The following is a 60,218-nucleotide window of genomic DNA, read 5'->3' on the forward strand; positions in this document are numbered from 1 at the left end:
CATTTATAATTTAATGGTAGGTAATCTAGGTATCATATTACAAATAATTGTTAATTGTGCTTATTTATAGTTGTTTTTTTTTTTTAGAAATTATATACTTTACAGTTTTCTATTCCTCTCCCCTCTAGGAAAATTTCTAATGATGCCACTGTATTCATATGGTTTTACGGTATTTGCTTTATGTCATTATTAATTTAAAAGTTAGGATAAAGTATCGTTTAACTGTATAAGTAATAGTACTTACTATAATAATAATTAGTTACTAATAATATGATTAAGGCAATGTTTTCAGAAAAAGTAAAATAAATTAATATCTATATCAAAAACTAATATACTTAGTGATATAAGCTGACAGACCTCTGCTCAGAATTATTTTTTGTATACAATGATTTATTTATATTCTATGTGTGTTTTGAACTTCATTATGATGTAAAATATTTATAAGTAGTATAGTTTTCAAGTTTCATACAAATAGTTAACATATAGCTTTTCTAAGAAATAAATTAAATCACACAGTATTTATATTTTAGAAGTTTATTAGGTGAGTGTTAAATTTCAAATTAAATTGATTTTAAGTATTTAAAATTAAAGAATTGATAAATGGTCTACAACTTTAAAAAATAAATAATTACAAAATCAATTAAATAACATATACAAAACTCTAGGTATTATACTTAAAACTATTACAATGCTTTGTTTAATGTTTATATTTAGTTATAATTTATTATAGTATGTATTTAATACTGTTACAGGACTCAAATGTAAATCCGTGACTAGCTATAGTTAGAGAAATATCATGTCTAATAAAAGACATGAAGACCAGAATGATGACCAACAAGGTCAGAAATACCATACTAGAAAATCCAGAGTAAATGAAAAAAATACCCTATTTGATTTTAAGTCGCTTAATCAACAAAATGGACAGTCGCATTCAAGTGGTTCCAATTCAAAGGAAAAACAATATTCAGATAATGGAGAAGAAAACTGGAGAAAAAATCAAAATCAAGAAAATAGACAATCGCAGTGGACCTCAATACATAATTCAGAAAATCGACAAAAAAATTGGAAAGTTAATAAAAACTCAGAAAATAGACGAGAAAAAGTGAGAAACAACAAATTTGAGCAAAAACAAGACTTTGATAATGGCAATAATAATAAAAATTGTGAAAATAAGTTTACTTTTAAATTCAAACACCTTGAAGAATTATGTAGTAAGGAACCTTCTGAGATTGTATTTGTGATGTCTAATAAAACTAATGGGTTCATGGATTTATTCAAACAAAATAAAGAACCGAATTGGATATTCTTGCTTATGAAAGTTTCAGCCAAGATATGTTCTTCAGAATTAATGCAAAATAAAATTTCATTACTAACAGAATTAACATGCAATCAATTTTTTAGTCATATAAAATCCTATATACTGAGTACACCTACAGAAAAAAATAAAAATCGATGCAACAATATGAATGCGTTTTATGAAGATTGCTTAGCAGTTTTTCAATCTATAACTATATTATTTCCAAAAACAGCAGAAGAAAAATTGAAAGAAATAATAGTTAGTTGTAATATTGCTTTAACTGGTATTAAAACTTATTGTGATCAAATTAAAATAAATGAAACTACAATCATTGAAATGAATGGACTATTACAAAAATTGAATGAAACTAAAGTGACCAATGAATTAAAATTAAAAGAAAAATGTATGATTGAAAACTTAGCTCATATTATGCCTCCCCCCGAAAATTTTAGGGAACTTACAGTATATCCAACCGCAATTGATCTTAAATATGGTAAACCATTTTTACGACCAAATATCTCAAAAGGAGCTTATAAAAACGTAGACCACTATTTGGACGTTCAATTTCGTCTTTTACGTGAAGATTTTATTGCTCCACTTCGAGAAGGAATACATTTTTATAAAGAATTAATAAATGATCAACGCCAACCTCAACGTCGGAAAAAAATCAATAATATCCGTATTTATCAAGATGTTGAATTTCAAAAAAAAGGTGAATTTGTTCGTGATAAATATGGTTATTTAATAAACTTTGACATAAAAAAAAAATTGAAAATCAACTGGGAAATGGCTAAACGTTTCATGTATGGTTCTTTGTTGCTATTTACTGTTAATGATTTTAAAACTTTTTTTTTGGGTATCATTTTGGAGCGTAAGATTGAACTTTTGAAACAAGGAAAATTGATTGTAGAATTATTAGAAAATGCAAAACCTTTATTTAATACATGTCTTACTATGGTAGAGAGTGAAGTATTTTTTGAACCATATAAATGCTCAATGGAAGTTCTTAAAACTATGAATGCTCATAATTTTCCAATGGAGAAATATATAATATCAGCTTCTAAAATAGTAGATTATCCATATTACTTAGACACATTACCTGAACCATTTTATTCAATTGATGATTCCCAAAAATTCTATCTACTGAATAATCTTGAATGGCCCACTAAAGAACAGCTACAACTTGATAAAATGCAATTCAAAGCATTCAAAGCAGCACTAACTCAAGAATTTACTATTATACAAGGTCCCCCTGGCACAGGAAAAACATTTATTGGTTTAAAAATTATGAAAACAATTATAAATAATTTATATAACAAACCATGTCTTTCTAAACCAATTTTAGTAGTTTGCTACACTAACCATGCGTTAGATCAATTCATGGAAGGTATTTTAAATTTCACAAACAAAGTTATAAGAATTGGTGGTCAATCTAAATCTAAAATAATAGAAGAATACAGTTTAAGAAATATCACTCGCATGTACAAAAAATCCATTACCACTAATAGAGGTCTAAGAAATGTTCAAGATCAAGTCAAAACAACTATGGATAACATAAATTATTTTAAGAAATGTAGTGAAGTCGTAGGATACAACGTGGGAATTTTAGAGTTATCGCTATTAAAAAATGGTATGCCTAAAAAATATCAAACATTTTTTAATACTACCTTGGATCTTCTCTCTTGGTTATTTCAAGATCCTAATTATTTTAATGTAGACCCAATTGAATTTATAACTGAAATTAACCCTGATTTGATTAACAAAGTTTTTCATTCTGAAAAATTGTTGAAAATTGAAAAAGAAGCAATTGTAGATGATGATGAAGATATTCGATATGAACCAGATTATTTAGACATCGAACATAATTATAAAGATATTGTTATTTATAGTATAACTTTAGATGACATTAAACATGCTTGCAAGGAACTTCTTGAAAACAATATACGATTAGAGAATTTATCAAATTTAGATTTAAATTACTACAATGATTTTAATGAAGCCAAATTCAACTTTGATATAATGGAAAAGATACATGATTATTTTGAAAATATGTTGAATTTGGCTAATGTTTATATGGAACTACCAAAATCAGTAAAAGATTTAAATGAATTAAATATGGGTCAAAGATGGTCTTTATATTTTTGTTGGGTACGAGAAACAAAAGAGATGTTTGATCCAAAAATAATGAAATATGAAGAAAAGTATACTCAAGTTTATAAGCAATATTCTGAATTAAGAGAGTTAGAAAACATAGAGTTATTAAATAAAATGCATGTAATAGCATTAACTACTACTGGTGCAGCTAAACATAGAATAATGCTGGAAGGTCTAGAGTCGCCAATCGGTATATTATATTATGATTTATTCTTTTATTTTTTATTTATTTAATAGTTGTTTTTAATTTGTAGTTATTGTTGAAGAAGCTGCTGAAGTTTTGGAGGCACACATAGTTTCATCATTAACAAGGCATTGTCAACATCTTATATTGATAGGTATTTATATTTAAAAAATAATGTTGAAAATTAATGTAACAGATAATTATTTTTTATTTTATAGGTGACCACAAACAACTTCGTCCTAGTAATGCAGTTTACAAACTGGCCAAAGATTTTAATTTTGATATTTCACTGTTTGAACGTATGGTTAATAATGATGTACCTTGTTACATGTTGGGTGAACAACATAGAATGCGTCCTGAAATAGCATCCCTTATAACTCCATCGATCTATAATGAATTGAATAACCATATTTCTGTTAACAATAGAGAACACATTCGTGGTGTTAACAAAGATGTGTTCTTCCTAAACCATAATGTGTATGAAAAAGAAGTATGTTATTTCATTCTATTTCATTACAATTTAATTTAATTAATACTATATTTCTGAGTATTTAGGTTGAAGAAATTTCAAGCAAAAGTAATGACCATGAAGCCAGATTTTTAATTATGTTTGCCAGGCATTTAATTTTACAAGGATATATAACAAATCAAGTGACAATATTAACAACTTACAGTGGTCAATTATTTCTAATTCGTTCAGTAAGTTAACATGCTTTTATCAATTTGTATGACAATCTATTTTTGTTTGTCTTGTCTAAATAATACAAATTATTGTACATATTTAATTTGTATTATTATTATGTTGATGTATGCATGATGTTTGCAAATTTAATGTTAATGAGAGAAATGTTAAAACAAGTAAATAAAAGACTGGAAGAGTAGTGCTCGTAAGTTAAGGGCTAAGAATTGGCCTGTCTAAAACAGAGGCAATCATAATATATGATTTCTAAAGATTTGATATACTAGTTGGATTGATAGGTTCAAATACTTTAGATCGATAATACAAAATAAGACATTAAAAATATGTGATTAAGTATGGATGGATAAAATTGATAGAAGAATCTGGTGTTTTGTGTACACAAGGAAGCCGATAAGATTAAATAGAAGTTGTCTAGATTAGAATGTTTGACAGCAGACAAGAAAACAAAAAATTAGCGCAGTAGAAATGAAAATGAAGTGTGTAAAAAATGGGTGTGTAAAATGATTAAGGAAAGTAGAATAAGGTTTTCCTTCTTTTTGTTAAATCAATAATGTTAAATAAATTTAATAGTGCCTGATTAGATTCTGAATGTGATGGGAGCATTGTGTTCAGGGCCAGCTCAATGTGGCGTTAGAAAATTAGGCAGCAGTCTAGGGAGGAAAATTTCAAATGAATCAAATTGATTTAATTATATTTAACGATTTCTGTATTTGTCGTGTCAGGTGAAACAAGTTTTTCCAAATTAAAATTCATTAATGACTATTTGAGGTCTTCTATAGATCAAGAAAGATTCAGTGATCTTGCTACAATTTTTATTGAAAAAGAAGTGATAAAAAATCAACTGATTTTGCACAAGAAAAAGTTCAAAAAATAAATTTCATTTAATATATTTTTAATTTTGAAGTTCTATGATATTTTTTTCAATGTATCAATAAGTACTTATTGTTAATGTATGATAACGATAATGAATGATTAATGTCGGTTATAAATATAATTTGTACTATTTCAAAACATTTTTTTTTAAAAACAAAGGTTTATTATTAAAAAGTGAATATCCATATTTTATATAACCCCCTCTTTTCTAAAATATAAACTTTTAAATAGGGACTTAAATAGCAGACTTCTTAAAATTGGTATATGTTAGGGAAAAATTGTGATGTATAGAGACAGTTTTGTTTTGATGTGTGGCTAATAAGCTAAAAAAAAAAATTATTATATTGATATTAATTTTAAATAATAAAGTACTTAAGTATGATATATTAATGGTTTAATATATTTTTAGTTACAAAAAAAACATTCAATATTAGAAGGTATGAAGATAACTGTTGTTGATAACTATCAAGGCGAAGAAAGTGATATCATATTACTATCACTAGTTAGAAGTAATGAAAATGGAAATGTTGGTTTTTTAAAAACGGAGAACAGAATATGTGTTGCATTATCAAGAGCAAAATATGGATTTTACATAATGGGTAACATGAACAATTTATATAATTCTGGTAATTTGTGGAAACAAATAAAAGAAACATTGGTAAATCAGGGTTCATATGGTAAATATATTTTTATTTAGTTTTTGTTAGATACATTTTTATTTTTCTACTTAATGTTTAAAGGTGACGAATTATCATTAGAATGTGTTGTACATTCTGGTATTATATCAAAGGTTTCAAAGAGTGAAGATTTTAATATAATAATGGAAGGCGGTTGTACCATGTTGTGTAAATCATTATTATTATGTGGTCATTATTGTTCAAGTATATGTCATTCTTATGACCGTGAACATTTGGAAATAAAATGCAGGGAGCCTTGTAACAAGTAAAATTTTTTAAGATCTTATTTATAATTTTTAGAAAATATTTTTAATTGTCTTGCAATGTATAAATGTATCATAGGTCCTGTGATTATAATCATCCATGTACAAAAATATGTTATATGGATTGTGGAAAGTGCACCGTACTTATGACAAAAGATTTACCATGTGGTCATCTGTCGACATTACCATGCTATGTTGATATTGATACTTATCAGTGTGAAGAAATGGTTGGAGTTTTAGTATTGCACTTCTTACATTGTTTAGTATATTATTTTAATTAAAAATTGTCCTTAAACTTAAATTTAGGTCGAAACGATGCTAGATGAATGTGGTCATAAAATCATGAAAAAGTGTTATGACAAAAGTCTAAATTGTTCAGTTAAATGTTATATTCGGTTAGATTGTGGTCATGCTTGTGAACGCAATTGTCACAAGACTGATGATCCAGACCACAAAATGGTAATCTAGTTTATTTAAATGTATTTTTTATTGAAATATATAGCAATAAATGTATTATTTTAAAAATTTCATTTATAGTACATGTGCTTAAAACCTTGTGAAAATATTAATTACAAATGCTCTTTAAATCACAAATGTAAAAAGATGTGCTATGAAGATTGTGCATCATGTACAATTAAAGTTAAAAAAACTTTGCCTTGTGGGCACATAAAAAATAATGTACCTTGTGGATTAAATTCTAATGAAGTTAAATGCAATCTTCCATGTATTCGTCTTTTAAAATGTGATCATAAGTGTCTAGCTAAATGCTATGAACCATGTAAACCTTGCAATAAACTAGTAAGTTAAATATTTTCTTCTGTCTATCTATTTGTTTATTCTATATTTTTTTTTCAGGTGAAAAAAGTGATACCAGGCTGTAATCACTCAATCACAATAAAATGTAAAACAATACCAGAACGTAAGCATTGCCCCATGCAATGTGATCGAATTTTAATTTGTGGACATAAATGTAAGAATTTATGTGCATATGAATGTATCCCCGAAGAATGTGAAGAACTGGTGTTACAAAAACATAGTAAACTCGCTTGTGGTCATAATAAAGTTTGGGTCTTATGCTGTGACAAAGATAAAGGTAATTATCATTTGACTATCATAAGTACTATTGAAAAATTAGTATGTTTAATTAAATATGTTACAGTATGATATAATATGATGTTACATATAATTGTTTTTGATTATATATTATTATTTGTTTTTAAATATGTCTGTAAGATTGGTATATAGTAATGTATTCTTGATTTAAATAAAAATATTACTAAGATCTATTGTTGTATAGCAGTGAATAAAAGGTGTCTTTAATATTGGTATTGGTTGGCATCCCCTATTTATGTATCCCTCTATAGAAGATAAGCAAGTGAAAATAATGATTTTAAAATATTAAATTAAAATTTCATTTCTAAAAAAAATGTATATAGTTTTTGAGAATTTTTTATAAAGCTTATAGTATATGTTATATATTGTACACACACACATATTAGTTATGATTAATTATTTTGCTATTTATTTATTACAATATTAAAACAAAAAATATGATCTTATTGATTTTGACTGTTATATTTATCTGCTTTATATGTAATACCTATATTCTGTAACTTTATAAATTTAATTAATAAATAATATTATTTATTGTAGAGTTCCGGCTGAATAGCCAATATTTACTTGATAAATGCCGTGAACAGTGTCTACAAAAATTAAATTGTGGTGATATTTGTTTGGGCACATGTGGAGAATGTAAGCAAGGTCGATTACATATTCCTTGCAGTGAAGTTTGCAACAAAATTAACCTGTGTAATCATACGTATGTGTATATTTTTATTAAATAACTGGATTAATTATCAAAATATTAATCTTTTTACAGTTGTAAATTCCCTTGTAAGGAACGGTGTCCTCCTTGCAATCAAAAATGTATTTATTCTTGCGTCCATTCTAAATGCCCTCGTGCGTGTGGTAACCTATGTGTACCGTGCAAGGTAATGTATAATCAATAAAAACAAAAAATGTATAGGTAATTTTTTAAATATAGTATTTATCTGTTGATGTTAATTAGGAAAAATGTGTATGGGAGTGTCCACATTTGAAATGCACCCAATTATGTAATGAAATTTGTAATCGAGAACCATGTTATGAGCCTTGCACATTAAAGTTAAAATGTGGGCATAAATGTATAGGTTTTTGTGGTGAACCGTGTCCTCCTCTATGTCGTATTTGTCAAGAAGAAGAAGTGACCACAATTATTTTTGGTAATGAAGATGAACCAAATGCAAGGTAAATTTATTTGGAAGGAATATTATAAACATTTTGTATATCTTGGAAATTTACTGTGAAAACTTAATTTAATTGTTCATTTGTATGTTTTTGTCAAAACTTTAGTTTCATTACTTTGTTATAATAAACAAAGGTTAGGTTTATTATTATATATTGTTACAATAATAAATATATATAATGTCTTAGAATTAAAAATATTCTTTGTGTATAGCATTAGCTGTAATTTACAGCTAATTATTTAGCTAAATTATTTAATGCGTATTTTTTTTTATTATATTTCAGATTTGTTTACTTAGAAGATTGTAAACACACCATTGAATCGGAAGCTTTATCTAAATGGATGAATCAAAACGATAAAGAAATATGTTTGAAACAGTGTCCTATGTGTAAGACACCAATTTTAAGAACCCAACGTTTCATGAACCAAGTAAAAGTTATGATAGAGGACATTTCAATAATAAAATCTAAACAGTATGGAGAATTAAATGCTATTAAAAGAGGAGAAAAAAAAATCATTAAAACATTAAAATCCTTGGATATTAATTTTGATTCAAATTATTTTAGTGGTCATAATAATGGATATGATAATATCAAACATCTGTGGGATACATTTTGCCAACCTTTAATAGCTTCATTAAAATATGTAGGAAAGCAGCGTTTAAACTTCTCTTTACCTGCAAAAGATATAGAATCTTTAAATTTTGTCATTGATTTGTTTAAAACTACTTCAAAGTTTAAAAAAAGAATTGAAGAAATCAATGACATCCAAAAAAAACAAATAATCACTACCCACTTTAAGTGGTTACTTGAAGTTGCTTTTACTTATTCTAGACAATTATCTAACCAACAAAAACACGATATAAATATGGAAGTTGCAAGAGGTGCTAGGATATTACATTTATTCGAAATCATGTCTACTCCTAAGTATAAGATGGCAAGTGGACTAAAGATACAAAATTCTAATACAACTGAATTAGTAGACTTAGTAAAAAATATGGAGGCTTTATTAATGTCATGTAAAATGTATACCGTTGATAGTGAAACAGACATAGATATAATAACCAAATTAATTAATGATAAATTTGATGGATTGGCAATTATTACTGATGAAGAGAGAAAGATGATACATGCCGCAATGTCTACCAGTTTTCTGGAGGGCTCTAGAGGTCAGGGTCATTGGTGCAAGTGTCCTAATGGACACATTTATGTTATCACAGAATGTGGAGGACCAATGCAAGAGGCTGTTTGTCCTGAATGTAAAGTACGAATTGGAGGGCAAAACCATAGACATGCTCCAGGCGTAACAGTGGCTTCAGAAATGGATGGTGCTAATCATCTCATGTTTCAAACTTGATTATTTTAACTTATTCACTCAAAGATATTATTTTAACAGTTTATATTTTACTTTTAATTTTACAAACTATTTGATTTAATTACATTTTTTATAATACTTTGTTGTTGTTTTGAAATGAATATTCTTGTGCAAAATTTATATAGAGTTTGGGAATCCAATAATATAGTGCAACAACTGGCTATTTCACTTTTAATAAAATGTTTTTAGATAAATAATAATGTTCTTGTTTTTACATCATTATAAAAATGACTTACTGTAATAATTTATATTGGTAGATATTTGATAGGTGTTTACTGTACGTATAATATTCTTCGGTTAAACTAATAATAAACTTTTAGAAATTACTAATTAATTAAATATAAAAAACTTGTATTAAACATATAATAATACCTAACTGTGGTCTTTGATATCAAGTCCTGTTAACTAAGCTTTTTATTTTTATATAAATTCTTCTAAGCTAACATAAAGTCAATTTATACAAAACCCTAAAAAAGCAATTAAAAATGTAATTTAACACTGACTGCTGGTTTGACCTGAGCGATTCCACTATGCTGAACATTTTTTGTAATAATTATAGTAAGATAGTAAGTATAATAAAAATATAAAAATACCCGGAATCTCAAACCATTAAACAATTTCAACCGTTTATCTGTACAAGCACAAATAATTTGTTTATGCTGGTATTATTGGGAGAGTTCAGTAAGTAACACAGGTTGCCGACGCTCGCCGCATAGAACAAATACAATTTGTTGACGTCAGCAGTCAAAGTGTTAATATAAATGGTATTGTTTTAATAAATTACGATTATCATCACAAAAAGTTATTGTTGCATTAACATTTTTTAATGCTCTGTTCTAATAAATCTGCAGATTATTATTGATATATATTCATGAATAATACAAAAATAGATCAGTAACACACTAACACTACAATTAAATGTTTGACGTGCTAATTTAACTTAAATTTATTTTTTCATATTTAATGTGTCTTATTAAGTCTTAATCTAATTTTTGTTCTGCAATGAAGGTCTGTTTAATTTTCTATGCAAACAAGTTCAGAGTTCCTTAAAATAATCCCATTTAATTAATTGGCCACTTTTTTCAAATTTTGTCATTAAAAAATCAATTGGTTCATTGTTAATTGTGATATTTTGAACAAACCAATTTTTACTACACTGTTATATTCTGGAGGATTGGAGAGTGTATTAAATAGCAAAAAGTTAGATAATCTTTATTTTCTTCAACACATTTACACATTCCATTAAACCATATAAACCTAAAAATAAGTTTTGCAAAAATTATATTTATTTACCTATTATAAAATGTATTTAAGATATTTACTAGATCTCTCACAGAAACCATTTATTAGAAAAAATAACAAACTCCTCCATTTTGTAAATATGTGATTTTTTATAGGATCTATAATTATATTTATATGTATTTACTTTTTTCTTGGATTATAACTCTATATGCTGTAAGTACAAATTCTGGATTCACTTTTTGTATTACAGTTACAGCAGTCCATTCTTTATCCCTATGCCCTATATACATTGTCTTTCAGTATCTACCCTAATGGATTTAAAAATGCTTAGTATTCTGAGTATTCAATTAATTTCAGATAAGTATTAATAAATTATTCAAATAAGTGATTATCCTATCATGTTTGATTCCTGGAATTTTAGAATAATTGTTTGAGCAACCTTTGGTAGAACACCAATTTACTATTTAGAAATATCATTAAATATAATACGAGTAAATATATTTATATTAATCTACTTTTAATTATTATACTATATACTAGTGGCGTGCTCAGCTTTTTTGAAAGGGGGGGATATTCATTTTTGACTTGTCACAGACCCTAATTTTTTTTTTCATGTAGATAATATATCATTACAAAAAAATCCAAAGGGGGGTAGTCAACCTGATCCCCCCGTGAGCACACCACCGCTATATACGTATATATACTATATATGAATTAAGACCGTAATCACTAATCGATTATTCCGATGTAGTTAACAAAGCAAAATAAATATGTGTAAATACCATGCTATACATTGATAGGTTTAAAGTAGATATTTACAGTCAACATTTTCTTTGAGTAAAAATACTTACCTATTAGATATATTTATAAATGCCCTACGTTCATATCAGCGATACAATAACATATTAACAATGTGCAATCCATTTTATCAGGTTCATTTTTAAAGTTGTGATTTTAGGGTTTAAATCATACCTTTTATGTAGTGATTATTATTTATAAGTTGGAATCGTATGATAATACAGTCGTACTTGGTTAACTCGAAGTTGAAGGGACTGGGAAAAAAAGTTCGAGTTATTCAAATTAAATTTATTTTCTATTACTATGTAATTATTATAAATAAAAAATATTTACTATGTATTTATTTATGAATTCTGTATGAATAAACATAAAAGAAGTTAGAAAATTATTTGAAAAAGATTTTAAAAACTTATTTTATAGATAAATGAGGGAAATATCACAATTTTATAATATTAATAAAACTTAAAACTTCGAGTTAAACAAGATTTTTTTACATTGTTTAAATAGAAAATTCTAGGGACCGGAGTAAAAGTTGGAGGTATCGACAATTTCGAGTTAAAGAAGTTCGAGATAACCAAGTTCCAAGACTGTAATAAAATTTCGGAAAAGGTTATTGCAGTAGGTAAGTGGTAGTGATAGATATATATATATGGTTATATTTGCATCCAGAGACCACAGTTTATTTTCATTATAATATAATTATGGTATTTTTATAAAAAAATTACTTGTAAAATTGCTATACATAGTTTAAGTTTGTAATTACTTATTAATATTACAATGAATTGCTACAATTTACAATCATTTTTACAACGACTTTTTTATCGTGAGATTATCCTAATTCCTAATATCAAATATTTGTTGCCATAAAAAATGATCAGGATAAAATACAATCGGCTGACATATTTGTTGGTCAAGTTCTAAACAAGATTTTTTGTGTTAGATCATTCTTGGTTAATAGCATTGATTTTATAATATATTATAAAATCAATGTTATATAGGTAGGTATTGTGTAAACCATAAATACTTACTGTTAAAGTATAATATAAGTACCTACCTATATAATCGAAGTGTAATTATAAAAAAAGTTTTTATATCTATTTAGTTCAGCGGTTATTTATGACTTTCTAGAGAAAGGAGAATTTCAATAATTATTATTAGATAGTATTATACCAAACTCGATTCAGGTAAGTATTGCCTTTTACTTTGTAAGTACCTACCTACCTACTTAATATAGTCACTGTAGCTTATCAATTTCAATTACCTATTTTTGATAGTCATATACTCATATTTAAATGCATTTAAATCATTTAGGTACAGTCTCACGTGAAGTTAGAAAGTATGTTATTATTTATTACACATATACTCAAATATCTACCATCTATATATTGGTTTGATGAAAATTAAATAACAAATCGTGAAACATAATACAGTGGCGCCATTTGAGTTTCATAATAGGGGTGCCAAAATTAAGCAGGCCATTTTTTTTTCGTCAAACTATTTTTTTTTAAATAGTAGATACAGTCATTACAGATATGATTTGTGTGTAAGTCGCTTGTATGGGGTTAAACTCTCGAAGGGTATATTTTAATAAATTCAAATTATTCATTAATAATTTATTTGCCTTTTGGTATAGATCCAAAAATATTTAGTATAGGTACTTATACATTTAATCAATGCAATTGATTCCAAATAAAATTAATAAATTTTATTTATTTATTATAATATGTTAATAAATAATAATACAATATTCCATACAAAATACATTAGTTTTTTTATTTAACTATGCTATTCTAGCTTATACCTTCTAGTTTTTATTTTAGAAATGTATCCACTGCTTCGTCAGTCGTCTAAATCTATTTTGTTAGAATCTTCTTTTTCTATCGCTATGACCATTAAATCACTTAATCGTTTGTCACCCAGTGAAGACATAATTAGTATACTGTGTGTAACCGTAATCCGTAGATAGTCTGTAACAAGATCATAGAAATGTTAGAAAATAGAACTATAGAATTATTCTGAATTACAAGCATAATAATTATATGATGGAATATCCACATACGCCGATACGTACCTATTATATATTTATACTATATTAGTAGTTACCAAACCTATAGGTGGCTAGGTATTTGTCAATTACTGTAAAATAGCGAACATATCATATAAACTTAATTTTGTATTGCATAAGTATTATATTTATTTAAATTTTTATTATTTTGTTGGGTAATTCTTATTTTTATCTTGTTCTACTGCAGTGTAGATCTTATTAACTCTAAAACACATCTTCAACTTCTTCATCATGACATAATTTGAAAATTGTAGATTGTAAACCAAAAACCGATTTGAAAACTACTATGTGAACTAGAAATTAGAATTTTAACTATTTATATACTTATAGTTCACATAAATTAATGTCATGAACTTGTGGCGTATTTAGGATTTTGTCTAAGGGGGGATATACGTTGGCAAACATAATTTCCTCTACCGGAGGGGGGGAGGTACACTCACCATTACTACCGTTTCTCAAAAATGTTGAAAATATATATACTTATTATCAATAAGTACCTACACATAAATATTTAAGACTGTATTTTTTTGTTAGAAAATGTATTATTCATTGTCATTTTTTTATAAAATGGAGAAAACCATCAGAATACAATAGTATCCAGTGCTTATTGATAAATATACAAATATACATAATTGTGTAGGACGAAAAATCAAAACAGTAAAAATAATGCACCAGCCAGTGCTCCGAACTTAAGGGCCCTTTTTTTGTACTTGGCTGGGGGCCTGGACCCTGGGAAGGTAAAGACTAAAGATCGCTAGGCACCTAGTTTGCCTAGGTGGAAGTTTGGCACTGGCACTAACACGAGTGTTCGATTACAATGAATAGTGAATTATTATGCTGGATTAAAAATGAACTGTAATAAATATTACAAAAGTAAGTAATAACTTGTATTTAGTGTTTAAGTTTGTTTATTATTTGTATACTATTTAATTATTAGAACTTATTGTTTAGAATGCCTATTTATATATATATATATATACCTTCGCCTTGCAATATGTTTTGAAATAGTAACCAAACGCTCATTATTAAAAGCATAATAATAGCCGTATCTTTATTGACAATAATGACGATTGACGGAATTTTACGATTTACTATACGAATTGTTTTCAATCATATATATATTTAGCAGTGAGTGGTGTATTGACTACGGCCATCAACCATAATATTTCTAAATTTTTAAAATTTCAATATTATAATAAAATGTAGCGTTTTCAATAATTGTATTCTGTATTTCTGTAATATATGTACGATATTATTAAACCTATCCACCCATAAATACGCCACTGCCATGAATTTAAACTTGAACTACCAATTACCTTTTAAAAATAACTTTCTATCACTATAAATAATTTGTAAGTGATCATTTTTATAATTTTCATTAGCTTAAATTATTTTTTATTAAATCTTGAAAAATATACATATATGACCGAATAAAATTAGATGAAATTAGGAAAACAAAGAAGAATTTAAATTATGCAGATTATTAGATAATACGTAAACTTTAATTACGTTGTTTTATTGTTATTACAAATTTTATATACATAATCTATAAGCATAGTCTATGTGAATAAAATATACGATAACTAAAGATATAATGATTTTTGACTTATTTCTTTTTTGATATTTTGAATTAAATTACCAATTTATTACAATGATTTTATTGTATAGGTATTTTCATAAATTTATGAGTAATTATATTGGTGATGTCAAATTGGTAACAATATTGTAGTCACTTAGATATTTATCTATGAGCAGTATAATTGGTATTTGGTATATAGTGATAGTTGTATAGCCTGTATTGGCACATTTATTTTTAACACAAAATAATTAATAGAAAATATATAAATATAATACTATAATAGGTAACATAAATACATTTTCTTAGACATAATTTTTTTTTTAACTTTTTTCAAATATTTAAAATAACTTTTCCTGTTTTTTCGCTATTTAAATACTTATCTATTATTTATATATGCCTAAAATACCGAACCCTATTATTGACGTTCCTAGTTTACTACGTAAATTTAAATACTAAAATAGGTATAAGGGAGTGTGATTGCGGAAGGAATTACTCAAAAACAAATATTTAATTGCCTACCGATATTATGCAATTTACTAAAATATGCACTGTATAAAATTGTAAATAAAAACTATAGAAAGGAAAAGGACAATTAATACATTTATTATTATTTATTAGTTAAAGGGCTTAAAATACATAATAATATAACTGCATGACCACATAGCAAGATGCCAAGATATTATATCTATTTCTAAAATATTATTTATTTAATTTGATACAATATCATATGCCATTTAAAAATATTTCTATAGAATATTGAGAATTGTAATTTAATCTAACCTAACCTAATTTATCAATATATATATTTTTAATATTTATAGATATAGGAAGAAAAGCTTATCCAAATTGTCATATATTTTTATCCAGAAGCGTACTGGTAAGTATAGACCGTACCACCGCGGGCATATATAATATATTTAATTAAAGCATTTTTTTTTTTTTGACCTATATGTATATATTTTTTTATAAATAGGTACCAAATTAAATGTTTAAAATATTTAGATTAATTTTAAGTCATTTAGATATACCATAAACCTATTTTGCGCATGCTCTACTGTAGCAGTGGCAGCGTCCAGGATTTTTTTCTAGGTAGGGCCAATGGGAGGCCAACAATTATAAGGTAGGGCCATAAAAAATTAAAAATGAGTATATTATAATCTAAGGGTAGGCGCCACCACTGAAACTGTAGCCTGTACCTTACCTTATATTATATAGAACTATATATAAGTATATGAAATAATAAATTATACTATTTAATATAATATGCGATTTGTTTTTGGCAAAAAAATATTTAACCTATATCGTGTTATTATAGTAATTTTTCTATGAATAAATTATTAATATAAATATATTATGACATTTTCTTAGAAATATATAGACATCAAGTCGTAATATATTATTTTACGTATACGTATATGATGACGGTCTCTGCACTTGTGCAGTCTCTTGTCGGAATCGTTTTTCATCGTATATTCGTATACGATGATTAATCATTGAATTAAAATTTAACACGTCTTTACTCAATTACGAGGTACACTCAACACCTACTATGTAAAAAGCAGAGCAATGAGTGTCCTTTGTGTAATACAGCCAATATAGGACAACAGACAATTCCCTATACAAGTTTGCATACAAGTACTGTTTATACTAGTTTTTTTTTTACAAAATATTTACTAAATTCTGTATTTTGATTTTTTTTTTAAATAAAATCAAAAAATACAAAACAAGTAAGTATTTATTTTATAAATACCTATTTAAATACAAGCACTTATTTGGGTTTATAATAAAGACAAATTACGACAATATAAAATACGTGTGAAATATATATAGGTGGTTACGTATAATGTATAATTATTGTTTTTATGGAAGTGATTAGGTATGTTATATTATAGGTAAGTAAGTCCTACCTATAGTCACTTTTTATAGTGAGGACTGATGAGTACAACGTATATAGACTCAAGACGATTACGGTTTTTTTTTTATTGTGAAATTGTGAAAACTATGGTTAATTATTCGTGTCATTTGTCATATAATAATAATAATGTATCTAACTACAAACTAGGTAGTGATCGATGTTTGACCTACCTACATATTATATTTATATGGATATTATATAGCGTTATAGTATATATCTACCTATATCTATATGGGTACCGTGCTGTATACAAGTATAATATACTGTTTATACAATATTTGTAAACATCAACAACTATAACAAAGTAGGTACACTTAAAAAGTAGATAATTACTGTACTACTACCAATATAATACGTGTGATGACCAGCAATACGTAGCTCTGTTTCTATTACAATTTATGCCTACCTCAAAATTATATTAGTGTACCTAAATATAAACTATAAAGTATAAATTATAGTTACTGTCTACTAAACTTTCCCGCCATCACCAACAATCGTTGTAACTTGTAGTGAAAATACCTACTACAGAACTACCTCATTATAATAATAACAATATTAATTGATGAGCAATTAATGTGTAGGTAATTATATTATTATTATTTAAATGCATTATTGGATAGATCTATTTAATGTATACATAAATTATATTTTTATTTTACGTATTGTTTATTTTGTTAGTTATTATGATATATGAGTACACAGTGACGGATTATAAATTTATAAAGGCACTTCGCTGTCGGTGTACGCAGCAACGAATTGCAAATGTGCAAGTCTGTACGGTGTAGATATGATTTCCCATGGGAAAACAGATAAAAAAAATATTGTAAACATTTAGCAATAATAATAATAAAAAAAAAAGGAGTAGACAGTAGACTGTCGGACAGAATTTTATTTCCGTGTTGGCGACGGCGCGTCCCGATCCACGCCGACTAATGACGACGGAGGTGTATCCGTAATGTATACGTTGCGAGTTTGCGACATCCAGCAGCGGCTGGTGCCCGGCCGGTCGTTACCGTAGCGGAAATATTAAAACGTTCCGTCCCAACCGGTCCGTCTAATTAGCATCGGTCGAAATTTCCGAAAACCTTCGAGACGGCTATCATCACAACGAGCGTCGTGATTTTGTGCGTGCGTACACGTATTATTATCGCAATCCATTAATCATTGTGTATATGTAGATTTGTTATTATTTTTTTTTTCTCTGGTTATTGTTTTCCCGTTGATTATTAATTATCGTTCAATCGTTTTCGGGTCCCGCCCTGTGATCGAGCGCGCGCCACCGTCGAGTGTCGACGCGACAACACTACACGAACTACCGTCGCAGCAGCAGGTGCGAAGGATTTGGAGTTTCGACACAACAACACATTACTACTACTATTATTATTATTATTATCATCATCATCATCATCAACAGCGCGACCTGCCTACATACGTTACTCCTTATTTAGAACTGGCCATTTGAAGGCCTAAAGTTTCCTTATATTTTTTTTCTTCGTTTGTTTACAATAAATTCCACTGTGAGTGTTGTGAAGTCACTGTTGTCATTTATGTCACAGTGGTCTTTCGGCCCCCCAACCGTCATCAACTAGTTACGATTGTTGTCGGTACAACAACACTGAATAACCCACGTAAGTACTATCTACTTTAAATTATTTCTGTTAAACTACTTATTATTCGGTAATTAATTTAACCTATTGATATTTTATTAGTAGCAATATATATATATATATCTTAGTATAAAAGTAACCTAAACATTTAAATTAGGTATATCTATTGAACAGTAAAGCCATATAGTTTTAATAGTAAATATAGTACAAGCTGATAAGAAAATATTATTTATTTAGTTCAAGTCCCAATTACTTGGGTAGATATGTAGATTTTTCCTTGAACTTTTGATGTTTTCAATGCTAATTAGAATATAATTACCATGTTAAGTTAGAAAACACTATATAAATGTTCATCTTAATAATTAGTTATTACTAATAAGTTATGATAATAACTATTAATAAAATACCTAATTTATGTATTACTTATACATTTTTTTAGTACATTACCATTATATAAATTTGATTCTTTAAGAAAATTTAAATCAATATATTTTTAAGTACTTCCTAGTTCTGTGTTACCACTAATAGACACCACTGGAAAGCTAAAAAAAAAATGATAGAAAAGACTTAAATTAAAATTGTATTAAATAGTCATAAAAACAAAGCTTAAAAATTTACTGAAATCTAATAAAGATGGGTGTTTGCATTTGGTGTGCCTGTTATAACACAAAATATATTAATTAGTGTTCAATTAGTAATTACTATGTTAACTTTTATTGATTTTAAATCATTCAATAATATTATTAAAATAAAGTTTCATAATTTTTAATTTGGGTATATCTATATACTTTTATAGTGTACCTAGTACCTAGTAGTGTAATGTTATTTATACAATATTCTAAAGTAGCTATGAGCATTGATTTTTAAATATTTTATCAAGGATTTAAGGATTGTAGGTAAATAGTAGGTTAATATACTATTATACTTGTTTATTACAATTCTCAATAGAAGTTAAAGATGTATTTATTATTTAATTTGAATATCTAAATTCTAGGTATAATACATATAAATTATTTTTTATGCATATATATTTTTAAATAATTGAATTATGTTTATAATAATTCATGTACTTTTTCATTACTTAATCAATATGAGCTTTAAATTAAATAGGCAGGCACGTATATGGGGAGGGGGTGGTTTGGAGTTCAACACAACCCTTGATTTACAAGATAAAATTATTGATATTAGACATATGGAATGCCATGTTCTTATCTACATTAAATATAAGCTTTTTGGCCAACTTAATGGACTAATAAAGAAAAAAGCAGGTTCTCACTCTCACAGAAGATTCTAAGCAATAAAGAAACAATTAAATAATATTTGATCACGAGTGAAAAAATATGTAATTAAAAATGATATTGGTTGTGTTTACTAATTAATTTTTTTTATACATACATTTTATATTATTGAATAAAATCCTTTAAAACAAAAAATATATTAAAAAGAGTTTATTATTCTAAATTATATTATGTAGACATATCTATTAATTCTGTATTAGTATTGTACGTTATGTAATGTAATATGTATACTAAAATTAATATTTTTAAAATTATTTTTTACCTGACAAAAAAGATAGATATATAGTTCACTTTTTCAATCAAATATTCAAATATTGAAAATAAACTAATGTACATTATAATATTTTTGATAATTTCATGAGCTTAAATTAATTAATAGGTATTTTTAAATTTTAATTGATATTTTTAATTTCATATCTTAACAAATATTCCATGAAATTGTTGCAAAGTATATCAATAGATACTATAAAAAAGATCATAAACAAATGGTTTTATAATTATTAAGGCTTGAAAATTATTAGTTACATATCTTTTGTATGCTCTTGATTTATACAAGACCAAGTTAAAACAAACTCATTTTATATGATTAAAAACAACAATTTAAAATGCATATTTCTGTTAACTTTGGAAAAAATTGTAAATTCATGTACCTATATCTTCTTTCTAAAGACTTATGTAAAGTAACAAAAAAACAAATTTTACCACTATAACAAACATTTTTGATAGAGCTACTTTTTATTTTTGTTATAGCTGCTACACTAAAATCTTATTATTTAAATCCAATTAATTTTTCATTACATTTATTTAATATTATTGTTTATAATAATATTAATATATAATAAACTAATATAATATACTTATTAATAATTAATATGCATATTTTATTTATTTTAACTTTTTTAATTTCCAAACCTTAATAATCATAAAATATATATATATTGTGTTTATAAATTGTAAAAACAAAATATTTTTAAATGTTATGACTTCTAATTTAAAAACAATTTTATATTTAGTCCAACACATTACTTATGCTGTAATTATTTATTATTTTATTATGTTTATTAGATTAATTGTATTTTGTTTATTTCAGATTATGATATACTATACTGAAATGCATGATTTATGTTTATTTCTGAAAAAACAAGTAATAAATAACAAATATCATAGTAATATATCAAGTTGATAATGAGTACTTGACACAATGGAGAATTTATCACCATTGAATCAACCTAGTAAGCTAATTCGACCACCAACATTAAAACGTGGTCGATCTGGCGATTCACAAGGTGGCAAAGTAAGTCATACAATTTTCAAATAATATTTGCAATACAAGGCCATTATTGTTAGGTTAAACTGTGTATCTTAAAAATATTAACATATTTCATAATAGTAGTTCATTAGCTAAAAATATTTAAAATATTAAAATAGTAGTAAACTTTTTATATTTGGCTTAATACTCTTATTAAATTCCATTTCACTTATCTTTAGTTTAACTGCTATATAATAATAATAACCTACTTTTTCAAAATTTAATTTTTGAGTATCAAAATTTTGAAAAACATTTTGTTTTGAAAGATTTAAATTAAAAATGTAAAAATGTAAACAGAGCCGTGCCGTGGAGGGGGCCTAGGGGGCATGAGCCATGGGCGCATGGTTTAAAGGAGCGCCAAAAAAATTTAAATGCATAATGATAAATAAAATAGGGGCTAATATTTTTAATTTTGCCCTGGGCACCAAATCTTAATGGCACGGCTCTGAATGCAAGTTATTATTTAATAAAATACTCCAAAAATGTTGCCTTACAATGATTTAAACACGTATATTAAAAATGTTTTACTTTTTTAGATAATGAATGTTTTTTTTAAAAATTAATCACCCAGTTTCAAGGTTAGAATGTGTTTTAAATAAGTAGTTTTGTTTAAAACATTTATACATAAATATTTTAGTCAATATTTAAAAAAAAAACATGAAACTGTATCATAATTTTTTTTATGTAATACACGTTTTGTATGTAGTTTAGGGTATATACAACCAATCTATCATCATATAATTTAAAAGCAATTTTTACTTTTAATTATTCTTTCGGTTAGATTTTAAGTTGAATTTGTTTTTAAACTATTGCATACTATTTATATATAACAAATTTTAAATGAATAAAACATATGTTTTTTTATTTATTATTTAGAAAAGATCTGTTTTTTTCCAACCCTATCCAGTACTATGAAAAGAGTTTAATATTAATAATTGATAAACATTAATAAAATAATAAATAAATATTTATATTCATTTTTAGATTAAACTTGAAAGGGTTATTGGGTTGACTGTGTCAACAAACTCATCATTAGATGTTGATAAGAATACTGGAACCATTGCTTATCCAGCTGGGTAAGTTATAATTAGAGTTTTTGCTTAAAGTATTTAACAATTATTAAAACTTTGAGAAACACTAATACTGCTAATAAAATTGTAGATTTTACTTAAATTTTAAAAACTATTTATTTTATAGTCATATTGTATATTCTTTTGGGACGTAATACCTTTCTCCCAAAAGTGTACTTTTCCCTTTTCTATTGATACTCATTTTCACCAAATGAGATGTTGATCATGCTTTTACCAAAAAACTTTATTTCTACTGTTTTTGTTGAAAACAATAATAATATATCTATGTATCAATGTTAAAGTCTTGAATTAGTTGGATACTTATAAATATAATGATATTTTGTGAAAATTATAACTTATAACTAAAAAAAATATTTTAACCTTATAACATATTTTTTTAATTAATTAATTAATGTATGTATATATATATATATACTTTGTTCATAATAAGAAAGAATTTCGGTATTCAACTTCTAACTTGTGTGCAGGATCGTGGCTTCACTGCACAGTAGGCATACATATAGTAAACTTGATGGGGGTGACAAACAAGCATTGCCTGACTGCCATCAAAAAGACAGGTCACCACTGAGGTTTCTTCTTATTGTAAACAGAGCATATTTATTTATATATATATACAAGTAAAAAGAACTCAATTATTAATAATGTATGTATACTATTTAAAATATAAAAACAATTCATATTTAGTAGAAATAAGTACAAACAATAATTAATAAAACTATAAAACAATATAATATAAGTAACTTAAACAATATTCTTAGCATAAATATTGAATGATTTTATGAAATTAAAATCAATAAAATATACATAATATACATAGCTAAAAATACTGTATATGATTTAAATAAAAATAAAACTACAGATTACCTATGACTAATAGATATGATCACAATTTCTGGTATGCACAATGTACATTCTGTTCAGACTTAGCCTTTACTCAGTTCTCAAATTCTCATTAGGTATATTATCAACACTAGATCATATTTTAAAAACTAATTAATCAATAAAAGCAATTTTAATTGATTAAAAACAAAGAAGTTAACCACTGAGTTAAAATATTAGTACTATTGTGATGATATTTTTACAGTATCATATAAAATTATTACGACCTATTAATGAGAACTACAATAGGTATGATAAGCTAGAATTTGGCATAAACACGTACTGATGTGATCATATCTATCTATATACTATTTAGTCATAATATTACTTATAGTTAATATTGTTATTTAAAAATATATAAGTATATATTATACATATTATATATATTTAAGTGTGTTTAATTATATATTACCAATAAGATAAAATAATTATAAACTACACAAATATTTTTATTATATTTTTATTTTTTAAGAAAATTGTATTGTATTTTTATTAATCTTACAAAAACTATTATTTACTTTTAAAATGTTTTTATTTTCTATATTATGTTGTATTTGATCAATCTATGATTTATTATTATTATTATTTACCCAATTATTTTATTAACATTAATAATACACTGTTTTTAATAGTATCTAGTATTTTTAATAAACTCACTAAATTATTGCTTTTAATAGTATAGGAATTATTTTGGTGGAAATGTAGACAATATCTAATTTAGTAAAAAAAGGAAGGTATACTTTTGGTAAAAATGGGCATGGGCTGCACTTTTTTTTAGTATAGTTAACACCACAAAGTTAAATTATTTATTGTATTGTGTGTGTGCTATATTTTGCTTTAAAGTTAATAAAATCATTTTTTTTCCCGTTAGTATGTGTTTCGCTTAATTCTTGAGCTGTAATAGTTTGAACATTGAAAACTAATAAAAACAAAATAAAACACTGTATTGATTACAGTTTTAGTTTTTTGTTTAAATTAGAATATTAAAATTATGAGTTAAATTTATGCTACTAAATTTCAATCAAGCAATTTAATATAATTCAGTTAGTTTATTACAATTATTTTCTATTCTGTCTAAATATATATATATATATATATTATCAAAATTATTTTATTTATTTAAAATGTGAGTACTATATTTAAGTTGTATATTTATATTTATAATATATTTCAATTACAATTATTTTTAGATGTACTGTGGTATTCCACAATCCAGTTTTAGGTACCGAAACACATTTGTCTAACATCTGTAGAAAGTCAATAACATGTTTAACATTTTCATCTGATGGAAGATATCTTGGTACTGGAGAATGTGGTCATCAGTCAAATGTTAGGGTTTGGGACATGGCAGATTTTACCCAAATAGCTGAATTCCCAGGTCATAAATATGGAATAAATTGTGTGGTGAGTTTTAAATTTGATCCAAACCCACTTATTTTATAAAATAAATGTTATTATCATTTTTAAATAATTTTTTATTTGTAGGCTTTTTCTCCCAACCAAAAATATTTAGTTTCTGTAGGATCACAACATGACATGATTGTGAATGTTTGGGAATGGAAATTAAATTTAAAATATGCATCTAACAAAGTGTCTGCTAAAATTAAAGCTATTGCCTTCTCTGATAATGGTAACTTTATAACAATTGGCAATAGACATGTAAAATTTTGGTATTTACAGTCTTCTAGATCAGTTACAGTAAGTTATAAGTTCTGTAATTATTTTGTTATAAATTATAATTTTACCATTATTTCTTATAATTTTAGTACAAAGAACCAGTACCATTAATGGGTCGGTCAGCCATTTTAGGAGAACAACGAAATAATGATTTTATTGATGTTTGTTGTGGACATGGTGAACTAAAAGATTACACCTATGCAATAACAAAATCTGGATTATTGTGTGAATTTAATAATCGTAGATTATTAGATAGATGGGTTGAATTAAAAGTAATTATTAATTACCTTAATGTACTTGCAGTTATTATTTTATTTTATTATTTTTTAGACTACTAGTGCCAACTGTATGGCCATTGGTAATCAGTTTATCTTCGTTGGATGTGCTGAAGGTATTGTAAGGTGTTTCAATCCAGGAACTCTTCAATTTGTAACTACCTTACCACGAACTCATTATTTGGGTGTCGATGTAGCTCAAGGACATGATATTAGGTAATAATTTTAACAAATAAATTATTATTTCTTACTCTAAGATCATCTTAATTATTTAGTCATATGGCCAATATACCACCAAATGCGAAGTATCCTGATGCTATAGCACTTGCTTATGATGAAACTAATATGAAGGTCACCTGTGTTTACAATGATCACAGTTTATATGTATGGGATGTGAAAGATATTAAAAGGGTAAGTGTAATATCTTATTGTTTTTTTTTTCATATCTAATATAATATGTTTTTAATTAGGTTGGAAAATCCAATTCCTTTCTATTTCATTCGGCGTGTATTTGGGGAGTAGAGATGTATCCTGCATTAGACCAAGATTTACAAATTCCAAAAAATTCATTTATAACATGCTCAAGTGATGATACCATTAGAGTTTGGAACCTAGACAGAATAGAATATGATAGAAAATCTCTTTATCAAAAAAATATCTACAGTAATGTAAGCACAAATAATACATTAAATTTTATTTATATATTTAATTGTTAAATTTCCTTGTTCTAGGAACTTCTTAAAATAATTTACATTGATCCAGAACTAAATTTTATTAAGAATACAGAGTTAAACTTAGTTGATAAAAATGACTCATCATCATACGATGGCAGGAATGGTGTTCGAGCAATACGAATTAGTCCTGATGGTGTACATCTTGCATCTGGTGATCGATCTGGTAACATAAGGTAATATTATAAAATTAGAAATGCTATTAACTTTATTCTTATAATTTTTACCTTTGCCATTATATGTTTCTATTATTAAGTTTATAGGATGATACCAAAAGGGCACTCTCCTGTCTTGACTCTCATTTTATCATTCTATGAGAATTACTTATTGTATTATAATATTTACATAAACTACTTACAAATTGTAAATTAACTGTTTTAATTAATGAAATATAATAGGTTCCTGGTTTCAGTGAACATACATTTTATTTAATATTCAAAAGATATTTTTCTGTATATTAATGTTAAAATAAAGTTCTAACTTAAAATTTTTGTAAATTGAATAGGGTTCATGATTTGAAGACTTTACGACAAGTTTGTTTAATTGAAGCTCACGATGCTGAGGTGTTGTATTTAGATTATACTAAGTACAATGATAAGATCAAGTTATTTGCTTCAGCTTCAAGAGATAGATTGATACATGTATTTAATGTGAATAAAGTAAGTAACTGAGTATCCTTTATTAAAACAATTGTTCTTTTAAATAAGTCTTATTAATAAAACAAATATATATTTTTTTCAGGGATATGATTTTACGCAAACATTAGATGATCATTCATCATCAATAACAGCTGTTCGGTTTATAAATTCTCACAATAAACTTCAAATGGTTTCTTGTGGAGCAGACAAATCAATTATATTTCGAAATTACAATGAGGTTAATTTAAAATTGATTATTGTGTATATCACGCTGTTTTAATAAATGTAATATGAGTTAATTATTTGCTTATTATAGTCAGGTGATAAGAACCAAGATAGTTTTGTACATGATCATTATGTATCAGGAAAAACCACATTTTATGATATGGAAGTAGACCCTAAACAGAAACATATTATGACTGCATGTCAAGATCGTAATATTAGAGTATACAATACAACGTCTGGGAAACATACAAAAACATTTAAAGGATCTGTTGGAGATGAAGGCTCACTTATCAAAGTAATCATATTATATTTGTTTCTTTAACTGAACAAAATGTATAATTAATGTATTATTTTTACTGAGTAGGTAGTATTAGACAGAAGTGGATCATTCATAGCTACTAGTTGCACTGACAAAACATTGTGTGTATATGATTTTGTCGCAGGAGAATGTTTGGCTACTATGTATGGACATTCAGAACTAGTTACTGGATTAAGGTTTACTAATGATAGTAAACATTTAATATCAGCTAGTGGAGATGGTTGCATATTTGTTTGGCGAATGCCATCTGACATGATTAAACATGCTAATTCTAATAAGAAACAAATAACTAAAATTGAAAGGTATTATATTTTGATATATTAAATTATGTTTATGATATTATATGCATTGTAAATACATTTTAAAATTAATCTATTATCTAATTAAAAAAAAAAAAATTGTATTCTAAGTTTCAATAAAATATTTTTGAAACCAAAATTCTATTGAATTAATTATTAATCTGAGATACAAATTTACTATAACATTTTAACAATGTATTATGTATATTTTAGACCTGTTCCAGTGTCAATTATTGAAAATGAAAGTATGTCATTTACACATAAAATAGTTGAAGAAAATGAGACAAATACATTTAGTATTCCTGCGTAAGTGACAATTTTTAGCTTAATATAAAAAATGCTAAGTGTTTAATAATTTTTATATAATAGAGATGGCCAATTACCATTATGGGCTAAAAATCAGGTCTCTGATGATATTCCAACAAATACACTGTTAAATAATTCTCAAAATCAAATAAACGCCCCCAAAGGACAATGGGCTCAGAGAGCAACTAGTTCATCAGAACCTAGTAGTATTTTGCAACTACCTATTAATAAAGATGATTCTGATTGTTTTAAAGATGATAGTTCTGTAGATAGTGGTACTGAAACTAGCAGATCAATTTATCCCGAAAGTCAAAAAGAGTCATTAATAGTACCAAAGAAGGTAAATTAATTATATTAAGTTTTTAATATGTTTATAGTACTCAATGTATTTTAATTTTATTATTATTTTTGTAGACAATGCGTATGCCTCCAGTATTTGTTCCACGTGATTTTGAGGAAAATACTTTAACTCATGTAAGTATTATAAGACAAAAAAAATATTGTAATGGAATATGTTGTAGGGTTTTTGTATTACTTTTTTTAATAATTTTCATTATTAAATATAACTTAAATATATATTTTTACAATATTATAATAAATTATTAATGCAATTATATAGTTAACATCTGAAAAAACAAATTCACAAACCATCTCAGATATTCAGCGTATTCGTAATTTAACTGATGACAGTTCATTAGGCAGCTTTAAAAATGAGGTAATTATGAGTTTTATTTAAATGGAAATTAAAGGAAATTAATGAGTATTAAAAATTTTCAGGAATTAGAAAGTAACGATCATGATGGTGACATTGAAGATTCTGAAGGTGAATGGATTGGTAATGAAAAAATTAAAAATACTGTTTTGTATTACCCATCAAATAACGATGATCTTGTCAAGTAAGTTCTTAAATAATTTATCTTTACGACTGATAACATATAAAAAATAATATTTATTTTTATTTAGTGATTATACAATTACAAAGTTAGATTCTGATGCTCTTAGAATGTCTCAAAGAAAATTAAAAGCTATTAAACAAAAAGATCGTTTATTATCATCTGGGCTCACTGATTTATCTAGTCATTCAATGTCTGGCAGTCAAGGAAGTGATGAAGATGATGATGATACTTCAACTCCAAGTGTTGACCACTCAGACAAAAATTTAACAATATTTTCAACTAGGTAAGCAAATTAAAATTTTACTTTTAAATATTATTATTTTGTTGATTATTTATTTGTTTTAGTACTGAAAGATTAGACATGATTGAAAAACGTGAACAATTCTTAAAGAATACTTTTGAATCACTTGGAGGAACTGAAACCGATTTTCAAGACAACAAATATCATTTCCCAAGTAAGTTATAGCTAAAATTATTTAAATAATTCTTTCTGTTATTATCTAATCTGTCAAACTTTTAGGTAAAAGAAGTATATCTTCACAGTACAAAGGAAATAATAACGGCTCTACAATACAACAGAATACAAATATTGAATCTCAGAGTAAAAGAGAAGAACTTCAGCAAAGAATTGAAGAAACTCGAAGAACTTTGCAAAACGTGTGTACCTAAGATTATTTTGTAACTCAAAAATACCCTATGAACTGTTATAATTAATTATTTTATTTTAGTTGGGAGTTCATTCCAATTTAAAAGCTAGTCAAAGTATATGTGATTTAAGTAGAAATTATGGAAAATCCCCATCGAAATTACCAGTTCGTAACCATTTATCAGGTATGCAATGTTATTGATTAAGAATAGTGTTTTTATTTTTAGATTATTTTCTATCCATACATATCTTATATCAATTGTATTGACTATCTTATTCTTTTTACTCTGCAACTCTGCAGTTTTTAATTCAACAATTGATTTACAGTAATTATTCATAATTCACTATTTGTATTTTGTTGTTCTCTTAATAGCATCTCTTGTACCCATATTCTTTCTTAATTTAAATTGTTTTTTTAAAACTCTTAATTATTGAGTATTATAAATATTTAAATAATAATAATATTATATTCAAAATATTAATTAAAAATTGTAAGTTATTTTCAAATTAACTCCATGGTAAATTTAAATTTGGTTTCAGAAATTGTATTGGAGCACTAAGTTAGTTAATACAATTGGTAAAGATTGATACTTAATAAAAATATAAAATAAATAATTTTAAGTGTTTTTTTTTTTTTATTTGTATATAACTAAACACACAGTATGCATGTTTGTGCGTTTTTTGAAATTGTAATATGTTTATTATTACCTATATTTCACTTTCAAATTAAAATATCTCTTAAAACTTACGAGATTCCCTAGAAAATATTCTTACCTTGAAGTATGATGATTGACCAATAAAAATGCTCTAGTATTATAACTTACAACACAAAATGTGTTTTGCTGAGCACGGTGCTCGGGTAGTATATTGTTTTCTGTTAGTTTGTTGACGTAGTATACTATTTACCGGTAAACGGTAAATTGTTACACACCAGAAAACTCCTATACATATCTCTGTTATATTATGTTTTATTTTTTATTTAATTTTACTACGGTGAAGTATTTATGATTTGAATCATTAAAATCAACAACATTAATGGTTGTATAATACTATAATACCTATTATGATAACTGGTTTATCCACTAAGGCAACAATAACTTACTATTTCTGATAAGATAATAATTTACAATATAACACTTTAAAATATTTAACAATGATTATGATCATTTATCAACAATTCATTTAGTAAATTGTAACTTAATAAATTGTAAATATAAATAAATTTTACACTGTTTTTGATGAATGGCATTTTATAGTAAATAACATACTACTCATATATACTATACAAATATTCTTAGTGCAAATTTGTTGTTTCAACCTAAAATTTATTTACTATAGATCATTATATTACAAACTTTCATTTCATTTTATGTTCCTATTTTTAGTTGATAAACAAATAAACGGAGGTGGGACTATACGCAGAGTATGTTCTTTGATAGATTTGTCTACAAGTACACCAATAAAAGATTGCCAACCATATAATGCATTTAATGGAGGTGGTAAGTGATTAAAAACTAGTATTATTTTATGATGTTATTTGTCAAAGCTAATAAATTTATATTTTGTTGATACTAGGTTCAGATAATTCAAAAACAAATTCTAAAAGTTTTTCAAAGAAAACAGGTATCAGTAATATGCATAGAAGTAGTTCTGTCAGTGTATTGGACCAGGTATATTAATTTAACATGTTATGTTCTATAACAAATACATGAGCATATTAAATATGACATTATAGAGTGATTCTGAGAGCGATGCCAGTCAATCTACTACCGGTGGAAAGAAAAACACAACAGCTGTACGAGTCATGAGACCAACAATATCATCACAAAATAAAATTATCATGAATAAATCAAATCTTTTACGTCGAAGAAGCACAATTTCTTCACAATCTACAAGTAAAAAAGTATCCTATAACTATATTAAAACATTTTCTAATCTTAAATTTATTTTTAGCTGCTCTAAATATTATTGGACATAATGAAGATTCTAGTTCAGAAGAATTTTTCACATCTTTACATAATAATAAAACAAATCAAACCATGCATTCCAGAATAAATTCTATTGTACCTAGGTAAATAATCCCTTTATTTCATTTAAACTGATAAATATAAATTTAATTTCTATTTTTTTTTTTAAATTATTTACAGTCGTAACAATTCTTCATTAACTAGAAGTGTGAGTGAAATGAATTTAAAGAGTCCGTCAAGTAAACCATTTGAAAAGTCTAGAAATCGCAGTAATGATTTAACTATGAAAACAAAAAACAGTGGAACAATAGGCCAACAAAAAAACTTAAAGAGTACATTTTTAAATACTATATATTTTCACGAAATTTTACTTACTGAATTTTTAGATTATTTATCTTTGATGGCTGATCAACTGTTTCAAACTACTGACAAAATTTTGGAACATACAAATTGTGTCAATGTCAGTGATAGACGTATAACGAAAGCAGATGTTACTGATGTAATGATAAAACTAGAACAAATTGTCAACAGTGGCGGTATGTTTGGTCATCAAAATTCAAGAGTAGCACTCAATAGTACTCAACAATATTTAGATGTTCTTATTGATTTGATAAAAAAACGTTTATCACTTGAAGTCATTTAAATCACCAATTGTAAAATATTTGCAAACTTTATTTCTCTTGTTTGCTATACTAAAGTTTTAATATCTTTTAAAAAAACGGCCATCTAATAACTAACATTATATTGTCATACGTAATAATTTTAACGATAATTAAATTGTTAGGTGTATAAATGCCCATTTGAGGATATGTATTATTATGCAAGAATATTAATTGAATTATTTTAAAATGAAACAATGGCTCTCTAAGTTTTCTTATTGTTTTTGTTTCATTTTTTTGTTTAAATGATGGAATGATAGACCATTAATATTTTAATATATCATTAAATAACTTAACAATAAATTAGGTCATTTAAAAAATGTTAGTCTTTATTTTTCTTCGGAAATATTAGAACGTTTTACCAAAGAAAAACATAGAAATGATTTTTCCCATTTTATTATTGTTTGACTAGTTTTATTAGCTCGAGTTCCTGATTGTTCTTTATCTATATCAGTCGGTATTTGTGATTTACACGGGGTTTTGAATACTTTTTTTTGTAGATAACATGTTATTTTAATTGTTTACATCAAAGTCCATCGGTGTAAATGGTTAGATGTCATCCGAACTAGCTACGATCAAACTGTACAACATATATTTTTATAATATCATAGCTATTAAACCTAACCTTATGGGAACTAATAGACTAATTTATATAATCCGTCCAAATTCATATATTTATATATATATATATGATGTGTCTCTTTCGAAGGTTTACTAATTTATAGTTGTTTAGTGATGACACTTACATTACCCCTCACCAATCTTCATGGACACTATGTGTAATGAATTATAATCCTGTAATAATTTATGTTATACTAGAATAATTGTATTGTTGTTAAATAGTTTAGTTAAGTCAAAACTGTACGTTTATTTTTAAAATTATATTCTTGTCTTGTTAACCTTTTTTTCTTTTGTTATTTAGATAATTATATTAGTTTAATAATTTTATGTTTCTTTTCCAATTCTAAACGTATTAATTCTAAATGTATTACAGACTACAGTATTACAATATATGTGCCTTTTATTACAGTATATTACTAGTCATGTTAAGTAATAAGGTTTAGTTAAGATAATTAATGCAATATATGCAAGTACTTAACCTTCCATTTATGTATTAGTTATTGTTAATGATGAAAAAATAATGAGAAATTGGATATATTTTGTTTATTGAAGTATTCCATATTTTATATAAAAAAATATTTAATTATTATTATATATAGATATATTTTACTAAATCCGTCCAAATCTTTGAATACGATTTTCCAAAAGACGCTCATTATTTTTATTGCATCTTGACTGACCTTATTAGTTATAATCAACGAGTATTTATGATATTTATTTATTTATTATTGTGAAATAGATTGTCTAAATATATACATTATTATTATATTGGTTATAAACGTTATTATAAAAATTCTATTAATCATTTGTGTATTCATTTTATTTTTCTTAATGACTTGTTTTATACTCGTATAAACAACCCTTTATTCTTTAATAAGCACACATAATTATTGTGTTTTGTGGAAATAGAAAAATACTAAAATGTTTCAAATATGTCTACATTTTATTTAAATTATGATTAATTATTTACAATGTTGAAAAATGGTTTCTTTTTTATTTGATAATTTCCAAATACTACCTATATTATAAGAAAGTGTTATTACCATATACAAAAGATTATAATAATAATTGTTGTTAACAAAAAAAAAAAGATATATATTTTATATACAGTAACAACTAACCGTGATATGAATAAAAAGACTATTAATAAAAAAAAAAAAACATAATATGTGTTATTTCTTAGGTATTTTATATAATAAGTAAATGTATGTTATTATTGTAATACAAGATAAATACTTAATGTACTAAAACTCTAAATAAAACTGTAATGCACCTCAGATTGAGTGTATTGTATTTTTTTTATTTATCAAAATGACCTAGAAATCTGTAGTGTCTGGTCTGGAAACTCAATACTTGTATTTAAATTTACTATATGTGTGAAATAAAATAAATACATTTTGAAAACAAAATTAATGTTAGATGGATAAATTAAGTTTTGAAAAGATTTGTGCAAGGTAAACTTGTTATACTAAAATACTTACAATTCAGGTCTTATAAATATTTTCTATTTACATATGGGTACATTTGAAGTAAAAAGTTCAATTAAATAGCACAATTCAAGTATTTTTCGTCATACCATATGCTATTTAAATTTTGTGTTAATAAATATTAAATTTGCTAATCAAATTAAAAAAAAATGGTATTACTATTATTATTATAATATTTTTATCTGGTTAGCAGTGAATAGATAAATGTTAAAAACATATGTATTATTTGATTACAATTTGCAAGTCTAAATAATTTATTATATTTTTCATTTATTATGATTCACTCATCTAATAAAATTTCCATTAAATGTTTTCAAAAACAATGACTTTTACATTTGTTATTCCAAACAAAGTAAAAATCAAATCCAAAATAAATCCATTGATCAATGATTTACTAAATAAATATTGTGTAGCTGTTGTTTAGTACTTTTGCCTCTTCCAAAATTAAGTACTGCATCCGCCACTGGTAGACGGTAGTTCAAATATTGTCAAAGCTCTACGACGCGAAATGGACCTCGAGAAATTTTTCGTTTGCATGTCGTAGACTACTGCAACCAAATAACTCATTATTATATTATATCGTCTACCACCGCAGAACGATCTATATTTTAACTTTTAAGAAGTATAAAAGGTACCGCCGAACAGGTTTACTGATTACATTACCGGAATTGTGAAATAAAAATGCTAGAAAAACATTTCCCACACAGCAAAGGTATTTTACTATTTTAACGAAAGCTTTTGAATATTATAGTGGCGTAGCTACGGGTAGGGGCCAGGGGGCCATCGGCTGTATCAACTTAATATAAAAATGATCTGTTATTGTTAATTGTTGATTATGTATTGTTTTTTAGTATTTTCGGTTTGCCCACCCCCAATTTAGAATCCTGCCTACGCCACTATTGAATATATAAAACACGAATAAAACATAATAATTTTCAGTTTAGGTATATTATTTGTGATTGATAATGCCATATTAAATATTGTATAGCATATAGGTATGCGAGTTCAACAATAATTATTATCAAAAATTAAGTTTGACCAACTATCAAAGAATCATGATAGGTACCTTGTACCTATATCAACAAGTCCAAGCTATATAATATATTATATGTTGAAAATAATATCGTTGAATACTATTTAATTTAATATTATTTCTTATAATATAATTTTAAAACTTAAGTCACAAGCCTGGGGCCAAATAATTTTAGGGGCCCATAACCATAATCAAAATATTAGTGACCCACAAATAAAAATATTTCAGATAAAAAAAAAATTATATTTATAAATTTATTTCTTACTAATTTAAATACAAAAATAAAATTGTTATTTGTATAAATAATTGTACATGTATCTTTTGATATACGAAATATACTACTATTATTATATCCAAATATTTCTGATTTAATAAAAAAAAATATACTATTCACCAGGGGCCCACTATTGTTTGATATTCATTGTGGGCCCGGGCCACCGGGAGGGGGGGCGCTTGAGCTAAGACACAGATTTTAATTTATCGCGAAGACTTCTATAGATACCGGACTTCACCATATTTATGATTTTAATTTCTTCGGCGATTTAACATGATATTTTTTTAATTTCTACGTTTTTATTGTAACTTTTTGACGGTTTAGTTGAATAAAATCAAAAATGCGGGCGAGTCTGTATACTCGAGTAGATCTAATGAAAAATTCAAATCAGGTAACAGAATTGTCATCTCTCTTTGCAATTTGCACTATAAAAAAACATCAATCGATTCATCGTCAGTAGAACGCGTCTAAACCGCCGTGTGCCGTGTCGAACGTGTGTGTCGGATGGAGACTGAAAAACGCGCAGGATGGTGGGGGGGACGTGTTGGTTAGTCGCAGTAGTGGCGGGTCTGTACTAGTTGTGCCGTATTTATTGTTCGTTTTTTATAGAAGCGAATCGATTTTTTTGGTCGGCAACCTGTCGCGGCGCAAAGCGGACGTAGTCATTGCGCGGTAATCCGAACGTTAGGAATTCAGGTAGGCCCGTCCCGTCGTAGTGTCGCCCCCGAGGCACCGACTGTCCAAGCGCCGGCGCCGCTGCCGTGGTAAGGGAACGAACAAACGAACAATCAATCTGCGAGCTGCGACGACAGATTTGACGAATGACAAGGAAAAAATAAATAAGCAAAACGACGTTGTCGGTAACGAACAATAGTCGATAAGCGGCGACGCCGACAAGTGGCAATCAGACATCAGCTGCTGCCGCGGTCGGAACGCGCGCGCGGTCTCCGTCGGAACGTTATCTGCTTGGTTCGCAGTATGAGTAGAAGAGAGGAAAAAAAATAACGACGACGGAACAAAACAAAAACAATGCACCGCCGTCCGCCGTCGCCGCTGCCTGTTACTCAAGGGCGCATTTGATAACAATGCGAAATCGTCTGCGTTTCTCTCGCACGGTTCCGTCGTCGGCGAATCACACGGTGCCAGTCGGAGAATTGTTTGCCGCTGTCCAGACACACGACAGTCGCCACCGACGGCCATCGCGAGGTGGAAACTGAAGTGTCCGAGAGGACCGTCGCACCGGAGACGGACACGCGCGCGCGTGTTACCGGTTGCCGCCGCAGCGACAGCGACAGAAACGACGGCAACAGCACCGACAGCAGCAACAGACTCACGGCGCCCGTGTGGTGGTCGCGAACTTCACCGCCGCCACACCCGTCCGACGGTGTGATATCCGGCCGCACGTCGTTCGTACAACTTGACCTGACCCACTCGCGGTGTTGTACGGCACACGCGTTCACTGCGCACGACGTCCGATCGCACGGAACCGTCTGTGGACCACGTCCATCGGTCCACAAGCCGACAGGGAAACGCACTGCCAAAACACAAGGAATATGCCTTCGGTATGGGATCCAAAGGTGTGTAGTACTTTCTCGCTAACCACTACTGCTTTGCTTACTAACGAGTCAAGCTTTTAATGCTAGTCGAAACGAATACATTGACACTGATTAATGGTTTGTGTTAGGTAATGTTGTGAAGTATAAACGCAATTGCTTTACCGAGCCAGTGATACGATATAGTCGAACACAATCACGTCATCTATTTAGTGATAGTCATAATATGACATATTATTATATTCAAAAACTGAGAAAGTTAAGTCGTTTTTTTCAACCAGTTAAGTTACTTTAACATGAAATCTGATTAAGTTACGAGTTAGTTATTTTACAGTTAAAAATGTAAATTTAAAAACCGATTTGCTTAACAAGTATTAAATTTTAATAGGTAATAAATAATAATAAGGTCCTAACAATATTTATATCCACAGTCGTGGTTTAAAAGGGCGCTTCACACGCATGTGTTGTGTTAGTCTCACAAACGTACATCATAGCAAAAACAGTTTTACGTGGGCAAATTAAGCAACCAAATTTTTACATTAGAAAGAGGAAATTTTGGACTGTTTAATATTCTTTTTATTTTTTCGATGTTAGAACTACAAAAAGTTATTTGAGTTTGAAACAAAAATAATAGATTTTAAAATAATAAGAACTTTTTTTGTATTAGTGATATCATAAAATTAAAAATGATATTGTACAGCCAATATTCTCCATTTTATAGTGTAAAAATTTGATTGTTTAACTTGGACTAGTGGTTCTTGCCTGGTTTTTACTATGTTGTATGTTTGTGAGACAGAGACAACATATGGGGGCGAAATGTGTCTTCTTAAACCATGCATTATAAGAAATATAATAGATTGATTATTTGTATTTAGGTATTTTCACAAAATATAAAATATAAATTATTTTATTAATTCATCTAGTCAGTACTCGTCAGTTTTACGGAACATTGAGATTTTTGCAGTAATAATAAAACTATAAAAATAACTAGTTATTTTTTTTGTTTAATATTTTAAATTAGATTACTTAACCATTGAATTCAACTCGTTAAGTTACTTTAAGAAAAAACTTTCCTACTAGTTCTTAGTTTTGTAATATTACTGATTATCGATTACCTAAAGTAGCTCTTAAATAATATTTATTTATTTATAGAAAGTATGTACTGGAGATTTACAAGTCCTACTCATTACAATGATATTTTATTTTTTTTGTCATTATATTATTATAAACCAAGAAATAGTATGTATGGTAAAATATATGTGTATTATAATTTAGCTAATTGTGTGTAATTTATAATTAACATATATTTTACACACATAGTTTATATATAAGGATTTAGTTTTATAATTGGATATCTTATTCTATAATTCAATTATTAACCTTTGTAATATACCTCCCCTTGCATGACTACATTCAGACATATGTGCAGAGATTATGACTGGTAACTAATGTGATCAACAATCTTTGTATTCTATTTATTATAGTTTCTTATTTTTTATAATTATTTAAAAATTACAAGTACGAAAAAAGTGTTCTCAACAACTGTCATAAAAAAGAGATTAAAACCAAAAATAATAAGTAAAAAATTATGATGAAAAATTTCAATGTTATTTAAGTTTTAATGGCTTTAGATTTGTATATTATTCATTTTATTCTATAATAATTGACTGCTGTAATTTCCTAGTAAGCAATTATAAAATAGTAATCAATTTATGAGTCAATAAACTTACTTTTTTTTACAGATTGTAAAGTTGAAAATATAATTAGTCTACAATATATTAAGAATTATTTTATTCATTTATAAAACCATGCTAGGTATAATTCTATTTTTTGTTCACAGACCACTGTCAATGGCCAAAAAATGAATCCAATGTCCAGATATCACCAGGTCGCCAATTGCGCTCACATGTTTTACAATTATGTCCAAATTGTAATCAACCAATTCAATGTAAGACTGGGCAGCAAAATGTTTGTGTGTGTTTGTCTTCAACCCCAACTACATCCAGTGATCCTTCTTTTGCTAACCAATCTAAAAAAAGAAACAGAAAATCTTTGCAATTACCATCCACGTGTAAACGTCAGCTGTTTGATTTATGTTACGAACACCCTGAAAGTACGGTGAGTATAACCGATACCCAAAAATCAACAGTGGTGGCTGAGAGTACTGAAAGTAACGAGAGTTCAAATATTTCTGTACAACAGTCACAACAACAACAGCAACTGGGAGCCAATCAGATGTTGAGAGGTCGACACATATGTCAAGTCTGTTTTAAGTCATTTACAAGTCCATGTAAATTGACACAACATTCTTATTCACATACTGGTGAAAAACCATTTGTGTGCAAACATTGTTCAAAAGCATTTTCATCAAAATTCAAACTAGTTCGTCATGTATTAATACATTCTGACCAACGTCAATATCATTGTACAATTTGTGATCGAACTTTTCACAGGAAAGACCATTTAAAAAACCATGCCAAAGTACATAATCCCATTAAACGGACTTTACAATGTGATCGCCCTGGTTGCTCAAAAGAGTACAGTTCAGTGCTTAGTTATCGTAAACACATAGCTGTACATTCTGTTGAAGAAGGATTCCTTGATTGTAAGATTTGTAGTAAAGTATTTGAATCTAAAGATGAGCTTATGTACCATTTGAAAATACATTCAGGATCACGGGTAATAAAGACTCCAGCTGATAAAAAATATCGATGCAACTTTTGCGACCGTAGTTTTTACACTGGTAAAGATGTTCGGCGACATATGGTTGTGCATACTGGTCTGCGAGATTTCCTATGTCAATTTTGCCCACAAAGATTTGGTCGCAAAGATCATCTTACTCGGCATATTAAAAAGAGTCATAATATAAATGCGAGTAAGAAATCCAAACCAAAAAAACCAACTGAACTGTATAAAAGTAAATCAGTTGAAGCTATTTATCTTGAAACATGTGGTCAGCCATATAAATTAGAAAGGAAAGTAGCAGAAACAGTAACTAGTGGAGATTTCATAAAACAAGAGAATTCATCTACAATGTCAGGAATAGAAATGTTCCATTCTTCTAATATAACTAGTTTTAATTATAGTGAAAATAGTAATGAGACAGTTATTCAAACTGTTGGATCATCCAGTGAAGTCAATTTACCAGTTTTAAGCTATGAACCTCAGCCGTCATATCCAGTTGATGAACTGAAAGTATTTGATACAACCTTGACCAACCAGCTAGCCGATAATTACGAAGAATCAACCAATCCTGAAATGCCTGGATTATCTCAATTAATTACTATGATACCATCTTCAACCCTAACTAATATTGAGCCTAATCTTTCAGTACTAACAAGTCACGAACCAACTATTTTGCCTACTCAACATGTAGTTGGGCATGAGCCAACACAACTTCAAGTTGGTGAATACCTAACGTCTTCATCAGAAATATTGTCTGCTCTTTTACGACAAACTTCTGAAACAGGTACTACACCATTGCCAGGGTTCAATCAAGTTTTTCATCAACAACAATAATAGTTCCATTAAAAAAACATTATGTATATGTATATATATACATATTTTAATATTTATCTAGTCAGTCATCCATAGTAGTTCATATACATTTACCTTTTCAGATTATATATTTATTTTAGGTATAAAAACCTTATTAAAGATTAATTATTTTTGACTTTATATAAAAAATTACTATTGCGCTTTACTGACTTACTACAGTAAAATAATATATTTTTTTACATTTATATTATATATTATTACACTATATATATATATATATAATATTCCTTCATGTCAGACATTTTTCTAGTTTAAAAAATACCACTTGTCATTTGTTATTACTGTTACACCCAATACCTAGTGCAAAGTCAAAAAATATATATTATATATATTCTAGTCTTCAAACAATGCATACTATGTTAGCGTTATGTTTCAATAGTTTCAGGGTGTTATATTTTTTCAAAGAATTGTTAAAATTATTTTATTACATTTCTATCTATCTATCTCTCTCTCTATATATATATATATATGAATATTTAAATGGTTTGTTAAATAATTTTATGTTTTATTTATCTTTAGTCTATGATGTTTATTATAAATTACAAATATAAGATTAAGATTGCCGTTGTCAATATTATACCAAACCATCTTCTGAAAAAGAATGACCCGGCCAATAAACCATTTTAGTTTTTTAAATATCGCTTTTATGGGCATGTTATTATTATTTATTTAAATTTTTTGGGTTATATAAAAAAGGAAATACTATGTTTTTATTTTCAAATCATAAATTTGATTTTATATTTTGTATGTATGTTATAATAGGGACCAAAACCAGTACTCATAAGTTCCTAGTGCTATACATCTAATTGTTGTAAATAACATATAAATAGTAGTGGTATAATTGTATGTTATTGCACAATGCTAAAATAAACTTGTTACAACAATAACTGTAAGTGTTTGTAAACATACAGAATATATAAAGGTGTACTTTTTTTATGTATTAATAGTGTACCTGCTATATATTAATTAAGAAAGAACCATAAGATTATAATTTTTAATTTAATTTGTGTATTCCGTTTGCTAATATTATTTAGTCACATATTTTCTTGCCTTGTAAAAAGATCTAAATCTTGTGATTGATGTAAGAGCTTCAAATATTTATTTTTTACTATTTTGTCTGATAATTTTATACCAAGTTTTTATAAATTTGATAAAAAAAATAACAATTTAATTTTATACTATGTATTATAAATCTGTTATGTTATTGAAACTTGTTCTACAGATTATTTGACATTTAAAAACTAATTTGGTATTGCTATGAAAGAAATGACCTGTAATTTTGAGCTGTGTCAAATTTTTTAATTAATTCCATGTGTTCATTAACGCTTATAAAACAATATATAAATCATTATTTATAATATTAATGTTTACCTAACCTTTATGTTGTTCATAAGAGTACAACCGTTACCGTTGTTACCAAAACTATTTTTATGTGTCTACAAATATAATTTTTATGTGTGTTTAATAATAGTAATTGATTAAGAATATAATTCTCTAATATTTTTCTATGTTTTATTTGTTATTAGTTATTACTTACAAGTTGTGGTAAATCATAGTTTATACATTTTTAAGGCAGTGTTTTTTTTAGATATGTTTTATACTGATAGATGTGTCTTTTTGTTTCCAATCATGATTCATGAGTTGTGTCTGTGTAACAATAATTAATTATATTAAAGGTTGCTTATTAAAACACATTTATTGTTAATTGTTTCAGTATTTCTGTTCACAAAATATTTTGATTTTTCATTTAAACATTTGTATTCAAGTCTTATTTTTATCAATAGGTACTTACATTGTAATTTTATATATTGCAACATTTTTACCAAAATTGCCTGAAATTATTATCTAATAATGTTGAACTTTTATATTGTTGAATTAGAAGTAACAGTTATTCATTTTTTAAATACATAAAAGACGTGTACTTTATTTTATATTTTAATTTGTGTGTAAGGTTTATTTTATTAATAAAATATTATAATTTGTTTTTTTTTTATAAATTTAAGGAAGCAATGCTGTGATATTATTGTTACAATAGTTAAGTACAAATATTATAATTTGTTATGTTTTATGGTTAACAGCTTTGGTTAGAGTTTGATGGTTCATTTATTATTATTTTATCATTATTTTATCAATATGTATTTTGATTTTATTTATATCACATATATACTTCTATTTTTTGTAAATATAAACAGAAATTGGTTATACATTTTATTATTTACTGGGAACTCATGCAATTCAATAAATACTTTCATGTCCATTTTAGAAAATTTAGTTTAATAATTCCATTGACGTTGTTGCCTTTACTTCATTTTAAATTTTATTATAAATATATTTAAATACATATTTATGTTCCATTAATAATCTTTAATTTATTTTAAATTGTTAATTTATATTTTTTATGAATCTAGTTACTAACTATTACTTTTCTTAATGTTAATAAAAAGTGTGAAATATAGCAATGGCACAATCCAATGAAAAAACTAAAAATGTGGCAGCCCCTTAATTTTACAATTGAGAAATAAATTAAAAAGATGTTAATTTTAAAACTGATATTTAGGGAAAAATAGTTTGTTAAAAGCTTCACTTTATATAATATATGGTAATATAATAAATATAACGATTAGGTAAAATTAATTCAACTTATGCCTACTTATGATTGTTCATTATTGCTTTTATTATTTAACTAAAATAATTAAATTACTATAATAGCAATAAAATATACTCGGGCTGACACACCATCTTTGCTTAAAATTGTATTTTATAATAATGAATTATCATTAAATTCAAATTTAACACATACATAACAGGCTATAGCTAGTGACTTACTTATCACCACTGACATAATTGGAGTGTTTTAAATGTTGCACTTGAAACACCAAACAATTTTCATTTATAAGGCCTGTATCCTCCCCCACATGAATCATTGAATATTGTTTGTAACACGTACAACTTTAATTTTAAACATCTGAATACCGAAATTGAAGTTTATAATTGAATGATGATTTTCAAAATGGATTTCCAATTTTAACATAAATTATACGAGTATTTTTTACTATACCCACTACAACTGCTAGCTGTGAAAGATCATAATCATGTTTAAAAAGACTTAAAACTTATCTAAGGACCACAGTATGTTAAAAACGGTTAAGTAATTTTGCTATATTACAAATTGAAAAAAAAAAATCAATACGGAAGAAGTCATTGATGAATTCAACAATAACATTCTTCTGTGAATAGCCGATAATTGAGTTTAAAATAAATATTGACAATATTGTAAATTATTGTATAAATAAATAATAAAAAATAATAAAAATAATCAAACACTTGAATATACTTATTTATTTACAGTTTTAATGCTTCTCTTTTTTATTTGTGTGAAAAACGTGGCTTATGATCAGGGGAGGCATGTTTAAATATCCACGATCACATAAAAAAAATTGGAACACCGAAAATGTTAACCATATTACGCCACTGCTTATCACCTGTATAACAGAGTTGTTACTTACTTTCCAACTTTTTTTTTTTAATTTATTCTCAGTAGGTAATTCAGAATTTTTACGAAATTGTTAAGTTAATGATAATTCTTTTTTTAAGCTACAAAAGTACAAAATGTTTATAAACATATAAGGATAGGCCTTAAAAAAGCCAAAAATAATTTCAGCCTTGTCTTGGACAATTGGACAACACTACTAGAGTACTGATCTGAAAATATTTCAGCTAAAAAAATTTCGTTAATTTCAACCGAATCATATTCTAAATAAAATCATAACTTTTTTATCAAATTATGTCAATTACCGTAACTCCAGCGGTCGTCAAATTTGAACTAAGTTTAGTAGATAAGTTATCTAATTTAAATAGTTTGAAAAATTGTTAACTAAATTTTTCTTTAAAAATGATTGATGCGTTGGTTCGTTGGTAGATAAAGGTATAATTTTCAGAATTTTTATTTTCATTCCCTAACTAGTAAACGTTTAAAACTAGATTTATTTGGATGAATTGAATGTTTAAAATTTGCATTTAAGCAAGTATCTAGTTATAATGTTATTTATTTTTGAATTACAACGTAATATTATAGACAGATTGTAGGTACACTTCAAAAAATCATTGTTTGTGTTGAAGACGGATTGTAATTACCTATATGAAAATATGACGCTGGTATACAGTTTATAGGTACTACGGTTATCTACATAAACACGGTATAGATAATCGTGGTAGGTAAATACATAATATTGGTTATTATTTTCTGTTAAATAAAGAAAATAAGCTTTATAATAATGTATGTATACGAATGAACGGTCGTCGAAATAAAACTTAGCCGAAATAACAATTCTTTTACGAAACCGAAACAACAAAAATTAGAAGTAATTTTTTTTGGCATTTACATTGTCAGTTTGTCACCGTTTTTAATTCTTGATTGTTATCCTCTTGCGTTTGCGTAGGTACGATGTAGGTAAGTACCTACCTAATATATTTATGAATGTTAAGTCAAATGATCGATATAGTTTGATCAGAATTACAGTTCTACTGCGTAAATTTGATGACATATTTACATTATATAGTTGCAAATCGCTTTATTAACATAATAATTTAGTAAATGTTATGTGTAATGACTAATGTCTAATGTGTATTGATTTTATATTTAATTCTATATTATGATATAATTATTAATTATATACTATTATTTTATACATTTTATCATATACTTATAAGATTCATTTAATTTGTATCAATTTCATTTTTCGTTTATAAGGTAATATCATTAATTATCGTAACTTTGTCGACTACCTATCCGTTAATATGCCTCACTGGCACAAATTAAGAAAGGACTGATCTAGTTGGATATTCTGCAAGAAACCAATAAGGTAACTATTTCACTTATCGGTTATCTATATACATTTAGTTCAGTCATACCATAATGCGCATAAGGGTCTCTATACCTAATATCATAAAACAATATTATGGTATGTCTTAAATTGTATAAATATTACTGCAAATAAATTTTCGATATTGTGACGTATAAAATATCTCCGATCGTTATTTAATCACTTTCTTATTAATATATACTAACCTAACCTACGTTTTCGTTTTATTTTAATGTACAAGGCAATAATGTACCAGCAATTTGTTTGTCGTTTCAAATTTACCGCGACTAAAATCGTGCGACAAACTCGATACACGTCGCTAATGCTGTCTAGCGGACCATATCTCATATCATGGTTCGGCGCTCTTTTTCGTTCGGTCCGTCGGTCGCCTGTTGCCGTTGCGGCGCTTCCGTGTTTCGAAGAATATTCGATAGATAACGTTCGCAGGCACGGTCGTTTACCAACCCACTTTCGGGCGCGGTCGTCGAGCTTTACGGACGCACCACGACCACCGGTTTTTGCAATAGCTTTAACTGCAATGGTAAAAGCTTGCATAGGTCGTGGTCCGGACGCGGACTGGTCCGTTAGACCTGAGCATGTACATCGGAAAACCACAAAAGATGAACACCCGACTACTGCATGGTGTCGTAACCCGATTGATCGGATATAAGGAACCCAAAACGACCGTAACGATAACTCCGGCTCCCTTTCAAATCGAAAAAATCTTTCGCCTTTTACTAAAGATTTCCGTGGGAAGGAGCACTTATAGGAGTCTAGATAATAATTTTTATATTGCCTGATCATTCAATCGGGCATCTGTTGCATTGAATTTATATCTTAAATATTTATTATACTAGTATAATTACTATCATATTTTTGTGGGTGACATTTTGCCCCAGACCATTGCATTACACGTTGAAACAAATATTTTCCGGGTCCACCCGATTTCTTGTTATGATTGTTTACGTATGTATTTGAAAAAAGGTGAACATGTTCTCGGTAACTTAAGTCTTAATTTTGTGAGTTAGTGATTAGGTGACTGACCTTTAAGAAGACGTTTACCCGCATGTGTTGTTTCTGTCTTACTAATGTAGATCATGGCAAATTTTCGTTCAACAGAACACATTCTGTGATGTTAGTTTTAATACTAGAGTAAATGTACTTAATATCAAATTTAAAGGTAAGAATATTATCTAGAAAATAATATGCTTTTATTGATATTATCATTTTAAAGTGAATTATGATTATTTTAAAGTTGTAATATTTTACATAGCTATAACATGTGGGTATAACCGCGTATAACGTCCTCTTAAAAGTACAAACTAGATCGATTCAATTTTCCATCATAAACCACGTTCAAGATCGGAATATTTTTTTCAACTATTTCTGTTTAATTGTGTACACATACCAAATGTAAAATCAATACCTACGTTCAGCGGAACGTTCAGAATCTATAAATAGTAGTGGTATATGGAATCAATCGGTTGACATAATCAAAGTAACGAACACTCAGTGACCACTCACTGTAATACAAAATAATATCTAAATTTGTCTATTAGGTACAAAAAAAAATTATTTACATTCTAAAAAAATATATTAATTTTATTTTTATCTACTTAATACTTAATAGGTACTCATGTTATAAAATATTCTAATATGATAAAATATAAAATTTTTGTTTGTGAATTGAATCACTTTATAATTTAATTATCGTTTATACAAATTAAAAATTTGAAATTGATAATTAAAATAGAAATAGAAAATATTATAGGTACCTACTGGCTATGGGTTGTTTTTATTTGTCAAACATTTATTTTTCCAACCATTTTAGAAAAAATATACTTAATCATAGTTATTTTAACACAACACTTTTTTTTGGAGAAGTGCAAAATCATGTTATACGTCACTTCATGCACCTATCTCAGTTACGTGTTTTTAGTTTTTCACCCGAGAGTAAAATAATATATAATTTATTATATTCTGCTTGAAATATATTACCTACTTATAGATAATAATAAAACTACTGCATCGCGTATCATTTGACTAGATCCGTACTATTTATTTTCTTCGTCAAGGTATACCTATTGTAGTTGGTCGTATATCGTTTGCGTATCACTATATTGTTTATTTCTACCTTTTTTAAACCTTTTTTTTTCAATTTTTGGGTTAAGCATCGTTTGCACTTTGCTTGTATCCTATATCAAATTATCATACATTATTTGCGAATCAGAATGTTTAACAATGGGACTGAAGAACAAAGGAGTACTTACTCAAAAGCGCAAGTTGTTTGAAATAATGATACGCATTACAATAAACTGAATAAACTAAATAAAATAAATATTGATTTATTATATGATAAATATAGGGATATATAATATTATCCCTATTCCCTATACATTTCTAATAAGTTTAACAATTATTTTAAAATGTACACAATATATATTGTACATGCATATTATAATTATATGTATGATGTATTATTTTAAATTCGATAGATTCCTATATGTACATGTGTATTATAATAATGACATATTATTTTACATATTTTATATATAATAATGACCACAATTTAATTTAATTATGCAAATTTTTTAAAAATTTTATTTTATATGTTTAATTATGTATTATATTTATTGGAAGTGCAATATGATAATTATTGAATTTTCAACCAGAATTCGGTACTAATTACTTGTTTTTCACCCTTTTATTATTAATAGCGAAACCACATCAACTTTTGATTTATATTTAAAATGTACTAAATTAATAAGACTATTTTTTTTAAGAATTTTAACGTTCAAATTATTATTTTTCGTTCATTTTTTAGTGAGATATAGATTTTCAAAGTTGAGCGGTTTTCGGATTTTATAATACTTGTTTCTTATCATATGTAATAAGCTCGTTATTGACTATTGACACAGTAATGAACTTTGTATCTGTAGTTAACAACGTTTCACAGCCTTAATAACCTAACTACTGACAAACACCTAAAAACCTCAAACCACCCAACTTTAAGCAGTTATAACTAACGGTTAAATGAAAAATAATAATTTTAACGTTAAAATTCATTAAAAAAAATAGCTCTAGCTACTATTTATGACATTTTAAATTTAGGTTGCCATTTTAAAATCAAAATTTGATAATGATTTCACCATCACCATTAAATATAAAGGTGAAAAAAATAAATGTTATATACACATAGTTTTATAAAAGCATTAAAATAAAAATTATGAAAAAAAATTAAAAATAGTCAACATTTTTTGAAATAATTAGTGTTTAATGATAAAAGAATCACTCTGTAAAAGTCTCTGCCGACTACGTCACTTCTAACATTCTACCTAAATGTTTAAATTAGATCAGCAATTCGAAAAAACCAATTAACTAAAAATGTTGTTTTTTAAAATAAAAATAATCTTACAATTATTAAGGACATAGAATTGAAATGAAAAATGCAAATAATAATATTTAAGCATATAATAAAATTATATATATATAAGTATAAAATATTTGATCTACCTTAAAAAATTGATATGCAATTATATTAATACATAATTAAATATTTTTTATAATCGCGAATAAACTTAGATAGGTACTCAAGAAAGGTATCTATAAATATTTTTTATGATTTGAATTTACATTGCGTCACTAAAAATGCGCACGTATCAATATATTTAGCGAAATTCATTATAAGACAATAAGTACTGTATTGCAGTTTTGCTTGTGTTGGTTTTTTTTCAATACTTAATTGAATTTATATCGTGATAAACAATTATTTAAGTACCTATCTATAGATATTAAAAAAATCTTTCCTTTTAATTTTTGAATAATACTTATTTAAACATTTACACAATAAAAGGCATAGTGTAACACGAGTTTCACCAGTAACACCATTGTTACAAACCATAAACACACATAATTATAGATGGGTAGTTGTATATATGATCAAGAAATTCATTACATTATACACAAAATTAATTATTTTTTAGATACTTTTATTTTTGAATTCTGAGCGGAGCGTTAAATATTGATTTTACAATTATGTGTTTTTTTTATATACCAGATTATTCATTCTATATGAAATGTAATTTTATTACATCATTTATTTCGTTAAAAAACAATATTTTTAAAATATCATATATTTTTTTTATTTAGTATTTTTTAAACTTCATACTTTTTTCAACACAATAAAAACATATTGAATTAATTTGATGATATTATTTAAACTATTTTCAATGTATAAGATACGTCGATACCTAATCAAGTTAAGTAAAATTTAACATAGTACCTAGTATACCTAATCAATGACGATGAAGTACCTACACTAAAAACCTACCTATACTATATAGTTAAGCCATTTTCTTGATTTTTGTTTTTTATACGTAATAAGTAATAATAAATTATTATAAATAATAATATATAAATTAGTAAAATTCGAATAAATCATTAGATCAGATTATACACATAGTGTTATAATGTATACCAAACTGTTATATATCAATAAGGCAATATTGTTAAACGAATGAACTGAAAAATATTAAAAAGTACCTATATAAGGTACATGGTTCTTACCTAATTGGTGTAGATTACAATAAAATGAAAATTCAAGAATATTTAATATCGAGGTATGATATTATGATATAAGTACAAATATCTATGTATATTCATAATACATATTAACTTATTAAAGAAATTTTGAAATTTTTCAAATACAAATATTAATCAATTAATAACTTAAAAATAATATTAAATAATCAATATACATAATTATCATAATTGAATATCGTTTTGTTTATAAATTAAAATATTTTGTAACATATCACATGTGTATTTATTTTATAATTGCACTTTTAGAAATAATACACCACAATAGTTGATATTTGATTTAATAATTATGACTTATATAATTGTTTTGTCTACATTTTTTTAAAAGTTTATAATTTATACAGAGTAAAATATTGATTTATTTGGTAGGTAGGTATGAATATTTTTTAATTTAATTTACTGTTTACTGAAAATTTAGGTATTAAATAATAGGTACTACTAAATCCTAAAATTTAGTTTACAGTAAAAATAATTATATCTAACATTAAAAAATTGAATACGAGATTTCACATAAGTTGTATATATAGCTGCATAAAAAAATATTTAAAACACATATGCTCAAAATATTTTTATAATCAATTATGTTCATATTAGTCGGTATGACACAAAACAAGAAAATTTAAAAATGTATTTTCAATGGAAAATGTATTACATGTTAAGTAGAGTTGTAGACCAACATTTTGCGGAGTATCCTCGTACATCTCATTATCCCGTTCACCTAAACTTCAAATACTTATATACTCATAAAATACTCGTTCAATTTCAATTATTATTTTTTTATACATTGAAATATTTCAAAACACGGCCGTATCCAGGGGGGCATTTAGAGTTTAACCCCTCTTCCCTTCTCCTGTAATTTTTCTGGCTAAGGTCTTACTCCAAAACATATTCTGCTTATGAAATAAAAAACGTATATTGTCATAATAAAAAAAAAAAAAATTATAATAAAATAAAATAAATATTATAACAGTTTATAACTATAAAAATGTTGTTTTATTTTGACTAGAATTTATGTAAAAATAATATTTTCATATATGTTAATACATTTTTAAATAATAATGAATGGTGTTTGATGAAGAATTGCCATGTATAATATAATTTATATTTAAAACAAATGTTATGGTTGTTATGGTAAATATTTGACGATAGTATTTTTTAAAACTTTTTGTATAGTAGAGTGAAATAATTTGTAGCTAAATTAGGCAAAGCTAATACATATTGACTGTGGATGTCAGTGTTTATTCGACGAAATACGAAGTTATAAATTATAATTATAGGTGGGTACGTGTACCTAATTTTATTTATTAATCTTCATGTATAGGTAATTATTGCAGTTAACCAGTTGTGTCCCGACAAAATTTCTCGTTCACGAGTTGTGTCCTAGTGATAAAAGAAGGATACACGTACTGAGTCCCAAATTGTTTTATAAAGTTTTACACAAGTTGTGTGCTGATAAATCCAAATCGATATTTTTCACAAGAATAAAATATGTTGTTTCGTTAATTAAAATAAAAAAAGTTTTTATAAATTTAAATCGAAAAATTTGTCCATTTTAATGTTGTATACCTAAAAGCCCACATATACATACGTATTTTATAAGATGTTTACTGAATACAATTTTTCGATTATGTTCATTATTATTATGCGAGGAGATAAGGTATACGTGAAGCTACGATGAATATATGACTTTTTTGTACGAAGTTTTTCATTTTTCGTGTAAAATATTATAATATATAATAAACTTTTAATTTATTAATAGACAAATTCAAATTTGAATTTATAAAAATTGTTGGACACAACAAGTGTAACTCCAAAAAAAACTGCTAGACATAATTCATTATTTGAGACACAACTCGTTTGCAGCCGTTACTATTTACCAGCAAGCCGCTAAGTATTAAATTATTTAAATACTAGCTAGGAATTTTTTTTATTTATAAAACGTATACTTATTCTTATTATTTCAATTTAATTTTCAGTGCATTATATTTAAGTGGTTTAATTTCATGAATTGCGCGTGATATCATTATATATGTCTGGAAATCATGCCGTCGCCTTGGATACGCGAGAGTATACCGAGTAAAGATTAAAGCTGTTACATAATGAAAGAAATGGTTTGTGAAAAATTGTTAAGTAAATGAAAAATAAACCCAAGTCAATCTACGCTAAAACATTCATTGAATAATGTATAAGTTGGGTAAAATAAATGTTTATATTTTATTCATTCAACAAAAGGAGTATAATATATTATGTGCAATATTCAGTTGATGTTTATAAATATAGAATATATAGAATTCCATTAGCCCTAACGTTGTAGGTATATAACAAGTGAATACTCAATGCAGACTCAACTATCAGTTTTTAAATCGAAACACACTGATATAATATATTAAACGTTTTATATATTTTTATTCGGCAGTCTGGTATGTATAAATGTGTAGTCAAAATATATTATACAACCATAATATGTTTACCTAAATATAAAATACATATCATTAAAATAATTTAGTTGCATTTATGAAAATAATGCAGAAGAAAAAATGTAGTTTTTATTCATTGCAATTTTCTTTATCGTAAAGTAAGATTTACAAATATAATTTCCGATTAATTTATTATATTTTATTATAGAATTAATAAAATGTTATTTTACTCTTGTTATTTTAGGCTTAAGTCATAGAATGACCATTAAATAGGTATTACACGAATTTTAAAATCCCAGTCAGACTTTGCGTTACCTAAGAGCTTGTCGTTATTAATTATTAACTATATTGGCATTTGAATCATTTGATACTAAACTTTTAAATTGATTTTGTCGTCAATTAATTAAAGGAAAATACGTGAAATTAAATTTTAACGGTTTGCAGTTTTTATAATTAAACTTTATGAATTATTAATTAGATATAATAGTCAATATCAATTATAGTAACCAACTATTTGTTTTTCGAGGCCAATAATTGATACATATTATGAAATATATAGGTAGGTATTTAACAAACGTGACGGTTTTAAATGTACTCAGATTATTATACCTAGAGGCACATTTAAACGTACTTGGTATATGTAAGTGGTCTAATTGAAATTAATATACCTACCAATCGATTAACAATGTCCTCTAGTAAAAATTGTTGTTAAAAAAAACTTTGTTATTAAATTTCAGGAGCAGATCTTAACAGGTACAATATACACATATATTACCTATATCACGTTTACACATATTATGTAATATTCTAGTTTTTCTAGATTATAATCAATATATTTGATGAATTTGGCATGATATCATATATTATTGATAATGCAAGTACGGTTTATAATAGATAAAATTAAACATTTTCATTATATATATATGTTAGATTTTTGAAGCTACGATTAAAACTTTTGATTTATCGTTTTGAATATGTATAATGAACTAATATTGTCTCGTTAACGTTTTTTTGCTAAAATATTCAATTGGGCTATTATGTGCCTACTTATAGTCAAGCCAGTCAAGGTTATTTTTCATAAATAATACGATATCCGAGTTTTGGTAGGCAACATGTTTTACTGTGTATTGTGTAAAATGGTTGATTTTATACATAGGTAGACAATGGGACATCATTATTTTATTATCTAATCAACATTCTAATATTACTTTCTTCATTTTCATTTTGTGATTACTGATTACATATTTATCATGATCTATGCCTGAGGTTACATGTCATGTCTCCTATTCTATAACAGGTTTTGATTCATATTGAAACAAATGTAAACTTTTCATGCCTATTACTGTTAATATTGTTTTTTTAATGTTTTATTTGTCGTTGAATGTACGTATAGTGAAATTAATTGTAATAAAGTGTAATATATTTGAAATGTGAATAAGTTTTCTCTTTTTATACTCTATTCTTTGAAGAATTATTTAACTACAAATATATATTTTTAATATTTTAAATACTTTTAATAATAAACATACTCTACTAATAAAATTAATATTTTTAAGGATTTATGATAATTTTACTTATTACTTTTAACAAAAAATATAATCATTAAATTGATTGAACTTGAAGTTTAACTCAGTGGAAATTTAAAATATTTGTGGTTATTTGAGTTCTATTAAAAAAACAAAATTGATTTTATAAATAATTGGATTTGTGTAAAATTTCCGTTTTTCTTGATTATTTTTAATATTTTAAGTACAAACTATATCAAATTTTCCATCCAACGCCTACCTCAAAATTGAAAATAGAAGTATTTTTTCGAATACTTATCGTACATATAACATAAAAAGCACATCGTTGTAAAATCAATAAATTTTATCAGAATTTAAAATGTTCCGATTGTTAATACATACTATTTGTATTATTTTATTGGTGAGAATATATTTTTTTTAATTTACTGTTAGTATTATTACTTATAAAATATATTATAATTATAATAAAAATAAAAATAAACCCGTGTATTGAATAACACAGTATAAAATATTGTCAAGGTATTTTAATTTTCATTTCATGTGATGTGCATTAAATGTGTTGGTTTATCACTACATTTCTAGTATAAATCACGTTATCTCGGGTCGCCCTTTATGAAATGCTAATTTTCCGACCCGTTTATTTCTGTCTCTTGCCTCAATGGTTTAAAGTAAGGGATGACTTCCACTCCTGGATTGAGCTTGTTAACCTTATTTACCCGTCTCGTAATGTATATGCGATATACATATTGTATATCCTCTCATATCTACTCGTATAAATGGATTCTAAACTCAATTAATATTGTACACCCTTTTATGTACTAAGTTGATTTTGAGTTCGATAACAATTGCATACAATTATACGTTTATTAACTGTGCCATGATAGAAGTAAATAGATTTATATTTAAATACTCTGTATTGGCGCACTTTAAATATTTTCTACTTACACTTTTTAATTTAGATAGATTTTCATTTATATTTTTAAATAATTTTAATTAGTGAATACATAATTAATAGTAGATATATTTAATACTTTAAAGGAAAAAATATAGGAGAAACACATATCTACATTAGCACTTAATTTGTATGATATCTAACAAAGTTTTGAACTTTTGATAATTAATTTGCTATCTTAGTAAATCCTGATAAAATTTAAAAAATAGAAAATAGTAGGCACGTACTTGATATAATTATCACATTAAAGTTAAAAGTAAATAATCTAAATTATAACTGAATGTAGACAAATTGTACGTTGTAAAATGTGCAATTTTGTGTTTTATAAACAAGGCTCAAGACTTAAAGCATTTGCTTATTTTTATAGATTGACTTAAAATGTATCAGAGTGCTATGGAAGTATATATCATGTTAAAACATGTTTGAAATTTGAAAGTGCTTTTTTTTTTGCTTTTTTCGACGACTTTTTAAAATTATGCTTATTTCCAGTTTTTCTGATTATATTTTTGCTTTTTTGACCAGTTTTTCTATTTTTTATAGTTTTTTCAGAAAATCCCTCGGAAAAAATATAAACAATAATTCTCGAAAGTTTGATTTTTTTTATGATATAAAGATTTATTTATTTATTTTGATTTTTTAGTTTGAAACGTTTCCTAATCATTTTGTTTCAATATTTTTTGTAATATTTAATCATATTAATTTTAGCACAGTTACAAATTATATCTAGTACTTACTTTATCACGTAAAAAGAATGTTTTTTTTTTTGATTAAATTTAAGTTTTTTAAATGCTTATTTGAGTGCTTTTAATGATGTTTGTAAGTGCTTTTTTAAACGCTTATTTTAAAGATTTTAAGTGCTATAAGTCCCGAGTCCTGTTTATAAATAATATTATATAATACAAAAATAATGTTAATGAAAGAGGAACATTTTTTTAAATAATTTGATTACTGTTATAACAAAGTTGTATACATTTTAAGTAAATAATAGTTTTTTTTAAGAGATTATAATCTCATTATCAATACAAATTTGAATAAGTATACCTATAATTCCATAATTTTAAATGAATTAATTATTTTTAGTTTATTGAAATTAAGGTAAAATATTGATCGAGACTTCGACAGTTGAATGTCTTGTTAGCTTTACATTATCAACTTATATGAGTTTATAAACATATTATGATTATAAAGTGCATTATTGCCGTGGTATAAAAAAAACAATTAAATTTAAATTAAAAATTATATCATTATATCAATAATAAAAATAAGTACCTTCAATCTACAATCATACATATACATTATACATTTTTTAAAGAGAAAAATGAATGTATTTTAATAATTATAATAATTTATGTATAATTGTAGTATAATAATAAATTTTTAATGTTAGAAATTAAGTAAATTAATTTACCAAAGATTATATAAGATATTATGTATGATATGTACTTTGTGTCTTTGTTCATACATACTAAACTGTACCAGATATTGAAAAAAATTAATATTTTATATAAAAATGACTTTATGCAGTAAGATATTTTTTTTTTTTTATTCAAATCCACAGTATGTATGAAAATAAAATGACGATATGTATGTTTGTTTATTTCATGAACTGCCAACTGCATAATAAATTGTTTATTTAATCATTGGTACAAGTATAATATATATTAAAAACGATTTTAAAATTAATACACGACGTAGATATTTTAGAGTTAATTTTATACACACTTTATAATGTTATATTATTTACATTGCAGGTACCATAATGAATGATAATAGTTAAAATATATTATTATTTATTATTACCATATGTCATGTACAGTGATGGTACCTAGTAGGATGCAATATAGGTATTAAAAACCTGTATACAAATTTGAAGTTACCTATAGCAATAATTTATGGCCATTGTTGAACTAAGTAGGTAGGTAGTATAGGTAACATACGTTTAATAAAAAAAAAAAAACTATAGGTTATGATATTACTGATATTATATACATCATAAATAATTCGATTGAAGCGTTTTTAATGTTAAGTCTTATATGGCTATTATTGTTATACTGATTTTTTTCATTTACCATGCAGTCTGAGATATGTGGTGTGGCGGTGTACATTGTACTTTTTGTAATACCCATTAAAAAATAATAAATAATAAATAATAAATGTAGTATCCCAATTAAATTTAAGTTTCTAACGACAACAGTATACCTACAACAATTGACAATACAATACATGAGACTTAGAAAATACACTATAAATCCAATAATTAGTCATTATTTTTTTATTGCAAAATTTAAACGTACCATAGTGATTATGACAATCGTAGAATATGTTAATTACAATATTATTGAGAAGATACTATCAAAATCCACAATGAATATAATTTTTATTTATTATTATGTGATGAGAAAAAGGATGGCCTGTGTGTCGACACAGTGCTTTCAAGACAATAATAGAGGTCTAATTATTTTTGTAACCTTGAGTTACTTTATTAAAAATTAGATTAGATAGATTAGATAAGATTTTCATTCCGTATGGGAATACCTATATAAATAATTTTACGGTTACTTTTTTTAGAATTTCAAAATTAAATTAAAAATATTTACAATATTAGTTTAATTATGAATAAATAATATTTATAAACATAAAAAATAATATAAATTAAATTTGAACATTATTTTATATATATTCGTATAATTTATGTAAGTACTAAGTTTTTTTCTATATGTATATAATTAAATTGAATGCGAATGACACATCACACATATATTATGTTATTAATGTATGTTTTATTATTTTTGGATTGGAAATCATAGTATAGTCGAGTCGCAATAACTCGAAGTTGAAGGAAGATACAAATTCGCTTCGAGGTATCTAACTCGGATTTATATTAATTTATAAATTATTCATATTTCTAGGGGAATAAAGTAGTCAAGTTTTTCGAGTTACCGAGATTCGAGTTATCGCGACTTGACTGTAAATACTTATTTTATACATTAAAAGTTAGCACTCGTTATAAGTTGAAAAAGTTGTCTATTTACTATTACACCTTAATCATAATTACAATTTTTGTTTTTAATTTAAATTAAATAACTTATATAATATTATGTAGTTACGGTGCAGAGCTGTTAAAAATATTTAGGTGTTTAAAAAGCTAGTTTTATTTAGGAACTTAATAAACCTAACACGATTGTCTGCTGATTTAAGCAAAATTATGAAAGGTTGATACTTCAAGATAATGTAATTACACAAAATCTTTATATTTTTTATTAACAAGTTAAATATATTTATAATGAATTTGAGTTCAAGGGTCCAGTTCGTAGCCTAAATTTCTCTCTTAAATCGCTACTGATGGTTTGTGGACTATAATCTACAGTGTACTAGGTATAAGGTATTACGACTCTTCCTCTTAACATAATATAATGGTCAATAATATCACGCTGACAAATGAAGAAAAAAAAATTAAGGATATTTTTTATACGGGACTGTAACTAAATTATTAGTTTTTTTTTTTTTTTTACTTAAGTAAAGTGATTTTGATTTTAATTTTGTTAATTATTTTATATCTTAGATATTATTAAATATTGTATGTGCATAGAGGTATCTCTAAAGGTAAGGTTAGGAAAAATTTGACTGATTTCGGTTAATTTTACTCAGCTATTAAATAAATAATTTTTTTTAATATTAAATTGCGATAATTGTAACACATTGTAAAACGTTTTTTGATTTTAACTTCATTAGGTTTGGTTGTAAACAGTAATTTAGTTATTTACTTAAATTTTAAAAACACCCAATTTATCAGTTAATGTTCTTTTTTGATTTTTTTTAGTTTATATTTTATGTTAATTTATTTGTATGCTCATAAAATATATTTGATATGAGTACTAAAATTTACTATTCCAACTATTATTGAATAAATATGCGTTTTATCTCCGTATAAAGTGCTGTTAAAATAGTCCTTGTGTTGGATAAAATAGTAATAATTGTATTTAATCTAATTTAATTCAAGTAGGTATTTGTGAAAGTTGAGAGTTAATAAACAATAAACATGCATATTACACATACATAGGTAGGTACTATTACTTTATTGATTGAAAGTGTGATGAAATGTAAAAAGTTAAAATCTGATGAAATTAATTATACAAAATAAAAAATGTCATGTCCAATTACACAATTATTATACTTATTTGTAGCAACTTAAGTTTATTCCACACACATACAGGTAGTGCAACATGTGCTAGTTTACAGAAGGTGCCTACCTATTATTTTATTTAAAAAAGTATACCTATACCTCCTGATATCTAATTATGCGAGCATAATACATGGATATCTGCCACAATATAAGTATGAAAGTGTAGACTGTAGATAGGTAATTTAGGATATTAGATTAAATGTTTATTATTTTTTCATTACAATTGATTTAAAATAAACCTATAGGTATGCTATAGCATATAATGGTTCGACCTTCATCTCATTATCAACCACGATAATCAAAATAAAGCCATCACGAATATTACGATAGTTACGTGATTTATACCTTCTCTTATCTATATAATAAGGCGAATATTATAAGTGCAATTTTCATCCACATTTACTTAATATTACATTAAACCATGTCGAGCCTAAACAAATTATATATAATAATATTATAGTAATACCTATTTTAAAAATCAAAAGTATTATTACATAAGAAAAGTAATATACTAGTTAATGATACCTAAAAAAATAAAATGACTCGATAATCACGCACAGGAATAAAGCTCGTGTTGGTATTTTTAGTGAACCACGATTATGATATTTGCAATTTTAGTAATTACCTATACATAATAATAATATTAATATGTAATTTAAACATAATACTAAAAGAATTTCACATTAATGAAAATGTCACCAACGATTAAATTCAATCTACTATAGGATTATATACTATATACACAAGACGTCACTAAAACCATAATGTAAAATCACTAAAATCCATTATTATACAGAACAAAAAGTAAATACCATAAAGTAAATACCATAGCATAAGTAAATTATGCTATAATTCATATAGCCTTAAATAGATCATTTTAATTTATAAGTTTATATGCATATACCTACATATATCGTAATCGTGTT

At 26.1% G+C, this 60,218-nt stretch overlaps 3 protein-coding genes, 1 long non-coding RNA gene and 1 other non-coding gene across 5 annotated transcripts in view; all 5 read left to right on the plus strand.

The window, feature by feature from the left end:
* The window catches only part of LOC113556137 (NFX1-type zinc finger-containing protein 1-like), a 14,012-nt gene extending 4,128 nt beyond the window's left edge, over nucleotides 1-9,884 (plus strand). Inside the window, exons 2-15 of the mRNA XM_026960907.1 lie at nucleotides 753-3,641; nucleotides 3,706-3,789; nucleotides 3,854-4,125; nucleotides 4,191-4,334; nucleotides 5,618-5,885; nucleotides 5,949-6,150; nucleotides 6,228-6,375; nucleotides 6,455-6,607; nucleotides 6,686-6,946; nucleotides 7,004-7,241; nucleotides 7,802-7,967; nucleotides 8,028-8,139; nucleotides 8,217-8,434; nucleotides 8,717-9,884. Of these exons, the coding sequence (XP_026816708.1) occupies nucleotides 797-3,641; nucleotides 3,706-3,789; nucleotides 3,854-4,125; nucleotides 4,191-4,334; nucleotides 5,618-5,885; nucleotides 5,949-6,150; nucleotides 6,228-6,375; nucleotides 6,455-6,607; nucleotides 6,686-6,946; nucleotides 7,004-7,241; nucleotides 7,802-7,967; nucleotides 8,028-8,139; nucleotides 8,217-8,434; nucleotides 8,717-9,788 (6,183 nt within the window). The 5' untranslated portion in view covers nucleotides 753-796 and the 3' untranslated portion in view covers nucleotides 9,789-9,884. The remainder of the gene's footprint in view (nucleotides 1-752; nucleotides 3,642-3,705; nucleotides 3,790-3,853; nucleotides 4,126-4,190; nucleotides 4,335-5,617; nucleotides 5,886-5,948; nucleotides 6,151-6,227; nucleotides 6,376-6,454; nucleotides 6,608-6,685; nucleotides 6,947-7,003; nucleotides 7,242-7,801; nucleotides 7,968-8,027; nucleotides 8,140-8,216; nucleotides 8,435-8,716) is intronic.
* Nucleotides 9,885-18,566: 8,682 nt separating this feature from the next.
* Nucleotides 18,567-33,394, plus strand: LOC113557540 (mitogen-activated protein kinase-binding protein 1). The gene is made up of 29 exons (XM_026963115.2): nucleotides 18,567-19,033; nucleotides 21,401-21,604; nucleotides 22,604-22,695; nucleotides 24,780-24,993; nucleotides 25,075-25,287; nucleotides 25,356-25,538; nucleotides 25,597-25,757; nucleotides 25,817-25,952; nucleotides 26,012-26,209; nucleotides 26,273-26,448; nucleotides 26,778-26,931; nucleotides 27,014-27,148; nucleotides 27,227-27,430; nucleotides 27,500-27,756; nucleotides 27,967-28,059; nucleotides 28,123-28,399; nucleotides 28,474-28,533; nucleotides 28,679-28,774; nucleotides 28,837-28,955; nucleotides 29,023-29,238; nucleotides 29,301-29,410; nucleotides 29,476-29,612; nucleotides 29,684-29,786; nucleotides 30,987-31,100; nucleotides 31,177-31,271; nucleotides 31,337-31,496; nucleotides 31,555-31,672; nucleotides 31,749-31,900; nucleotides 31,955-33,394. The coding sequence occupies exons 2-29, from the start codon at nucleotides 21,512-21,514 to the stop codon at nucleotides 32,209-32,211; spliced, it is 4,323 nt and encodes a 1,440-aa protein (XP_026818916.1). The 5' UTR covers nucleotides 18,567-19,033; nucleotides 21,401-21,511; the 3' UTR covers nucleotides 32,212-33,394.
* Nucleotides 33,395-37,063: 3,669 nt separating this feature from the next.
* LOC113558761 (zinc finger and BTB domain-containing protein 24-like) lies at nucleotides 37,064-40,867 on the plus strand. Its single transcript, XM_026964288.2, has 2 exons — nucleotides 37,064-37,219; nucleotides 39,036-40,867. The coding sequence occupies exons 1-2, from the start codon at nucleotides 37,207-37,209 to the stop codon at nucleotides 40,712-40,714; spliced, it is 1,692 nt and encodes a 563-aa protein (XP_026820089.1). The 5' UTR covers nucleotides 37,064-37,206; the 3' UTR covers nucleotides 40,715-40,867.
* A 5,441-nt stretch (nucleotides 40,868-46,308) lies between these two features.
* On the plus strand, nucleotides 46,309-46,431 carry LOC113559513. Its single transcript, XR_003406012.1, has one exon. It is a non-coding gene; the product is annotated as a U5 spliceosomal RNA (small nuclear RNA).
* A 5,192-nt stretch (nucleotides 46,432-51,623) lies between these two features.
* On the plus strand, nucleotides 51,624-52,551 carry LOC113559026. Its single transcript, XR_003405803.1, has 3 exons — nucleotides 51,624-51,907; nucleotides 51,974-52,105; nucleotides 52,191-52,551. It is a non-coding gene; the product is annotated as an uncharacterized LOC113559026 (long non-coding RNA).
* The last annotated feature ends 7,667 nt before the right edge of the window (nucleotides 52,552-60,218 follow it).

Source organism: Rhopalosiphum maidis, chromosome 3 (genome assembly GCF_003676215.2).
Source record: "Rhopalosiphum maidis isolate BTI-1 chromosome 3, ASM367621v3, whole genome shotgun sequence".
NCBI classification, from domain to species: domain Eukaryota; kingdom Metazoa; phylum Arthropoda; class Insecta; order Hemiptera; family Aphididae; genus Rhopalosiphum; species Rhopalosiphum maidis.

What these genes read in the sequence shown, in the direction of transcription:
- LOC113557540 (XM_026963115.2), top strand. Translation starts at nt 21,512, where the DNA reads ATGGAGAATTTATCACCATTGAATCAACCTAGTAAGCTAATTCGACCA. An exon ending in GCTCAAGGACATGATATTAG is followed by an intron (nt 25,758 to 25,816) that starts GTAATAATTTTA and finishes TTAATTATTTAG; the next exon opens with TCATATGGCCAATATACCAC. An exon ending in TAGGCAGCTTTAAAAATGAG is followed by an intron (nt 28,775 to 28,836) that starts GTAATTATGAGT and finishes AAAAATTTTCAG; the next exon opens with GAATTAGAAAGTAACGATCA.